This window comes from Bos indicus x Bos taurus, chromosome 6 (genome assembly GCF_003369695.1).
Source record: "Bos indicus x Bos taurus breed Angus x Brahman F1 hybrid chromosome 6, Bos_hybrid_MaternalHap_v2.0, whole genome shotgun sequence".
In the NCBI taxonomy this organism is placed as follows: Eukaryota; Metazoa; Chordata; class Mammalia; order Artiodactyla; family Bovidae; genus Bos; species Bos indicus x Bos taurus.
The window spans coordinates 25890398-25962486 of NC_040081.1; the positions used below are offsets into that span (position 1 = coordinate 25890398).

The window sequence follows — 72089 nt, forward strand, 5'->3', positions numbered from 1 at the left end:
AGAGACATCCCTTTGCCCACAAAGATCTTCGTAAGTCAAAGCTGTGGTTTTTCCAAGAGTCATGTGTGAATGTGAGAATTGGACTGTAAAGAAGGCGGAGCGCCAAAGAATTAATGCTTTTGAACTGTGGTGTTGGAGAAGACTCTTGAGAGTCCTTTGGATGGCAAGGAGATCAAATCAGTCAATATTACAGGAAATCAACCCTGAATATTCACTGGAAGGACTGAAGCTGAAGCTCCAATACTTTGCCCACCTGATGTAAAGAGCCAACTCATTTGAAAAGACCCTGATGCTGGGAAAAATAGAAGGCAGGAGGAGAAAGGGAGGGCATAGGATGAGATGGTTGGATGGCATCACCGACTCAATGGACATGAGTTTGAGCAAACTCTAGGAGACAGTGAAGGACAGGGAAGCCTAGCAGTCCATGGGCTCATTGCAAAGAGTCGGACATGATTTAACAACTGAGCAACAAAACAATGTCTTCTATCAGGTGATTTAATCTCCCAAAATAATGGTATAGTTAAGTTGTAGTGTGGTACAGTTGACATATAATGTAACATTTCAAGACAAAAAAATGTTATTGAGTTACAGTTATATGTTTTCACTCAAATATTTTCAGTCAAGTTCTACTGATTGATTTGCTCTTCAAGTATTAATTACATTTAGCTAATCTTTTATTTTGTTCCCTGGAGAAGGAAATGGCACCCTACTCCAGTAGTCTTGCCTGGAGAATCCCATGGAGGGAGGAGCCTGGTAGGCTACAGTCCATGGGGTCGCAACGAGTTGAACAGGACTGAGCGACTTTCTTTCTTTCACTTTCTTTTTTTTTTGTTACCTAACAAAACAGTAATTCCCCTTTAGTTTTTCAGTTTCAACAATGACTGCTGACATTTTCCTATATATTTCCAAAATATCTTTCAGAATGTAAAAATTAAGCTCTAAGAAAGGAATAAGATCATGTTTACTTGCCATCTTATTTTATGGCAAAATGAAATAGATATCCCATTTGACTATTAATATCATATGAACCTATTTTCTTACCTTTCAGGAGGGAAAAACATATAGACATACATGGAAAAATTTTTAAGCAAGGTCAGATTTTTTTTAAGCTTCCATCTCCATAAATTGCCTCACAATTAAACTAACAGCTTTCATAAATCTGCCTAGCATGGTATTTTTTTTTTTTTTTTTTCCATTTCCCAGAAGTCACTTTTTATAAAGTGACTTCTAAGTACATCCAGTGGAAAAGACCCTGATCCTGGGAAAGACTGAAGGGAAAAGGAGAAGACAGCGGCAGAGGATGATTGGATAGCATTACCAACGCAATGGACATGAACTTGGGCAAACTCCAGGAGATAGGGACAGGGAGTCCTGGTATGCCGCAGTCCATGGAGTCAAAAAGAGTCGCATACGTCTTAGTGACTGAACAGCAACAACAGCAACATCCAGTCTGCTAATATGTATATCAGGGTCAAAGCCTTTTCCCTTTCTTAAAACCTGATAATCTCAGGCATTGATGTGAGGAAGTACGGGCCTTTGTTTCCCAACTTTGCATTTCAGAGCTGTGAATGCTGTCACATTTGTACTAAATGCATCCACAGACCTGACAAATGCTCTCCCCAAATACCAAATCTTTAATAGTGATTTCTCATTTTTTTAAAAAAGATATAAATGGCTTTCTGGGAGTATAATTATGATTATTTTATTTTTACAGAACAGTAATCACGGTTTTCTATTAGCTACTTGAAACATATAGGGTAATATCTGAGAATTCTTAGTACATCCCCTGTTTTTAAGAATTTAGAGGCAGATGAATTGAAAAATTTATAATTCACAAGTCTCCAAAGATGCTGTTGGAGAAGAACACTTGACAGGCCCTAGGGAGGGTAGCCATCCAGACAGTTCCTGTAGATTGGCACTTAACAAAGAATCATCACAGTCTGAGGACACATAGAAAATCCAGTCCACAGGGGCAGTCTTGTTTTAGCCAAGCTACTAGAGCATAAGTAAAACAAGCTGAAAACTTAATGCCATTTTAAAAATGGACTCTGAGCAATGTAACTATTGTGGCCTAGACATTCATGTATCCATATCAACCCTACATATATACAAATCAATACCAGAAGATATGTTCATCATATGGTTGCTTGGTAAACCTGGAATCAAAACAAGGCAATTGTATAGTTGTGGTGTCCCCAAGAAACCATTCTCATTGGGGGCCAATGGACCCGAGTTCATATTTTTGTGCCAGGGTACTCTGTCCCCTCAACCCTGAATATTCATTGGAAGGACTGATGCTGAAGCTGAAGCTCCAATACTTTGGCCACTTGATGCAAAAAACTGACTCATTGGAAAAGACCCCGATGCTGGGAAAAATTAAGGGCAAGAGAAGGGGGCAACAGAGGGTGAGATGGTTGGATGGCATCACTGACTCAATGGACATGAGTTTGAGGAAACTCAGGAAGATAGTGATGGACTGAGAAGCCTGGCATGCTGAGTTCACAGGGTAACAAAGAGTTGGACAGGATTTAGCGACTGAACAACAACTATTCTGTCCCCAGAACAATGCTAGATCATCAAATTTTGTTATCCTGGATTCCTCTGTTACACATGGCAAGCAGATCAACTTCCACCCATTAATACATTTCTTTCTTTAGACAAGTTCAGTGTAACACTTAACTCAGGTATGTAGCAATGAAAATGCAGTCATGGATTTTCAGAAAATCCTCTCTGAAGTTCCACCCAAATTTCTGAGTTTTGGGTGTTTACAATCATGTGGGTTATTTCTATAGACTACTGATTGCATCCCATACATTTAAATTTTTTTCTAATTTCAATTTTAAAAGGTACATTAAGTGTATTTATAGTAATTGTTGGTACTAAACATGAATTTTTCACATACTCTTTGCAGGTTATTTCTCATTGTTTCCGATGACTGACTTTCTTATTAGGCAGTCCAATTACAATCTAGTCAATATCATATATTGTTAAGAGCCCTGAAGGCAGAACTGTGTTTCTGGGAAAGTTATTTAACCTCAGTTGCCTTATCTCAGAAAGTTCTTTTGAAGATAAAATGAGGTATCATCAACACATGTAAACTGCTTAACATGATGCCTGGACATAGAAATTTTTTCTATTCCATTATTAGTCCCGAGGCCAGACTTTGGTAAAGTTTTAAAAATTAGACTTGGGTTTTTCCCAAATATTGGTTAGCAATCTACCTACAAATCATCAAGGAGCTAATACTTTACTAGTGGAGACAACCAACAATTAAATAATATTTAATATAATATTGGGTTTAAAGCAAGGGTTACAAAGTGGTCTGATAAAGCAGTGCAAGGGGATAAATAGTAATGACCACGGTAATTTAGATAGGGTGGTCAAGGAGCGCTTCCTTCAGGGGATAGCACTGGAACAGGGATCTGAATGCAACGAGGGAAGAGACTAAGTGACTGTCTCTATCATTAGGTGAATGAGTGTTTATTATGCTGCTTGTTAGCTGCACCCTTTCGGTTCTTAGTCACACTTCTTTATATGGGTAGTGAACTATTTATATACCCATGACTTAGGATGGCAAACAGATTTTACAGGCCAGAAAGGAAGTGCCTGAGCGTCCCATGTCCTTTCAATATCCTTCAAATATTACACATTTCTCATTACTAACATAGTACTTGAATTGTCAAGTTTTGTAATTGAACTTAGTATTAAAAGTTCTTCAAAAAGACCTAGGCATTTTGGAAGACCCTGTTGGAGGAAAGCAGCTCTGATATAGAGGAAGGAATATCTTAGAGTCGAGAGAACTGGGTTTGGATTCCGGCTCACCATTGGCTGGGTGGACTTGCCTGTGTCCCCTAACTTTACTGAGTCTGTCTATAAGATGGAGGTGATAATGTTTAATTATGCTTAAAGACAGTGAGTGGGGGTTGGTTCTCTGCATAAAAGAATTTTTTAGCATACTATACTATACAAAAAGTAGAAATAAGAAATTTATGTTCATGTGATATTTTATCATGGTAATTATAGTTAACATAGAGTGCTTACTATGTTCTAAGAACTATTCTAAGCATGTTAATGGATTAATTTATTTCTCACACTGATCATGCAAGGTAAGTACTATTATTGCCCCATCTAACTCATGACAAAAAATGAGGCAGAAAGAGACAGATATCTCCATATGGTCACACAGTAAATGGTAGAATGAGGATTATGAACCAAGAAAATTTGACATTGGAGCTCATGCTCACAAATACTAAACTAATTGTAATTTAAAAGATTATTCATCATGTTAGAAGCCATCATTTTCAGTCCTTCCTAAAGTAACATCATTGTAGAAAGTGACAACAGTAATTTAAAAAATAGACTGTAAAGTATAACCAAGTTTGAGAATGAAAAAAGTGGAAAAAAAAAAAGTAAAATAGTTTTAAAAAAAGTGTTAACTAGAGGTTGATTTAGGTTTATCTAAAATTAATACCCAACATGAAAATATTAAGAATCATTTACTTTATTATAGAATTTCGTATCTTCAGTTTCAAAACCTACTCATTTTAAGACAAATGATTGCTTTGTACTAATCAGAGTCTAAGAAAGGGATCTAATTTAAATAGACTGTCTAAAATTCCAAGGCCTGTTTAAAAAAATTTCTAGGCAGTGTAGCAGTAATATTTTTGAGGGATTGATCATGGCAGATGTGATTAGTTTGAACCATAGTTAAACAGTGCCCAGTAAAACAATGACATTGGTTATCTAGGAAATCTAAATAAAATTTGAATGACAAAATACATGATAAAAATGATGTGATGTTTTTATTATATGTATTTTATTAAATTATTTAAAGTCTTTTTACCATGAGTTAAATCTATAAAGACAAATAATGTATCAGCGTCAGGAATATACTATGCAAAGAAAAGATCATGACTAATTACAGATGTTAAATGATAGCCAATTATTCCAGGCTTTTAAATAATAGTTTCACTTCACTTCACCATGATACTGTGCTGGGTCATTAGTTATGTATTAATTATATAACTCCAGTAAGTATAAAAGTATTTTAATACCATATCCCATAATAAATATCCTGTTATTACTCTTTAAGTACAAGCACAAAAATATACTTTTATGTGGATTAAAAGATAAAGTATAAAATTTCTGCTCTGTGTATTTCAGGTTGGTAAAACAAAACCACCATGTAGATACATAGATTAAAAACCTAATCACCAAGTCTTTGACATGGCAGAATCTGATGGTGATATTAGGCAAAGACATATGAATGTGCCATAAAACACATGCAACAAAGCTCATACAAAATAGAAATTAGCTGCAAAGAATAGGAGTATATACACATATATTGTAGAAGCACTAGGATGATTGACCAAAGTGAGGTGTGTTTTATCAAGAGAAAAGCTAATAAAATGGAAGCTATCATTACAACAAGTTTTTAAAACATCACTGGTTATCAATCCCACATGGGGACTAAAATCTCTTTAAATTTTAAATCTCTTTTGTTCTGTTATCTAGACAACTGGGAAAAGAATACATCTATACTATATAGTCAGAGCAGGTAACAGGATACTAATTTTAAACAACAGAAAGTAAGACTGAGATCGACTGTAATTACTTTGGATAGGCTAAAAGTAGATAGTCTCTGCAAATAGAAATCCATATTATCCATTTATTTTTTCAGAATTCTATTTTAAACCTACTAAAGCTAAACTGACTGGTCAGAAGCTTTCATTAATTGTCTCTGACATCCAGGTAAACCAAAGCATATGAACAGGCCATGGTTTTTGAGTTCTTATTACAGCCTCAATTATGTGTTAGTCAACTCAAGCAACCATTATGTACTCAATAATAGGTATGACACAGTTAAGAACATCAGCAACACTATAAGCAGGCAGGCACAGGCAACCTGCTTATACTTATTTTTCTGGTGTTAACATTCTTAAAAAGCATGGAAAGTAGAAACTTATGTCTTCCTCATTAAACCTTAGAGTAGCACTCTACTAGATATCTTTACCTCTGTTCATAACCGTGCAGAGTAACACTGTCTTGAGAAATGACAGCACAGTATCTTACATGGAAAGGAAATGTAGGATGCCATAGTGGGAATGAATTTCTAATTGCCAGTGATTATTGTGAATATAACAATATTTTCCTGAACATTAAAGTCTCTGTGGAGGGTAGCTACAGTTAAAAAAAGGGGGGGGGGGGGGGGCGGAGCTTGTCTTGAAACTTTAAAATTGCATTGGTGTATATGATAATGTAACAAAGTACACAAAAGAAAAAAAATTTTAATTGTTTAAAAAAAAAACAAACATTAAGGGAAGCCGCTGATCCTTAGGAAGACACGAGGTTGCCTATAGTGAAGCATTTATAGAGTCCGATGCATCTACAAAACTGGTTACAATCACTAGCACAGCAAACCCTTGTGAGGTAAGTGTATTATTATCTGTGGTTCATAAATGAAAAAGCTGAGGCACTGACTAAGTCACTTGCCTAACGAGAATGAGTCAACGTCAAGAGTCATAGTTGACCTGGCCTAACGACTCCTGACGGTCAGTCCAGGGCTTAGTCAGCGGGGGCCGGAGTGGCTTCCCTGGCTGGCACCTGGACTTGGGCGGTTTCCGTTCACGTTAAAGCAGAACAGTGGAAGCGAGAGGACACAACTTGCAAATCATTTTTACTTCCACGCAAGATTTAACCCTGAAGTCTTAATTTCAGGAGTTGGAACAGGAAAAGCTGTCGGGTGCACTCCCCCTCCCCCAACCTGTGGCAAGTGGGTGCTGTGGGCGGTTCCGCCACCCCCTTTCGCAGTGATGGCAATGAGTGACCACCAGTGTTAGCGGAGCCAAGGGACCGAGGAGGGCTGACTGCTCAAACAACTATTCTCCAACGCCAACTCTTTTTAAAACTAAGAGAAAATGGTGAGAAGTCAAAAGAAAATTAAATAAACACACAGGCAACTCGTCCTAGGACCTCAATTAAGCAAATGAAGCCTTATTGAGCGTGCTGAGCCTTCGGTTCCCAACCTTCCGGGGAAGATGGGAGGACAGGGCGACAAACGGCACAGTAGGCATGCCTGGCAGTAAGTGCGACAGCATCTATCCAGGCGGAAGAGCAGAGGACTGAAAACCACCCTGCAGAACGCAAGTGTCCCCCGCGCCGAGAAGCGCGAACCGTACCCATCGACCACGTGACCGGTTCTTTTTTTTTTTTTTTAACTTCTTTGCCTAAAAGAAAAAAAAAGGGGGGGGGGGGAAACGGGAGAGACTTCACTTCCCAGAAGCCTCTCGTTAAACACGCAGCCGCAGTCTTGCGCAGGCGCCGCCAGGGCCAAACGGACACGTCCGTCACGTGAACAGTAGCCGGCCAATCCGGTTTGAATCCCCTTTTTTTCCTCTCACCACCCCCCCCCCCCCCCCCTTCAGGAGCGGTTGTGCGATCAGATCGATCTAAGATGGCGACTGTGGAACCGGTGAGTATTGCCTTTGGCCCCCACCCCCAGTGGTCCCCGCGCTCTGTCTCCCTTCGGACTGGGGGACCCCGCGGGACGGCGTTCCCGGCGCGCATGCTACCCCTTGCCGCCCCCTCCCCCTCTTCTTGGGCCTGACCTCCCCGCGGACAACTGGGGGCGCCCCGGAGGTTGGCCGCTACGGCGTGTGGAGCACACGTTCTGGTGGGGGCCCGAGAGCTCGGGGAGAGGAGTGGGGGAGGGGCGGCGCCTCCGGCGGAGCCTTAAGACCACGAGGATGGAGGGTGTTCGGGGCCCTGGGCTAGGGTTGTGAGAATTGTGTTTTCGGGATAGGAGGGCGCGGGGCCGGCTCCGAGCAGGCATCGGGATCCGCAGGGAGGGTGGGCGGCGAGCCGGCCAGGAATGAGATGGAGGAGGGCGCCCCGGGGCAGCCTTTCCCTCTCTCCCTCCCGAGCCTCTCTATAGCCCAGGGACTCGGGTGCGGCGCGCGTGCCGGGGTTCCTTAGATCGGTGGGCCGGGAGGCCGGTGGGCTCGCGTTGCCAGAGGGTGGGTTGGGCGGGAGTGGTGCCGCGGCACGCGCGTAGAAGCTTCGACCTCGCCGAGGGGAGCCGAGAGGGGCGAGCGCATGTTACTCCAGCGCGTCGGAGAGTTGCCGGGGTTGGCGGCAGGGGAGGCGAGAAAGGTTTGGGGTGGGGAGGGGAACCCCGTGCCGCGCGGTAAACCTCTGAGAGGAGGATGAAAGTGGGGGGGGGGGTTAGAAGGGGGACCACATTGTCCTCGCCCCTCCGTGCTCGAGACCGGGCTGTCATGGAGGAGGGAAGGGGGAGGAGCGAGGCCTACGGAGAGCTGCTGCCGGTCTGGTTGCCGGCCGGACCGGCTGCATTTCACACGCGCCTGTCTTCATTCATTCATCCTTCCGCGCTGTGCGCACGCCTCAGAGAATGCGTCTGGGTCTAGATCTGTCTGTTCTACCGAGTCTTTATCGTCTGGAAGATTTCACAGACGCAGTTTATTGGAAATAGAAACTTAACTTTTCGAGTTCATTTTCCATTTGATTTTATCCGTTCTACTGGCTTCCCTCCCAATTTAGGTACCATCTTAGACTTCTCTGAAGCAAGTTGATCCCAGAGCACAAAGTTGATTGTTACCGCTCAAAGGAGAGAGTATCTTTGTCATAGTTTGGTTTTGCCTGCACTGGCTCACTGAAACTTCTAGGCCTATGTTGCCGTTTTAGGAATGTCGCATCTAAGTGATAATTTAGAGGCGTAATACATTCACCAGAAAACCTTTGATACTCTGGAACCAATTCCAGACCTTCGTTGCCAGATGTTTTCGTGTATCTTTAATGGTAGTTTGTGATTTTGATAATGGCTTCCCAATTTGCTTTGACTCTTTAAAGGTTTCTATAACTACTTTGAAAACTAGGTATAGAAAGGTCTGTAGAATACACAAATGCTTATTTTTCATTACATTGATGTAAACTATCCTTAGCTTCCTGCCAGAGTTAAGGGCAGAAAGCTTGGTTATTTCTTCTTTTATTGGTACCAGTATGTGTTTATTTTCCTGGAAATTAGATTGATTACAGAACTCTCTTTAAGTTGCTGATACAATTAACTGATTTTTAGAACATTGATGTTAAATAGCTAAACGATAAATGTGTAAACTTTAACTTAAAACCCTTTAATGGGTTCTGGTATTACAACTGATCAACTCTCTTGCCCTCTGTACTAGCATCAGTTAAAAGCATTACAGCTGGTAATAAGGGCAAGGCTAAACCCTCTAAACAAAACAATAATGTATTCTCCGAAGTTTCAGTAACATTTAGGTCCTTTGGGTTTTGCAAAGCTATGCTGTTTTGTTTCAAAAGCAGGGAGCAAAACCACAAAGTGTTGAAGGAGTGTTTTAGTTTTTAGTGTTTATTTATAGCCCCTGATATGTTTAGGAGTTTGTACCAGGTGCTCTTGAAGATACAAATTATACAAAATGGGATTTTATACCTTGTTCAGTGTAAACTTTTAGAAGCTTAATTTCTAATGATCCTGGTCAGTGATACTAGTTGCTGACCCTTGGGAGATTTGAATACTGCATTTAAATTTGGGGAGTAGGGAACCTAAAAATCTGGTTTGTGAAAGTCGAAAGCCAGATTGAAACTGTGGTAGTTTGAGGATGCTTGTAAAATACTTTAAAGAGTTCATTTTTAGTGTAAAAAATGCGATTTTTTTTTTTAATGTACCCTTGTCCACAGATTAGTCATTTAGAATTCTTTTTCGCAATTTTAAATAGTCGGATTTTTTTTTTTTAAGCAGCTGATTAGTATTTGTTGCAATTGAAGTATCCCTGTAAAGCCTACAAAAAAGTGTGTTTATTCATTGCTATTTCAGTTAGCTTGTGAGTTTCCTTATTCCTTTTTTGCTGGGCATAATCATAAGCACCTAAAGAGTCATAAGTTTTTCCTGCTTGTCCCACCTTGGTAGGCATTCAGGGAATTTTTGTCTCTGAAATAATGTAAAATATCAGTCACTGTCAATTTGATATTATGTGAATATCAAGCGTGTGCGTGTGAGATCAGTTAAATTAAGATGTGTCTTAGACGGAATCTAAAAAACATGATAAAAATGAACTTACTTTAAAAACAAGAATGGACTCGCAGACACAGAATTCTAACAAATTTATGGTTACCAAAGGGGAAAGGGAGGAGGAAGGGATAAATTAGGAATTTGGGATTAACAGAAACCCATGATATATAAAACAGAGCACAGGGACCTGCTTTATAACGCAGGGAAAACTATATTTGGTACCTTATAATAACTATAATGAAAAAGAAGGTTAATATATATGTGTGTGTGTGTATTTAAAACTTTGCCAGTATACCTCAAATTAGCACAACTTTGTAAATCAATGATACTTAAAAAAACACCCAGGACAGAACACATGGACACACAAAAGGATACTGAATGATACTAAATTTGTTAAGAAGGTTGATAGGCAAATTGGAACCATTTATCTTAACAGGTACTGTGGGAAAATTTTGAACAATACTCTCCTGTTACTCTTGGCATTTGAATTGTGGCCAGTTCAGAATTAGAGCTTGTGAGTAGATCAAAGTTAGACGTAATATCAGTTGATAAAAATGGCAGGCCATCTTGCCTCCATTGGGACATTGTTTTGGTAGCTTTTATCTTCATTCTGTTTTCTTCATTATTGGGTTGTTTTTTGACTTGTAATTCTTTTAAAGATAAGAGATTTTTATTTCTTTAGTTAAACTGAAGGTATGTAATTTTACTTGCTTTTACATTGTGTTTTTTCAATTTTTTTAACATAGGTGGAATCCACTTGGACAGTCAGCTAATCTAATGTTTCCTTTTTTATCCCTTAGAAACATGTTTTGCAGAGAGTTTATAAAAAGTAAATCTTAAATTCATGTGACAAATATGTTATATAATGCGATTTTTTTTGCTAAACAAAGACTATTGACAAGCAGATCTTGCATATTAATACGCGTGTTTTTGCTTTAAGAAAACATAGTGTTATCAGAGTTCATTCATCAGCCAAAGAAATTTGGTTCTAGTGTTTATATTTTACATTTTACTTTTTTACTCTGAATTAATATTATGCCTAATTATTTGACTTAGGGAAGTCCAGCTTAGAAACATAGTGTGTACTCCAGAGTTTCAGAGAATAAAATATTTAATGAATTATGTAACCATAATCCAGTTTGGATAGAAAATTCTACACAAAAATTTTTTTAAGTATCCTATATAATTTATATAAGATTAAGAATATAGAAGGACCTGCAGTCCTGGATGTAACAAGGAACCTGTGAAGTAGTAGTTATAGCAGTGGTAATTTCTTCCTTTCCTTCTCTGCTTCTATTAGAAATTTTCTTGCTGTTTTGGAGTTGCTCCGTCTTTGTCATAGAGAATTTTTTGAGAAGTGGAAATGAGCCTGAATTACAGTCTAATTTTAATATCTGTGTGACCTTGAAATTTCTAAGGCTAGCTGAAAAATGGGAATAAGATACAGTGATTTTGATTTTCAAATACAATATTCAGAGATGACAATTCGTCAGTTACGAAGAACTAGATAAAGTTAATATTCCATTGATGTGCTGCATGCAGGTGCATTCATGCATGGGTATGCTTACCTTTTCCTCTCTTTGCTAGGAGATTCACATAACTGACTTTATTTTTATCTTTTCTTTGCCATTATTCAGAAATACAAAACTTATTACCCATAACTGATACTCTTCTCTTTACAGTAAAAATCAGTAGTGTTCTCTTTAAAAGTTCCTATATGTGTCTAGAGAAAAAAGATGACTTTTGTCTCTTAAGTACTATGTAGTCATTTCTAGTCTCTTACTTCTAGAACCTGAGAATGTGATCAGAAAAATAAGATTTTTTTTCCCCAGTTGGAACTTTTGATACATTTTCATAGAAACAATGGGAAGCTGTAGTTTTTGCGCACTGTGTTCACTAAGAGTCTGGAATTATAACAGATCTAACCAGCTTTGCATTTCCTGGGCTACAGATTTAAAGTTCTAAGCAACTGACTTAATAGAAATGTTCTTTTAAATAATAGTCTGTAATAGTGAATTTTAACTTAAGCAGTCTTTATAGCTTAATAATAGTTAACACAGCACTTACTGTATGTCAGGCATCTTACTAAGTGCTTTACATGTATTCATTGAATTTTTTAGCAGCCTTATGAGGTAGGTATTATTCTTATTTCACAGATAAGGAAACCAAGGCACAGAGAGATGAAGTAACTTTGTGTGACTAACTTCCCCAAGATCGCACAGCTAATAAGTGGTGGGGTGGAGTTCAAACTAAGGCAGCCAAGTTCCAGAGTGTGTTAAACATGACACTGTCTTTCCAACAGGCATGTAATGCGTGTTCCTTGTGTGACTTGGAAAGATTAATTTGATAAACTTAATAGATATTTTGCTACAGCTCTAAAAGAAAATATGTGGACTTTTTTAGTTTCTGTTGTACTACAGTGTTTGCTGATATCCAAAGTATAGAATCTTAAGGAAATAGCAAAGTGTCCAAAGTCTGAGGGCTAAACAAGTTAGTTATACTGTTCATTCTTCAGTAAATGGTCTAGGACTTTGTGGGTTGATTTCTAAAGAAAGTGAATGATCTCTTCCCTTCTCCCCCTTCTCATTTGATTTCTGGACCTTGTCAATTCAAATGATTTGACAGGTAAAATATTTTGCTAGTTGAAACACTATAGTAAAATTTTTTAAAAATTTGCAAATATGAAATCTGTTCTCAGCTACCTTTGTACTTTAGTAATTTTGGTGAAAGGTCTGCCATTTGAAAAAGTTTCAGTTATAATATGTCACTCATCTTAAAAGCTGAATTATTTGGCGGAGGTGGTAATATGACTAAGATTTCTCTGAGTAATCTTTGCAGCAAATTCTTTGCAGTAATCTATAAAGCTAAAATTTCTTTAGTTATGTATTTTAAACTTGTTACTATAAAATGCTGTGCTTATTATGACAGTCAATAAGAATTTAGTATTTATGTGAACTAAATTGTTATAAAAAATTCTTATGGGGTTTTCCATGGGTCATCTTAGGATAACAGTTTATGTAACCACAAAGTCTGATAACTTAAAGTATTAACTAAGGCAAGAAATACTTCAGTAGAGAGAAAATACACATCTTTTTCTTGTAGTTTTAAAAAAATTTTAATGTTGTGGGATAAATACTTTTTATTGGTGAGACATTCACATTTCAAGTAACTAAAAAAAAAATTTCTGCCAGGGTCACTGAGTTCCTAAGTGAGAGCGCTGGAACTCAAACCCAGGTTCTGTCTACAGGCTTTATTACTACACTTAGAAAAACTAAAATTCAACCAATACTCAGAAGTCCAACTCTTTACCTTTAAGAAAAACTCTTACCTTAAGGATAGAATGACTCATAGTTCGCACACAAACATAAAATCAAATCTGAAAGGATGTATGGGTGGTGGCATGATGGGATTATGAGTGATACAATTTATTTTTTTGTTTTGAACTTGTACAACTTGTATTCTCAAACAGTATTAGTAAAATCACGCTTGGATCTTAATTTTTAATGTTATTTTAGGTTTTTTAATTACTTTTTCCTTAAAGGTGATGGATCCTTTTACCAGTCTGCTGGAGCCTGTGACCTCATTATCAGAATACTGTTTTTAAATGCATTAAATAAAATATTAATACTTAGGATTACAAAGGAAAATAATTGAAGTACAGTAAGGATTAAAACTGTTAACATGAAACATTAAGGATGCTGCCTGGCACAGGCCAAGTCCTATCTTACTGGTGTGAGATATCTCCTGTTCTTTCCAACCACCTAGTTCTCTCCAAAGCATTCAGATGTTAACTGGCTTTTTTGAGGATTCTTCTGAAAAAATGCTGTCCAGGAGAACTTTCTGTGACGATCAAAAGTTCTGTATTTGTGCTTCTAATACAGTAGCCACTAGCTGCACTGTTGAGCCCTTGAAATAAAACTAATCCAACAAAGAAATGATTTTTAAACTTTAAATGTAATTTTTAATTACTTGTAATTTAATTCCATATGTAGTAAATGGATACTGAATTGGACAGTGGCTCTAGAATCTAGATATATCCTGGTATATACAAACACATATTGTGTTACAACTTTGTAAGGAATAACTGGATACAACAAATGCCAGTTTCGTTGGGCAAGTTATTGTTTAATTTTATTCTAGGAAGACATCTTTCTAATTTTTTTCTATATTCAACTTGCAAAGATAATTATTTGGTCTTGACAAAATTGTCATATGACCTTGTTTTGCTGTTTAAGAAAATGTGTGTGTGAATAGCCAGTTGTTGTTTATATTGTCCACAAATCAATTTTTGTACAAAAGAGTTTACAATGAGGTTTGCTCAGGCTGTTCCTATCCAGATGGATCACTTCTAGGGGCAACCAGCATGGTCAGTTCTTATCTTTCTGTGGAGATTTGTATATTTAGTGTCCCTCCCACCCTCAGCACGGATTTCCATCCAAGGATTCAGTCAACTGGTCAAATTTTGGAGGGCTCTCTGTGCTGTGCCATTTTATTTAAGGGACTTGAACATCTGTAGATTTTGGTATCTTAGGGGGTCCTGGAACCAATCTGCCACAGATACTGAAGGAGATATATATATATACACACACACTATATTATATGTATACACAAGCAAATGTGATATTGGAAATGTGGGGCTCCACTTATGTATGGATTTTTTAATTTCACTAAATGCATTCTGTGATACTACATGATCTGCAGTTGTTTGAGTCCGCAAATGCCAGGTTTTGGATGAGAAGGGCTGACTGTAAAGTTGTGTGTGGATTTTTGACTGTATAGGGTCGGTACCCCTAACTTCTACATTGTTGAAGGATCAACTGTATATCCTTTACAAAAAATAAGTGGTAGCCAACTCCATACACTATTTTGGCCTCTTGTGTTTTTAACTTATTATGTCTTTTAGAGCATTTCATATCAACAATCAAGTTTTCATTTTTTTTTCTGATGATATATATTACATGGTTTGATCTTAAAACATATTATTTATATATTGATGAACACTTCCTGGGGTCCAATTAAGGCATATCAGTATATCAAAGTGTATAATCCTGAATTGATTATAAGAGGGAATGTGATTGTTAATCTGGGGATGAATTATAGTACCATTTGTGTTTATTGGTTTGGCTGTGTTATCCATACCTAAATTTAAAGAAAGATCGGGGAAGTGAAGTGAAGTCACTTAGTCGTGTCTGACTCTTTGCGACCCCATGGACTGTAACCTACCACACTGCTCCGTCCATGGGATTTTCCAGGAAAGAGTACTGGAGTGGGTTGCTATTTCCTTCTCCAGAGGATCTTCCCAACCCAGGGATTGAACCTGGGTCTCCTGCATTGTAGGCAGATGCTTTACCATCTGAGCCACCAGGGTTAACTACTGTGATTATTTGAGAAAGGCAATAGAAAATTCAAAGGTGTAGAAGATTGTTAGTTATGCCCCCTAAAGAATCATACCTCCCTGTATCCATGTAGCCATACTTTTGAGTAGTCTACAGCTCCCCTCCTGTCATACACACACATCCTTTACCTCCCACCCTACTTCACATCCCCAGTTTAGCCATGTAACTTACTTTGGAATTCCAACCATTTGCTAGTTAAGTGCTATGATGAATAACTCTTACCTGTATTCTATACATGAGGTGGTATATCTGTAGGGTGAATGTTTTGTCAACAAATTGAAAATTTAAAAACTCCTCTGATAAAGCACTTTTGTTACTGTAGTTGGCTATCAGGCTACAATTTTTTTCTTTTTAGAATTCCTTTCTAACTGAGATATTTATATGTAGAAAAAATATACATGTGTCTGTAAGTTTTAGAGTAATAAACTGAAGACCCGTCATGTAAGACATCATCAGTGCTTCAGCTTTTTACTCCATGGTCACATTTTCATTTCTTTGCCTCCTTACCTATTCACTATCCTGACTTTCATGTTAATCATTTCCTTGATTTTTTTGAACAGTCTAATTATCTTTAGAGTTTAATATCCAGTCTGTGTATCTTTCAGCTGTTTTAATTTTGAAAAACTAAAAACTTAGATGATGTATAAGGAAAGCGCAGTATTGCTACTGTAGTTGAACACACCTTCTGGGTTAATAGCTTGGTTTCAACTTCCTGAAATTTCCACTAGAGCTCCTCTTGGGAAAACCAATGGGTAAGATTATGTTCTGTGAAACACAGGACTCTATGGTTACCTGGTGGGGCTGTGAAATGGGCCAGGCAGAGAACCTTCAGTTAAGAAAGAAGTCTCTTGGAATGAGTTGTTCTGTATTTAAGAATAGGTTAACTTTGGTGTCAAATTCCTAGCTGTTCCAGGGAGTAGGGCACAAAAGAGGGGGAAAGGAGCTTTGTTAGCCTATGTTTAAGTTGAGTTAAGTGTATATAAACACCCAGGCCAGACACATGTCAATCTGTTTTTTAATAGAAGGTAGCATAGTAAGCCCTTTGGTCATAACAGATGCAAAATGAATGTAGCCTGAATCGCACTGCTCCAGTCTAGACTGTTGTTCTCTATATCTGGTGCACACCTGTCTTGCTTGGATCCCTCTTGACTATGTTCCTGATTTGTTCTCGTGACTTCTGTGTTGCACCCCTCTGTTTGCTGTATCTCTTTTCTTCCTCTGATTATGGTTGGTTGTTTCACTATGGTGGATCACATCTTCCAGAAAATTTTTGAGAAAAGGTGCATGAGAAAGATTTTTGACACCATGCGTATTGAACATGTAGTTTGGCTGGGTGTAGTCTTTTGTTCAGAATTTTTAAGTCCCATGGTCATTTTCTCTCATAATTCTGATGATTTTTTTTTTTAACGTGACTAGTTCCCTTTCCATTCCCCAGAAATTTGTCGAGTTTCCTTGTCCCCATTTCACAGTGACATACTTTAGTATGAATATTATCTGTTGTGCTGGGTACTCATTGAACTTTTTAAATATAGTAACTCTTATCCATATATAGCAAATATATCCATCTCTTCTGAGAGATCTATTGGTGATTTTCCTATCCGTTTTTCTCTTTGAAACAGTTAATTATATATTGGAGTCACTAGTTCACTGAGTCGTTCATGTCTGCATGCTCTGACATGCTCTTGTGTGCTCTCTAAATTAAATATAAATTTTGCTCTCGTTTCCCGTCTCTTTTTTGTTTTGTTTTCTGTGTGTGCTAAGTTGCTTCAGTTGTGTCCAACTCTTTGTGACCCCATGTACTGTAGCCTGCGAGGTTCCTCTGTCCATGGGATTCTCCAGGCAAGAATACTGGAGTGGGTTGCCATTTCCTTCTCCAGGGCATCTTCCCGACCCAAGAATCAAACCTCAGTCTCCTGCATCGCATGTGGATTCTTTACCATCTGAGCCACCAGGGAAGCCCTGAAATGGAAGTAGAGGCATAAAACATAAGAGACTCTAATCCTTACTCATAATATAAGTGAAATCTGAATTAAAACTACACTGAGATACCGCTTCCCTGGTGGCTCAGAGGTTAAAGCGTCTGCCTGGAATGTGGGAGACCTGCGTTCAATCCCTGAGTTGGGAAGATCCCCTGGAGAAGGAAATGGCAACCCACTCCAGTACTCTTGCCTGGAGAATCCCATGGAAGGAGGAGCCTGGTAGGCTACAGTCTATGGGGTCGCAAAGAGTCAGACACGACTGAGCGATTTCACTTTCTGAAATATAATTTTTATTGTACCCATATATCCAGTCTGGTGATAGTGGGTTGCCATGCCTCTCCTCCAAGGGATCTTCCCAATCCAGCAATTGAAACTGCATCTGTTGTGTCTCCTGCATTGGCAGGCAGGTTCTTTACCACTTCAAACCTTTTCTGTCTCATAATTTAAATTTCCGGATGTTCTCTGTCTCTCTGATCTTCTGAATGCTCATTTTCATAGCTTCCTGGAATAATTGTATGCTTTTGAATTGAATAACTTTTGGAGGACGTATATAGGTACATATTTTTAAAGGCATGATCTATCCCTGACTATTTTCTCCGAGTTGCTTTTTTTCTTTTTATTCTTGAACTCATGGCAGCAGTCCTGGGGACCTAGAGTGGTTGGGTGGGGCTGGGGATGGAGCTGCTGCTACTGCTAAGTCGCTTCAGTTGTGTCCGACTCTGTGCGACCCCACAGACGGCAGCCCACCAGGCTCTCCGTCCCTGGGATTCTCCAGGCAAGAACACTGGAGTGGGTTGCCATTTCCTTCTATAATGCATGAAAGTGAAAAGTGAAAGTGAAGTCGCTCAGTCGTGTCCGACTCCTAGCGACCCCATGGACTGCAGCCTACCAGGCCCCTCTGTCCATGGGATTTTCCAGTCAAGAGTACTGGAGTGGGTTGTCATTGCCTTCTCCATTGGGGATGGAGAGACCTAGTTATTTCCGAAACAGCTTTCACTGGATTCTTTTTATTTATTTATTTTTGGCTATGCTGGGTCTTTGTTGCTGCACATGGGCTTTCTCTAGTTGTGATAAGTGGGGGCTGCTCCTTGTTGTGGGGTGCAGGCTACTCATTGAGATGACTTCTCTTGTGGAGTACAGGCTCTAGGCCCACAGGCTTCAGTAGTTGGGGTACAGTTGCCACGCGGCATGTGGGATCTCCCCGGACCAGGGATTGAACTGGTGTTCATTTGTTGCAAGGCAGATTCTTAACCATTGGACCACCAGGGAAGCCCTCTCCAAATTCTTTTTAATTTACTCCCTTCACTCCAAGTTATAAAGGTGCTGCCAGGAGACTTTAAGGTGTATACTGATAGTTACCACTTGTCCATCTACATTCCACTTTTCTTTCTTTTTTTTTTCCTCCTGCTCTCCCCATGATTGTGGACCTTCTTTTTTTTTTTTTAATTCACTGTAGTTTTAGTGCAATTTTGACTGGGAACAAAATTAGAATCATTTATGCAAACATTTAAGTGCCTATCATGTGCCATGCACTCTTGAGTGCTTAACCCAGCTCTCCCTTAACCTACGAGATACTGGATTACTGAATAGAAGAGAAATAAAGAACTAATACTTACTGTGACATTTAAAAAGTAACTTGTTGCATTCTGATTATAGAATATAATGTTAACAATTTTTCTATATAAGTAGGCCAAAAATGCCAGGAATAATAACAAACCTAGGAAGTTCTTTGCAGCAATCATATGCTCAAATACCAGAGTCTTTAAGTGCCTAGAAATTATAAATCCTAACAGTTTGCAGGATTCATAAATCAAGTGAGAAATACAGTAGAGGACTTTAATAAGTGAAGAATCATAATTTGCTTTTCAAAGAGTTACTGTTGGAAAGATGTTGTTTTTTTCCTAAAGTTGATGTGTACATTCCGTATAAACTGAATCAAAATATTTGCTAGTGCAGTGGAAGCTACACTTGATGTTGGGGTTCACAAGCTGGCCTTAGGGCTGCTTTTTTGTGTGGCCTGCTAAGAATGGTTTTTATTTCACAAGATTGTAAAACAAAACAATGAATAAGTGATCAGATTCCCAGCCTAAAATATTTATTCTCTGGCCATTTAAAGAAAAAGTTTGTAAGTTTATTTGAAAGAATAAACAAATGAAAATGGCAGTAAATTTTTGAAAAGGAGGAGAAAAGGGGAAAGAAGAATGTCCCCTGCAAGGAGAAAAAAAACATTCAACAAAGGTACTTTTAAGAATGTGATGTTGGTGCAAGTGGGGACTGACATTTCTGGAGCAGACTGAGCAGTCCAGAAGTAGACACTATATATATTTGGGCTTCAATATTAATTTTGTCATAATAAATTTGGAACATTTAGATATGTATGAAGAAAAAAATCATCTGCAATCCTAACAATGTGTTTTCTGGTTTACTTGTTTGTGGACTCTTCCTCCCGCCCCGCCCACCATGTCTCCCTTTGTGCCTTTTCCTATTCCTTTGACTTTTTTTAGAGCAATTTTAAGTTCACTACAAAATTGAAAGGAATGTCCAAAGGGTTCTGACATACATCCTGCCCCAACATGCACAGTCTCCTGTGCAATCAACATTCCACACCAGAATGGTACGTTTGTTAACACTGGATGAACCTACATTGACACATCATTAGTACCTGAAGACTAGTTGACATCAGGATTCACTCTTATTGTTGCACATTCTGTAGGTTTGGACACTTGACATAACCCATTTATCATTATAGTTTCATACAAATTGTTTCACTGCCTAAAAGTCTTCTGTTTATCCCTCCCTCCTCCACAACCCTTAGCAACTACAAATCTTTTTACTATCCTTTGTCTTTCCCAGAAATGTGATTGTTATCATATAGTTGTTAAACTGTACGTACCCTTTAAGGATCCTTTCACTTAGTAGTATGCATTTAAGATTCCTCCACGTCTTTTCACAGCTTGATAGCTTATTTTCTTATTGTAGAATAATATTCTATTGTCTGGAGGTATCACAATATATTTAGGACTTGTTAAATTAAAAAAGTGGCTCCCAGCCCCCTAAAAGTAAAATTCTCTGTTTATTCAGTCCTGAAATCTTTTTCCGCATTTATGTTAGCATTTTAAAATGATTTTTCGAAACTAGTTCATATATCATAAACACTGATTTATCTGTTACCTTTGGTTGTATCTTTTTTGACTCTACTTTTGCTTACTAATATAAAATATATAAAGCTCCTATTATCCTGAGAGTTCCTTTGAATAAATACAGAATTTAAAGTATAACTGGGTTAAAGATTATAGATGTTTTTATATTTGGAAGTTTGGGTAGTTCATTAAGTGAAAGGATATAACCAAACTCTCTAAACCTGGGGACATTTGAAACAGTGACTGCAGTACCTCGTTTTTTAATTTTTAAAGAAATACAGGTTGACTTCTTTGGAAAGATGATTCAGATACTCAGAGAATAAAAGGATAAATGTAATATTCTTATTAAAACCATAGTTTTAGTAAGAAATTTTAACGTTGAAATTTAAAATTTTAACATTTAGCATTCAGTTCAGTCGCTCAGTCGAGTCTCTTTGCGACCCCATGGACTGCAGCACCCCAGGCCTCCCTGTCCATCACCAACTCCTGGAGTTTACACAAAGCTATACCCCCTTGCTATTTAGCATTATAGAACTTAAAATTAACGCATGGAATTTAAAAAGAATTCAACTGCTTGTTTAACTGTGACATGTTAAAATTGATTATTTAAACTAACAGTTTATCAGTATTGTTACATTTGAGTAATGCTTTTCAAATTAAAAGAAATAAACTTTAAAAAAAATCTTTTTACTTATTTTTTGCTGTGCTGGATCTTCATTGCTGTGTGCGGGCTTTCTCTAGTTGCAGCTTGTGAGGGCTCCTTTCTAGTTGGCAGTGCTCAGGCTTTCCCTTGCAGTGGCTCCTCTTATTCTAGGGCGTGCATACTCGGGCTCAGTAGCTGTAGCTCATGGTCTCTAGAGCATGGGCTCTCAGTACTTGTGGCACATGGGCTTAGTTGCCCCATGAGATGTGAAATCTCCCCAGACTAGAGATAGAACCTGTGTCTACTGTCTTGGCAGGTGGATCCCCAGGGATGTCCAGGAATAAAGTTTAAAAGAAGCAGCAGTTAAATTCTTTACACTGTTTGCCTTTCAAATTATAATTATAAAACTTTAAAGAATGAATGAAATATAAATTATTACATTACTGGAACCAATATAATTTTGTGCAGTGTAGGTGCTTGTCCTAACATTTTAATATTACGGATTTATTTGAAACACTAATTTTTACTTTTATATAATGTTCAGCTTACATAAATTTCTCCATAGCTATTTTTAAATTAGTCTTGAATTGGAAGATTGGTATTGACATATACACTACTATGTATAAACTAGGTAACTAGTGAGAAACTACTGGATAGCACAGGAAATTCACTGCTCTTTGACAACTTGATTGGGAAGGAAATCCGAAAGAGAGAGGATATATATGTATATGTGTAGCTGATTCTGCTTATATTATACATATATCCCTTCTTTTTTAGACAGATTTTATTTTCTTGGGCTCCAAAATCACTGTGGATGGTGACTGCAGCCATAAAATTAAAAAGATGCTTGCTGTTGGAAGGAAAGCTATAACAAACCTAGAGAGCATGTTAAAAAGCAAAGACACCACTTTGCTTTCAGATTCGTATAGTCAAAGCCATGGTTTTCCCAGTAGTCGTGTATGGATATGAGACTTGGATCATAGTGAAGGCTGAAAGTGAAAGTCGCTCAGTCACGTCCAACTCTTTGTGACAGTCATGGAATTCTCCAGGCCAGAATACTAGGGTGGATAGAGCTTCTCCAGGAGAGCTTCCCAACCCAGGGATTGAACCCAGGTCTCCCGCGTTGCAGGCAGGTTACCAGCTGAGCTTCCAGGGAAGCCCTGAAGGCTGAATGCTGAAGAATTGATGCTTTTGAATTGTGCTGGAGAAGACTCTTGAGAGTCCTTTGGACTGCAAGGAGATCAAACCAGTCAATCCTAAAAGAAATCAACCTTGAATATTTATTGGAAGGACTGATGCTGAACTTCAATACTGAGGCCACCTGATGTAAAGAGCTGACTCATTTGGAAAAGATCCTGATGCTAAGAAAGATTGAAGGCAAAAGAAGAGAGAGACAAAGAATGAGATGGTTAGATGGCATCACTGACTCAATAGACATGAGTTTGAACAAACTCAAGGAGATCGTGAAGGACAAGGAAGCCTGGCATGCTGCAGTTCATGGGGTTGCAAAAAATCAGACATGACTTAGCGACTGAATAACGCAACTATAGTTGATTCACTTTGGTTTACAGCAGAACATTGTTTTATATTCCAATAAAAACTAAAAAGAATATTTGAGTCTTCTGGTTGCCTTTGGTTTAAGTAGCATTAACATTTAAATTTTATTATTAACCTTATTCTAGATCATACATGTTTGTTATTTCTTTAGTCTCTACCACACTTTCTGAATTGGTAGACTTGTCCAAGATGTGCAGAATAATTTGGTTGACAAATATTAATGCTATTTTAAAAATTAGTTTATTTTAAATGGCTACAAGTCTTTCTAGTTTTAAAAATTAGGTTCTAGAAGATCAGAAATTCAAGTAGGACCTATAGGAATTATTTTATGTTAGTAAAATGTCATTAGATGTAGCTTGCTGACTATCCAAAAATACTTATTTTTTAGTTATAGTGCAGCAAATTAAACTCAAAAATCTAGTGCTAGTCTTCAATTTTAGATAGTTATTATAACTTAAATTGAACAGTTATTAAATTTTGCAGTAATTTTGGAACACAGTACAGTTTGTGCAGATGGTCACAGTTCTTCCCTCTGTACCTCAATTTTCAATTTTTTTCAGTTTAGGTGTCATATTAAATTAGTTTAAAAGAACATTAAAAAGTACTATCTGGAATCAGAGGTAATATATAGGCTCTCACAGTCCTTTACATGAAAAAATTATCTATTTGAGCAGTGTTTTAAACTCTAGAAGATTTGTATTTGCTAAATCAACATTTATTGTTTATCTTCTCTAGCTTTTTAGTTTGTGGCACGAAGGTGTCACCAATTTGATCCTTTGATACAGACAGGGAATACTTGAAAAATCTATAGTTAGACTTCTGATGAGTGATGCCAGGTTAGTGGGTATTCCTTTACTATGGATAATGTAGTTGAAAACTAACACCCAAAAATAGTTGGTTTAATTATTTGTGGCAGTTTTTAGTGTTTATACCGGATTTTTCATTCCTTATAAGGCAGATGAGGCTATTTGTTTTTGTGTACTAGTTAATTGTACTAATTTACATATGGGAGGGTCTGTGGGGAATGCATCTTTGCTAAAAAGAGACCTGGGAACTGAATGTTTGGATAATAAAAGGAAGAGTCAAAGAATCATGAAGTCTATTTACATATGTTACTTATATCAAATAATACTATTCTTAGAGTTAATTATTTGTATCCATAAAAGAGCTTTTATTTATGTTTACCTGTAGCTCTTAAGATATTTTGATCATATAGGTATTTAGTATACTATCTTGCATAATGTCAAATCCCTATAATTAATCATTGGTATTTACATATTTTTTCCTAGTGGAGTGTGTGTTTGTGTTGGAAGAGTGAAGTGTACTATTCCTGTCTTTTTTGTGGCATGCACGTGGAAGAGAGTGAAGGTGTGGAACCTGAGGCTGTGGTATAAAGCATGGTATTAATATATACTGTAGGGTTATACCACCTGGAACGAGTGTCTTGGTAACCGTTCTGGACACTTGTGAGAGTGAACAAGGGCTCTAGTAATAATAATTGTGCTAAAACAACAAACAGGTAAAACTTAGAGACATAGTATCCCTATTTGTGAATCCTGACAGTCCTGCTGTATACATATAGACAGTACATATTAGTGTCCACGGCTTAAGTTTGAAGAGCAGAGAATAGTAGTTTCATATATTGTAAAGATTGAGATGAAAGTGAAAGTCACCTAGTCATGTCTGACTCTTTGTGACCCCATGGACTATATATAGTCCATGGAATTCTCCAGCCCAGAATACTGGAGTGGGCAGCCATTCCCTTCTCCAGGGGATCTTCCCAACCCAGGGATCAAACCTAGGTCTCCTGCATTGCAGGCAGATTCTTTACCAGCTGAGCCACAAGGGAAGCCCTATATTGCTTCCTATAGGCCCTATAGGGCTTCCTTCCCTATATGGAGATAATGTATATAAATGTAGCCTATTGCTTGTTAGTGACTGCTTAGTAAATGTTACCTATCATGTAAAAAAACTCATAGTTTGGTACAAGTGTGAGGATTGGTGTTACCACTTGAAAAGTCATAAAGCACTGCTGTCCTTTTCTGTTCTTTGCTTACCCTTCTGTTCATTATTTCCTATCTTTAATATGTAGTGCTTTCAGTTTACTGAAGTGCTGGGTTAATAAGCTGGTAGTTGTTGTTCAGTCACTAAGTTGTGTCCGACTCTGTGACCCTATGGACTGCAGCACAGCAGGCCTCCCTGTCCTTCATTATCTCCTGGAGTTCTCAACTCATGTCCATTGAGTCAAATGATAAATTTGTAATACTGTATATTAAATTTTTAAAAATTGAAATATAGTTAATTTACAACATCCTGTTAGTTTCTGGTGTACAGCCTAGTGATTCAGTTTATTAATGTATGTATATACATATAATGTTATGTATTAATATATGTACTTCTCTGCATTCCATTATAGGTTATTGCAAGATATAGTTTCATGTGCTGTATAGTAGGACCTTGTTTATTTTATATATAGTAGTTTGTATCTGTTAATTGAAAGCTCTTACTCTCCCTCTCCATATTTTTTTAAAAATTACCTATTTATTTTTGGCTGTGCTGGGTCTTTGTTGCTGTGTGCAGGCTTTGTCTAGTTGTGGCGAGCAGTGCACAGGCTTCTCATTGCGATGGCTTCCCTTGATTCAGGGCACAGGGCTCAAGAGTGTGAGGGCTTCAGAAGTTGCGGCTCGTGAGCTCTAGAGCACGGTGTCTGTAGTTAACGGTGCTTGGGCCTAGCTGCTCTGTGGCATATAGGATCTTCCTGGACCAAAGATTGAATCTGAGTCTCCTGCATTGGCAGGTGGATTCCCAACCACTGGACCACCAGAGAAGCCCTCTTCATATATTTTTAATTTGAATCTCAAAAACTCAGCAAATCCAAAACCAGGTTTAATAACTTGTTCTTAAACTGGTTGTCTCTTCTATTGCCTTACTTGTTGTGTTTAATAAATTTGACCTGTCAATTATTGGCTTCCGCTGCTTCCATGTGGAAAGATACAGTTTTAGCCTGAGGCGTTTTACAGTCTTGCTCCAGTCTACTGTTGTAACTCTATCTTTGGTTTCATAAATGCTCTCTTTAGACTCCCTGCTTCCTTACTATCTCTAGAGAAAACACTGTACCATCTCACGGCTTTATTCACCTTTCTACCCACCTGAAATGTGTTATACAGTGGTTTTTCACTTGCAGATTGTCTTTTAGGTTGAAATTGCATTTGATTACTTTGAGAGTGGCCATGGTCTTTAAAATTAGCCTTTCCTGGTTTTGTCTGGGTAGTTTCTGGGATATTTAAAATGTAATTTTCAGTGAAATTTCCTTCTGTGGGGTGACCACCAAGCTGGGTGGTCACCAAGCTGGAGGGATGTTGCAGGACATTGCAATAGAGAATTTTGTTTTTAAATTGGATGTAGGAAATACCTTGGCTGTCCAGTCTCTTGGACCGGGGATTGAACCTGGGCTGTGACAGTGAAAGCACTGAGTCCTAACCACTGGACTGCCAGGAAATTCCCCCTTTCAGGGTTCTTTTGAATTATGTTACTTAATTCTTTTTTGGTATATGTCTGTAATTAATTTGGCATATGTCTAAGATTGAAGGCAAAAGGAGAAAAGGGTGGCAAAGGATGAGATGGTTAGCATCACCGACTCAGTGGACAAGAATTTGAGCAAACTCTGGGAGATAGTGGAGGACAGAGGAGCCCGGTGTGCTGTATCGTCCATGGGGTCACAAGAAGTCGGATATGACTTAGCAACTGAACAACAACTATAATTGTAAACTAATTTTTGATCAAAGAATTTAATAATACAGCATGGCCATCATTCTGGACATTACTTCTCATTATATGTACTACCACAGATTTAAAAGTTAGGGGAGGGACTTCCCTGGTGGTCCAGTGGCTAAGATTCTGCATTCCCAGTTCTGAGGGTCTAAGTTTGATCCTTCGTCAAGGAACTAGATCGCTGTAGCTAAGATGTGGTCTAGCCAAAAAAAAAAGGATATTGGAGCTTCCCCATAGAACAGACCACCGCCATGGAATTAATCATAAAGGTTAAAATAACATCGAACATGGCTATACTTTGGTGTGTTTTTTTGCTTTATCTAAGTTGAAAAAATGCACCCTGGTTATTTATATTAAAGTTAAGAGATTTTAAGCAAAAAATAAAACAGTAAGTTGAAAGAAATGAACAGAAAATGATTTTATAATGGAGCATGTCTCAGTAGTCTCAAACAAAAATATTTTCCTTTGCAATAATGTACAACATAGTTGTAGAATCAAGAAACGTTCAGGGTGAATGGTTGATTGAAGCTTTTTAAAGCTTTGAATTGTTGTGATAAGTAGATGGCCATAGCACAACATGACCTGAGAAAATTTGTACTGAGAAAATATGTCCTTGATTAATGTTTTCATAAGTAATTTCCATCATGAAAATGATTTCTTACTAGATCTGGTCTGTGCCATATTTTTGTAGAGTGAGTAATTTTTATTGTGTCATGGAAACAATTGGCTATTAATCATTTTATTAGGATTTGAGAAATTCAAATAAGCTTAAAAATTTGAACATCTATCAGACTCTAGATAGTAGCTTAAAAGGCTAAAAAAGACAGGAATTCACTGGTGGTCCAGTGGTTAGGACTCTGTACTTCCATTGCAAGGGGCACAGCTTCCATCCCTGGTCAGTGTGGCCAAGGAGGGGAAAAGGCTTATTATATTAAAAAACGTCAAATACTGAAAAGATTGTCTGTGGTTAATAAACATTTTCTTTCAAAGCATTTTAGAGTATTTGTCTTAAAATCTAGCTTGTTTGTGTAATATTGAAAGCAAAGATGAAAGATTTTAAAATAGTATACTTATTCATACCTATGCACATTTATTTAAAGATTAGTCACTATTTTTATTTCAGTTATAGGAAAACTCCAGAATTGTATATTCTTAATATAAAGACTAAAATTTCAATTAAAATAGAACTTTCAATTTAAAGGAACACTTTTTAAGGAAGTGAATGTATTTGGTTTTTGTTCTTAAATATCTAGAGACTTTTGATACCATCTAAGTCTTCCATCATTCTGCTAATGGTGAAAAGAGTAGAAATAGGAGAAAAGAATGTACTTACTTAGGAAGTGACATTTTGTATCCTCTGAAACTTATTACTCCTAGTGTAAATTCATTGTTTTTTTATGTGCTGCTGAGGTATTGATAAAAGATGTAAACACTGGAATTTTACAATTGTGGATTGTAATGAGGATTTTGAAGTCATGAGTACATTTTACTAATCATTGTCCTTTAGGTAAATAAGAGAATTTGCAGTATTTCTTAACTTTGAGAGGAAGAGTATCTTTTTTTTAAAAAGTTTTTTGCCATGCTGCATGCATGTGGGATCACAGTTCCTCAACCAGGGAATGGCAACCCACTCTAATATTCTTGCTTGGGGAATCTCGTGGGACAGAGGAGCCCCGTGGGCTGCAGTCCATGGGGTCACAAGAGAGTCAGACGCAACAACTAAACAAAAAAAGTTAAGACTGTCTGCTAGTCCTGTTATCTAGATCCTGTGTATGTTATCTAGCTCTCTTTCTATAGACAGTTTAATCTCTTGATCATCAGTTGCTGTAGAAGATTTTTTTTGCATGTTTGATAATGTTCGATTGTTTGCTATGTATTGTTGATAATATTCATAGAGGCTCAGACTTGTGTCATTTTCCTGTGAAGAATAGAGAGTTCAGTCCTTGTGGGGCAGTTAATTTATCAGATTACCTTGATCCTGTCAGGGATTACTTTTAGAATTTGCTAGGCATATGGATTTCTTCTGAAAGCTGGATTTTCAACCATCCACTCTGGCTGGATCTGAACTTAGTCTTCCAAATGCTGTTCAGCCTCTGAAGTCTTGGCTCAGCTGTTCTCATCTAGGCCGCCCAGAGTTGCACTCTGAACACCTCAGTTCAGGAGTCACAGCCAAGGATTTGAGAGATTTATACATAGATTTTTGAGTCTCACTTCTGCAGCTCCCTTTTCTCTGGTACCACTGTTCCTGAAACCCACCTGCCTTATCAGTCCCTAATTGTTTCCTGTTTTCTCTATTCACTCAGACTGCCCCTGTTTGCAGGCCATCATTAATTTTAAGCTAGTGAAGAATGGCATTTGGTAATGATCATCTGTTTGAAGATTTAAATGTATTGTGATGAGAAAATGCTGGTTAAAATGGTGATATTAAGGCATTGGCTACTATATGTAAATTTTAGGGCCTTAACTATTCTGTATAAACATTTAAAATTTAAGGAATCAAGCCAGTAAGTTTCTGTTGGGTGTAGCATTGTCATCATTGGCATTACAATTGTGAGCAAAATCGAAATAAAGCCCTTGCTGTGAGTGACTTCATAGGCTAGTAAAAAGTAGTTCCTGAAAGTGTCTTTTTGATTAGAAAAATGAATTTTATTTTGTAAAATATGTATCATCTGTCTGCTTTGAAGTCTTTTAGATCATACATTTCTGATTTATAAAATGTTAATGTGAATATGTATCTTTATTTTTCTGGTTCAGTTTAAATCTGATATCCAAACCCTTGTTGCAGTGCCCTCCTCTTTTTTATCAACTTGTTTCAGCTTCTGGTCCCTTTTGTTAGCTATCTTTTTGTTGGTGCCAATTTAAAGTAGGGTGAAGAATTACATAGATTAATGTGGAGAATATGCATTATTCTCAGGCTCCATTTTTCCATGACATTTTTAAATGATGATGATAACTATGTCTCAGTTCACTTCAGTTGCTCAGTTGTGTCCAACTCTTCGCGACTCCATGCACTGCAGCACGCCAGGCCTCTCTGTCCATCACCAACTCCCAGAGTTTACCTAAACTCATGTCCATTGAATCGGTGATGCCGTCCAACCATCTCATCCTCTGTCGTCCACTTCTCCCGCCTTCAGTCTTTCCCAGCATCAGGGTCTTTTCCAACGAGTCAGTTCTTCACATCAGGTAGCCAAAGTATTGGAGTTTCAGCTTTAGCATCAGTCCTTCCAATGAATATTCAGGACTGATCTCCTTTTGGATGGACTGGTTGGATCTCCTTGCAGTCCAAGGGACTCTCAAGTCTTCAGCAGTTCAAAAGCATCAATTCTTTGGCACTCAGTTTTCTTTATAGTCCAACTCTCACATCCAAACATGACTACTGGAAAAACCATAGCCTTGACTAGACGGACCTTTGTTGGCAAAGGAATGTCTCTGCTTTTGAATATGCTGTCTAGGTTGGTCATAACTTTTCTTTCAAGGAGCAAACATCTTTTAATTTCATGGCTGCAGTCACCATCTGCAGTGATTTTGGAGCCCAAAAAATAAAGTCTCTCACTGTTTCCACATCTGTTTGCCATGAAGTGATGGGACTGGATGCCATGACCTTATTTTTCCGAATGTTGAGTTTTAAGCCAACTTTTAAGCTCTCCTCTTTCACTTTCATCAAGAGGCCCTTTAGTTCTTCTTCACTTTCTGCCATAAGGGGGGTGTTATCTGCATATCTGAGGTTACTGATATTTCTCCTGGCAATCTTGATTCCAGCTGTGCTTCATCCAGCCTAGTGTTTCTCATCATGTACTCTGCATATAAGTTAAATAAGCAAGGTGGAAATATACTGCCTTGATGTACACCTTTCCTGATTAAGAAGATTTCACTTCAAGCTGGTATCCAGCTTTTTTCCTTAGGGTCATTTGAAAATGACAGAAGTTGCTCAACTTTAAGTTACCATATATCATAACAGTGTGACATGAGGGCAAGGATCTGTGTAGTATTGCCTTACTCATTTTATAAAGATTTTTTGTGTGTCATGTAATAAAGTTAATTATGCTCTCCAAACTTTAGTTGAACCGGCCCTCCCCACTAACCACCCCTGCCACGCACAGCACTTTTAATGGGATGTTAAAAGAAAGATACTTCGTTTTCCTATTTTGCATGGTGTCTAACAATCTTATGTTAAATGTGTAAGTGGAAGATAACAATATATATTTTAAATTTGAGAAACGTTTTGCTCTTAATGAAGAGATGCTAGAAGAGTCTGGTGCTTTTCTCAGAGTTTGGCTAGTGGTCTACTTTATCAAATGCTTCTCCTATAATTCATTCTTTAAAAAAACGTTATGGACAGTATTGGTTCAGATTTATTTAGACTATTGCTGTCATAGAGATTAAGTTTTCACAACATTGTAAATTAACTGTATTTCAATAAAAATGTACAAATAAATTTCCTAATGTTATTTTTTCATGTTAAGAAGTTTATAATGTTTAATTATTTTCCACTAGGAAACCACCCCTACTCCGAATCCCCCGCCTACAGAAGAAGAGAAAACAGAATCTAATCAGGAGGTTGCTAACCCAGAACACTATATTAAACACCCTTTACAGAACAGGTAAGCTTTCTGACACATAGATTTTTTGACTTGGGCAACAAGGTAAATGGTGAATGGGACAGGTTTGGAGGGGAAGATTAGATAAGACTAGTTTTAGGTATGTTAGGTTGAGGATTCCATTTTCACTTGGATGACCCACGTCTGGCAAGCAGTTTTATATGTGAATCTTGAGCTCAGAAAGTAGAACTTTGAATGGTAGTTGAAACCATAGTAGTAAATGAGTTCTCTTAAGTGAATTTGACTCACAACAGAGGCTAGGAATATTAGCACATGGGGATTTTTTTGGGTAAGAATGGCTATGAAGAAAACAGACGTGGTACAAAGAGAGAGGGGGTTGGGCAGGGATGGACTGGTAGTTTGGAGTTAGCAAATTATTATATATAAAGAGTGGATAAACAACAAGGTCCTACTGTATAGCCCAGAGAACTATGTAGTTAATATCCTATAATAAACCATAATGGAGAAGAATATGAAAATATATATACATATGTATAGCTAAGTCACTTTGCTGTACAGCAGAAATTACCATAACATTGTAAATCAACTGTACTTCAATAAAATTTTTTTAAAAATGCCTATGGAAGTGTATAGAAATATATACTATATAAACTAGGACAGAGTGTTGGTCATGGAAACCAAGAAAATGATTTAAGGACAAGGTACAGCATATATGCCCCAAAAAGGTCAAATATTCATTGGATTGAACAATAAGTCCTTGCTAACACTGGAGAAAGTTTAGTAGAGTAGATGATAGAAAAGATTGGTGTAGTTTGAAGAGTGAATAGAAATATACAAATGTATAGAGCAGGAATAGACAATTTGAAGGAGAAAGTTCAGATGGTCTGTGAAGGAGAAAGAGCCTAGGGTATATGGAGTCTGGATATTGGTTGGTTTGTATTTTAAGAGAAGTTTAGAAGAGGAAAAGAGAGTTTAGGATGAGTTAAGTTTTCATAGTTGCAATGTAGTAGTTCAACACTTCAGTATATGGTTTTTCCTACCTCCACCCTACCACTTCCCAGTGTGTTTGTGCTTTTACTTAAATATCTTTCTGGTTTATCTGATAAAACTTAACTTTAATTCACTGAGAGCTGATGGTGGGAACACTCGGAAACATTGTAAGAATCTGGAGGAAAGTAAATGGGATAAATTAACTTTCGAGGATCTTTAATTCCTTTCATTCCCCTTCTCCCACACCCTACAAGTCTATAATTAGGTTTCATTTATCTGAAAAATGTGTTGTCCCTTTATGTCCTTTTTTTCCCCTTCATTATCATTGTAGACTTCCTGAAGTAATAGTCCAAATATGCTTTAGTAGTTTTTTCGTAGGAGGTGGGTGATTCAGCATACCCTCCAGGGAGGAACAAATCAGTTCTCTAGATACTGTGGATTGTCAGCCAGTGTGTGAAATATCAAAGGTCAAATAGTTGATAAAAGGAAAAAATTCTTCCTCAGGAAAGATTGTGCCAAAGTAATACTAAGTTGGACAATTGATTAGTGGCAGTTTTATATAGTTCATCCTAGCAGCAGTACTAAAACCTTTAAAGTATTTTCCCCCCATCTTTTCAGTGGTATCGTATAAAAAGCTCACTGTCTTCTGTCTGTGAACACAGTTCATGTCGCTGTTATTGTGGGAGATCAAGGCATATATCCATCATAGCTTAAGATGAAATCTGAGATTCCTGAAAGGTGCTCTTATCAGTGAACAAACTGATTAAATCCTAAAATGAAGTCTGAGGATTTTAATTTCTCTATAATTTCTATTTTTTGTGTAAAATAATATGAAATTAAAAACTGTTCTGAGACATTTTTGGTTCTGATTTTGGTAATTTCTTCATTATTTACTTTTTGTAAATAATTTTGTAAGGAATTATATTTTCTTTTTAAAAAATCGCTATAGTATTATAAGAATGATTAAATCATCGAGGCACAAAGTATACAGAGTTTTCAGTTCAGTTCAGTTCAGTCGCTCAGTCGTGTCCAACTCCTTGCAACCCCATGAATCGCAGCACACCAGGCACAAAGAGTTAAGTTTTCTGTTTTTCTCTGATACCTTCTTCCCCATTTTGTTTTGCTCCACTCCCCAAAATAATCAGTGTTAAAAATTTGGTTTGTATTTTTCCAAAACCTTTCAATGTACATATATATATATACTTTCTTTTTTTAGTACGGTATATCTATATGGTAAAATTTCCGAGTTCTTAGGCTTAAGACTGCCCATTATCTACCTTTATAGACACTGCCAAATTATCCTCCTTTATCTGCTTAGACTTACTGATTTCTACATCCTTGACAACTGGTACCATCAATCTTTTAAATTTAATTGCCTGTCAGATTGGTTCTAGCCTAACTTGCGAAAACCATGTCTTATTGTTTTAAATGTGCATTTCTTCTATTGAAGTTTCAAACAGTTTTGTTCAAGACAATTGTTTATTTGTGTTTTTACCTGTGAGAAGTCTGTTCAGTTCTTATTGTTTGTTATTTTCTTTTTGGTTATCTTTTCAAGTTTATTTCCAAGCATTGTACATTAGGGATGCTAACCCATCCAAGGGGGGATTAGGTTGAAATACACTTCCAAGTCATTTGTCTTTTAACATTGTCTAAAGAGTTGTGTTATTTTAAAGGTTTTTTATTTTCATATAATCAAATACCAACTTTCCTCCATGGTTTCTGGGTTTCATGTCAGTCTTAAGAGAATTTTACCCACACAGTTATCCTTTTTTTTTTTTTAACCCACACAATTAACACATTTAATAGCGGCCTAGAAGTCTTGCATGTATATATTATGTTTATTATATTTTTAAAATTATTTATTGTTATTATTTAAATCTCAACTTCTTTGGGCTCATGACCCCTTTACATTCTTAGAAGTCTTCTTGCATGTATATATTATGTTTATTATATTTTAAAAATTATTTATTGTTATTATTTAAATCTCAACTTCTTTGGGCTCATGACCCCTTTACATTCTTAAAAATTATTGAGGATTCCACAGTGTTTTACAGGTTATGTAGATTTTCATCTATTTTCATTTGCTATGTTAGAAAATAAAATAAATCTCAAAAAATAGAAAATTACATATGTACTTAACCCATTGCATGTTAATGTAAATGATTTTTATGGAAACATTTATTCAAAATAAAAAATACATAGTGGGAAGAACAGCATTTTTGTAAATATTTTTTAGTGCCTGGCTTAATAGAAATCAGCTAGGTTTTCATAGCTGGTTCTGCATTTTCAAGTCTTTGGAGATAACGTTGTTTCAGAGGAAGTACAAGGATAAAATATGACCTCAAATATACATAGTTGGAAAAGGAGAAATTTTAATGGCCTTTTATAATTATGAATAGCTCCTTCCTTTGATACTAGGTTTCTTGCAGGTTAGTTGCAATGTAGAATCTGAAACCACATCCAATAACTTTTTTCTACTCTGTTACTTTAAAATCCATTCATCTGTCTTGCATTTGGAATATATCCTTCTTCACTCATGCATACCACTGGTCATTTAGAAAATACTGGTTCAGTGAGTTTGTAGATCTAAATATTGACATTTTTCATTATATGATATCAAAACAATAACATTATCATTACTAAATGCCTCAGAAATGTACCCAAGTTTTGTTAAATTTTCGTGCTCAGTGACACTTGCAGGCTTGCCAAAATTCTGATTTTTCTCCTGAAAGCTTAAATTTTGGCAACATGCTCACTCTGTTCATTTTTCAAGAAGTAACCATAATTGATCAGCCTGTTCTTCCAAGTAAAAGCGGTGTTCTTTGAAAAAGCGACTAGTTCTCCTCACAACTCAATTGTCTAAGCATTGCATTTGGTATGCAGAAGTATTTTTTGTACAGAAAAAACATGTGCACAGATTGAAATTTAATAAAACAAGTATTTTATTACTGTTTCATTAGTGGCATTCTTAACTGAAACTGACAGTTATTCTTCTGAGAGTTGGTGACAATACAGAACAGTGACAAATGGTAGACATGGGTGCCACTGTATGATTCTTGTTATGTGCATCACTGCTAGGTTTACTGTTGTTTTTGCATCATCAGTGAAAATGTCAACACAGTGAAAAATAAAATATCTTAGGATTTTTATGAAGTAGTTTTTACTCATCAGTGTTCCTGAAAGGGTCTTAGGATGCCTACGGGGACTTGTAAACCACATTCTAAGAACTGTTGATAGGCACTTAAGATGTTCCCAGTTTTCCAAATTTAAGAACATTATTGGACAAATATTTTTGCTTAGTCATCCAGTCATTTTCTTAGAATAAACCTTTAATCAGATCAGATCAGATCAGTCGCTCAGTCATGTCCGACTCTTTGCGACCCCATGAATCGCAGCACGCCAGGCCTCCCTATCCATCACCAACTCCCGGAGTTCACTCAGACTCAACGTCCATCGAGTCAGTGATGCCATCCAGCCATCTCATCCTCTGTCATCCCCATCTCCTCCTGCCCCCAATCCCTCCCAGCATCAGAGTCTTTTCCAATGAGTCAACTCTTCACATGAGGTGGCCAAAGTACTGGAGTTTCAGCTTTAGCATCATTCCTTCCAAAGAAATCCAGGGTTGATCTCCTTCAGAATGGACTGGTTGGATCTCCTTGCAGTCCAAGGGACTCTCAAGAGTTTGGTGGCTGACTGCAAGTTTTTTTTTAAAAGATGGAATGGAATTTTATTATTTTCAGTTGAGGTATAACAATTTCAAATGTACAACACAGTGATTCAGTATTTGTATGTATTGTGGAATGATTATAATCAACATCTATCACAATACATATTTATAATTTCTTTTATAATGAGAACTTTTAAGATTTAGTCTCTTCACAACTTTCAAATTTGCAATGCAGTATTACGAACTATATTTACTATGTTACTATGTTGTACATTGCATCCCCGTGATTTATTTTATAACTGGAAGTTTGTACCACTTGAAGGTCATGCATTTCCCCACCCCTTTGCCTCTGGGAACCACAAATCTGTTCACTGTATCAGTGAGCTTGGGCTGGGTTTTTCTCCTTTTTTTAAAGTCTTTTTTAGATCCCATGTATAAGCAAAATCATATAGTATTTGTTTTTCCTGTCTAGTGTGTGATTTATTTAACTTGTTAAAAAGTCCTATGGTCCATCCTTCTCTTTTATGACTGAATAATCCATTGAATATACACGTTCATACATACATACATATTTTCTTTTTTCACTCCTTGATGAACATTTAAGTTGCTTCTGTATCTTAAGCTCTTGTAAAGCTGTACTAATCATGGGGATTCATATATCTTTTTCAAGTTAGTATTTTCATTTTTTCAGATAATATCCAGAAGTGGAATTGCTGGATCAAATGGTAGTTCTGTTTTTAATTTTTTCAGGAAAGACTGAATTAGTTTTAGAAATCCAGGGTACAGTACTTGATACTGTGTGTTTAATAGTTTTTCTGTCTTTGCTTTTTCAAAATATTTTTTTCCTTGATCAGGGGTTGGCAAATACAAATTACCAAGTAGGTGTTGAAATGCATCTCATTTTTTATGTCTGAGATTATCAAGCATTGATCATAAAGTTATAAAATGTATGTCTACTTGGAAAACTGTCTTCAGACAACATTTTTATTAGTAAGTGAAACTCACTGCTGCTTTGAACGTGGATGTAAAACTTCTGTTGACACTGACTTTCTGTTTTTAGATGGGCACTCTGGTTTTTTAAAAATGATAAAAGCAAAACTTGGCAAGCAAACCTTCGATTGATCTCTAAGTTTGATACTGTTGAAGACTTTTGGGCGTAAGTAACCATTTTAGGATGTTTGTTTTGTGTACTTTTTTATTTTAAGTTGTATTCGCAAAAAGAAGGGTAAGGTGTACAGTTAATATTTACTTTTTTGCTTGTTCATCTTCTCACAACTGTTAGAATTGGTGATTATTTCTCACCAGTTTTAGAAAGCTTCCATCTTGTCATCATTTAGCTCTGCCTATTCTCTATTCCTTGTCCTAAGATGTCATTCATTGAGAATCCTTTATTGTCACTGGAACTTCTGACAACTTTTAGGACCTTGTCCCCTTTCTTGGTTACCTACGCATATTTGCTCTATTTTTATTCCAGAGCTTTCTTAGGAAAAGAATGCTTTTCTTAGCATTTCTGCAGATTCTTTTTAGTATAAACTGTGGATTTCCTGTGATAAAGATTCTGAGATTTCAAAGGCCAAACTGCTTATAAATCAGGGTTTGTCAAAGAATGACAGTATCTGTGATGATAGATAATTTTATTACACTTAGTGGTCAACTTAAGAATACTTGAAATATTTTTGAGATTTTGTTTCAGATTTAGCAATATAATTTAATTTAGAGCTATAAAGTTCTTTGCAAGAAGTTTTGGAATATTGATTCTTTAAAAACAGTTTATTTAGTTATGTCTTATTTGCTTGAAAAATATATAGGGAGAAACTGTTGGAGAACATGAAAGATACAGCTTATTAAAAACGTTTTTAAGAGCTATAAATTATCGAGCAGTTATCTAAGTATTCTAATTTGTTCAGTTGGTGTATTTTGGATCATAGCAGTGATGTGATTCCTATGTTTTAATGTTAATACTTGGGTGTATCACACAGATAGATTGTGGTTAGAAAATTATAAATTAATAGATTATGATTTAAAATTTTATACATATGTATACTTCAAATGCATACTAAACTAGGCATTTAGTATGCATTTGAATCACTGAAAACAAACAAAGCATAGGATAATGAAAGAAAACTATGTTGAGATCACTTGGGTCACTTTTAATTGAACTTATGGGCTTTTTTTTAAAAAACAAAATTTAATTTAGTGAAAAAAAATTTTTTAAATGAACTACATTTGAAACTCCCAGTAATTCATAGGCCTAGTTAAATTATGGTTCTGTTTTGCCCTTCATCAAAACATTGAGTGTTTTTCTTCTCTAATTGTATTTATTCAAGAGTTTTCTGAAACATAATAGTCTCCAGTATCCTGTGGAGGAGGGGAGAGCAAGAGTCCTGAGCCATTCTCCCACTGAATAAGATTTGCATTTATCTAAGTTTGTTTGGCTGTCACCAGTTTTACATAATTATATATCTAAGTGACCTCTAATTAGAACATGACGCCACAGTTTTTAGGTATGTTGTAAGAAGTGTTATTGCTTAGTGGATTATTATGCCATAATTGAGAGATAAACCCTTAAGCTTTCTATCTTTGTCACTTAGTTTCTCACTTTTGGGGGGCAAATTTAACGAAACAGCTATTGAGATTTTCTTTTTTTAATCTAGTCTTGTCTGTAGCATTAGGATTCTATTTAAGTGTGCCATTACAGATTCTAATTGTAAACTTAGTAAGAGACCTTAGAGCATGATTAAGGAGAAAGCAGGCGGCAGAAAGAAGCGTTGGTCTTTTCTACTTTGAATGCCATTGAAGAATGTCCCTTCCATACTAGACATTAATTGTATAGAAATGGTGGTTCTAATTCTGTAGTTACTGTTAGTTTGCATGTCTCTCTTCTTGCCTAGTGGAATCTTGTCAGTGATAATCTAGTTTGGAAAGAGTTACTATTAGATAGAAAAACCCAACAAGCTGTATGCTGTCTTAATGTTCTCTCATTCAAACTGGATTTGTTGTTAAACTGTGGGATGTCATCCAAAGAATCCTTGACTCTTTCTTAAAACTCTACATGAAATACTCACAGACTGGGTTAAAATAGCAGTAAGAAAATCTTACTAAGGGAAATAATACCATCCATGTGGTATTATTGCTAGTCGTATAAGATCATCACTTCTGTATAAAATACTGGAGACAGGCAAGGCATTCTTACTCTGTTGCCAGTTTTATAACAATTTTGCTATGGTAGACTTCAAGATCAAATGATCCAATCTAGCATTCTACCTTCAGGCTAGTGGAATACCTAATTCATCCCAAATGTTAATCTGTTACATTGCTATTTGGGAAATAGTTTAGAAATACACATTCTGTGGTTCCAGCCTATATTTAAGGAATTAAAATTCTAAGAAGTAGGATGTGGAACTGTTCTGTCTTTAAAAGCTCCCCCAAAGATTATTATGCTTGCTCACTTAAACTAGTAATGGTGTGTGTTGTTTGGGAACTATTGATCTTTTCCACTCTTGGGTACTTTCACAAATAATAATAATGTTGACCTAGTTTAGTCATGCAATCCTGATGATCAGGGAGTTTTGTCTTTCTTTCTCTAGATTTGTCTTTTTGTATGTTTAAAATGCCTTATTAGCCTCATGGATTTTTTACTTACAGCCATCTGGTACATCTCTTCTCAGTTTCTTATAATAATGTGTATATATTAAGTTAACTAATACACCAAAATTGTCAGGATAAAATCACTGAAGATATTTTCTAAAAATCATCAGATGTTGATTCTTAAAGCTGACTTATTAAGATCTGTTTGGTCTGTTTCAGAAATTGACTCCATAGGGGGGAAAAAAGTAAATGAGTTTTTTATCTTGTATATTTTTATCATATTCTCTGAATGTACACATAAACACCTAAACTCCGCACTACATTTTCTATGTTTATAATTGTTCTTTTCTTTTACCTAGTCTGTACAACCATATCCAGTTGTCTAGTAATTTAATGCCTGGCTGTGACTACTCACTTTTTAAGGTATGCTTAATTGGTGACTTCATATATTTATTATAAGACTGGACCATTCAGGTATTCATTAAAATCTTACCACGAACTTAGAAATAGTTAATGTTGTGATGCTTAGAGAATAATTACATTAGCTTTACCATATTTTAGCATAAGTATATTTTGGCTTCTTTTAGTATAAATAATTGAAATTAAGTGAGAATTTGGCTGTATGGGCACATACTGTGATTGATTTTGAGGAGAGCTTTGATTATCCACTCCTATTTCTTTATATACTTGAGCAGACCGAAGTGCAGAGTTTGTCAGGAGTATGTGTGTCCTTGAGATACTTATGAGTTTTGTCAGCTGTTAGTGGGTGGGACAGTCATTAGCTCTCTCATATGTATTTTTTAGATATAGAAATGTGTATAGCTTCTCAAAGGTGTATGTTACTCAGAACCTCCAAAGTATGTTACTTTAGAACCTCCAAATTAAGTCAAACCCAAGATTTGATAGCTAGTAAGTACCCTAGTCAAGGCTCTGTTTTTGCAATCCCATGCCTCTAGCTTTGTTTTGTGTGCTTTCCCACTACCTCAATAACAGTTTTACGAGTATAAAGTAAACAACACGGTTGTTGCTTACTGTTTTTAGTCATTATCTTAAGTTAAACTAACAATATTGTCTCATATTGTTGTATCCCTAACCTTGTAGGATGGTATTGAGCCTATGTGGGAAGATGAGAAAAACAAACGAGGAGGACGATGGCTAATTACACTGAACAAACAGCAGAGACGAAGTGACCTCGATCGTTTTTGGCTAGAGACAGTAAGGTTTTACAATTATAAAGCTGTTTTTGATACTAAAACTTTGTTGTCGTTGTTATTCAGTTGCTAAGTTGTTTCTGACTGCGACCCCATGAACTGCAGCACTCCAGGCTTCCCTGTCCTTCACTATCTCCCATAGTTTGTTCAAACTCACATCCATTGAGTCAGTGACACCATCCAACCATTTCATCCTCTGTTGCCCTCTTCTCCTCTTGCCCTTAATTTTTCCCATCATCAGGGTCTTCTGTAATGAGTCAGCTTTTTGCACCATGTATCCAAAGTATTGGAGCCTCAGCAGCAGTCCTTTCAATGAATATTCAGGGTTGATTTCCTTTAGGATTGATTGGTGTGATCTCCTTGCTGTCCACGGGACTCTCAAGAATCTTCTACAGTACCACAAGAGTCTTCACCAGCACTGCAGTTGGGAAGCATCTTCTTCGGTGCTCACCCTTCTTTATAGCCCACCTCTAACATCCATACATGACCGCTGGAAAAACTATAGCTTTGACTATACGGACCTTTGCCAGCAAAGTGATATCTGCTTTTTAATATGCTATCTAGGTTTGTCATAGCTGTTCTTCCAAGGAGCAAGTGTCTTTTAATTTTGTGGCTGCAGTCACCGTCCACAGTGCTTATGGAGCCCTAGAAAATGAAATCTGACTCTTGTTTCCCACATTTTCCCCATCTGTTTGCCATGAAATGATAGGACCAGATGTCATTATATTCATTTTTTTGAATGTTGAGCTTTAAGCCAGCTTTTTCACTGTCCTCTTTCACCTTCATCAAGAGGCTCTTCCTCTTCACTTTCTGCCATTAAAGTGGTAGAAAACTTTGTTCCTTTTTCATTGGTTACTCAAAGAGAAGATAAGGATGCCTACTCTAGAAATCTAGGCCAGGACTTAATTTTGTTCTATCATGTGAACGAATCTTGTATACTTTTACTAGGAGAGTAAAATGCCCTGCTACGTATTACAAATCCAGAAAGTGATTGGCAGTTGACTGACTTTCCACAATAAGGTCATCCTAGTCATTTCATTAAGTTCAAAATTGTGGTAACTTTCACATTTTGTATGATACAAAGTTTTACAGTCCTTAGAGTATTGCTCTGTGCACTCAACTTTTTAGATCCGTGAAGGAAATAGTGAAATTGTAGCTTGATATCATTCAGCTTATATGTTGTGATATAATTTCGAACTTTAGGCTTCATACGACATTTATTAAATTGAGATAATACACATTTTCTCTAGTGAAAGGTTTTAAACCCCAGGCTTTTAAGATCAGGGATTATAGTCTTTTTTGTATCCTGAACACTGGTCTGGTCTGTAGGTAGCATATTAAGCGTGCCACATGGCATGCACAGTCTTAGTTCCCTGACCAGGGATCGAACCTGAGCCCTCTGCCATGGAAGCATGGAGTCTTAACCACTGGACCACCAGGGAAGTTCCTGGTTAGCACTTACTAAATTGAGCAATAAAAAATATTTCAATAAATGGCTTTTATTGAGGAAAAACTTAATTTTCTTTTGGGAGAGATTATCAGTAAATACCATTTTAGAACTCTTTATTAAGTCATTTCAGTTTTGCAAGATGACAAAAGTTGTGGAGATGGATGGTGGTACAGTATGAATATACTTAATGTTACTAAACCATCCACTTAAAAATGGTTAAAATGGTAAATTTTATTTTATGTATTTACCATATTTTTTTTAAAAAATTAGGGAAAGTTCATGAAAAGCAACAGGAACAAGAGGCATTTCATCCATGAGCAGCTTTTTCATTTATTCCATTAAAACTTGTTTACTGGCAAGTGTAGCAGCAGCAGAGCAAATGAATATTAGTAAAATAATTCACCTTTTTTGTGCCCTGACATCAGTTTCCCAGTTTACTAAAAAAGTTAGCAAAACTGTTTGTTGGTATTAAAGAATCTAACAGTTTTTTAAAGGCCAGGACAAAAAACTACATATATAAAACTCTTGATTTTAAAAACTTTCTTAGCTTTGTATATAAATATATGAGACATTTTGCAACTTAAAGAAGCTGTTTATAACCTGTTGAATGTAATTTGAAATTCAGTTTTTTCTTTTAAGCTGCTGTGCCTTATTGGAGAATCTTTTGATGACTACAGTGATGATGTATGTGGAGCTGTTGTTAATGTTAGAGCTAAAGGTGATAAAATAGCAATATGGACTACTGAATGTGAAAACAGAGAAGCTGTTACACATATAGGGTAAGTTTTGCTGTTTGTGTACTTTTAAAATAGATAACTAAAAGCAGAACTGCTTTTTTAAAAATATGTTTATGTAGATCATTATTTTTCTTGTTTTCATGAACACTTTTATAACCTTGAACTGCTGTATTGGTATTCTATGTCTGGTTCATCCTTTTTCATTTCTGTAAAATTTCTTTTTCCTATCAATGGAGTATAGAATCACTGGAACACTGTTTTAGCATGTCACATTTTATTTATCAAATGAGAATGTGTCTTTTCCTTAATGTACTTTAAAAACCACAGTGCTTATGTATAATACTCAATACGTTTGGTGAATATTGGCAAATGGTATATGTGTATTTTGCCACATATGTGTACACTTACATGAAATTTACATTGAGATATAAGTGACAGTAGCTTGGTTTTCTCCATGCTTAAAACCTACATGTATATATTTTAAAACTTTTTGGCAAATATTACTATTTGCAAAAATTGCCTGTCCTTTTTTTCCCCCTCAAATGTCAGTCAGTGTTAATTTTTACTAAATTTAAATTAGTAAAATTGAACTTTAAATTTTATATTGAAATTAAGTACAGGTCATAGGTCTCAATATGTTTGATTTGCCCCTTTGTATGTTGATTTTTCCAGCAGTATGAATTCTATGAACATGATTCCTTTCTGGATTAAAAGGTGTGGGGATTTTCCAGGTTTCATTTTCCAGAGGGTTTCTATAAGAGAAAATTGATAATTGATTGTCATCATATTCCTGATGTTTTTGTCAGCATTGAATCTTATTGATTGTGAGGATCTCATATTTCTTTGAAAATGCATTAAAGAAATTAGATATGAATTTCTTTCCTTGGGAAGATTTTTAATTGTGTCAGTGTTAACAATTTTTGAAATCTCTATTTAAACATTTGACTTCAGTTTTTCAAGGAAGGATATTTTTCCACCCGTTTAAGCTGCATGGCTCAGTGCTCTTGCTTTCTGGGATTTTTAGTGATTAAGTATAATTGAAGGTACATTGTATCCTAATGTCAACTTGATATTAATTATAATTTTAGTTATCATAAAATTATTTTTAAATACCTTATTCTAGGGAAGGTACTGAAATCTTCTGGAGGGTACAGTATGAATAAATTTTCCTGGTATACTGGAGGATTCCACTCCATGAAAATATATATATCTTTATTTTTGTTTCATGTGGTGCTTATTTTTAAATTTTGCTCTTCTCAGAGACCAGATTTCTAGCCTGACCTATGATGTTCTCAGATTATATGGTGATCTGTGCCCAGTTTTACCTTGTCAGCCTTAACTCTCATATTCACTTTTCTTGCTAGCTGTAGCCACTGAGCTTTATTTTTATTCCTCAGCCTTCAGATGTGCTTCATTCTCTTAGCATTATACTTTTGACCTCATAAATTTAAAAGGAGAGATTTCTTTGATTTCCAGGAGATTAGATCCTTCTTGTTAATGATATTGCAGCCCCTGTACTTACCCTCCTTGATACTCATCATATTTGTCCTTAAAATAGAATCACATATGATTTGAAAATATTACAAATTGCCTTCAAAGTGTTTAATTTTTGAGTGTGCTTTCTTGTCAGTAATAGATAAGGTAAATATGTAATTGCAGTAACATAAAATACTAAAGTTTGTATGTAAAATATAATTGAAGCATTTTAGATCAAAAAATTAAAATATGTGCATGTAATTGATTTTATACAAATTAATTTTGTATGTGATACAGCTCCACCATATGTATTTGTGATTATTTGTTTGTAAATAATCAAATAGTCTAAACTATAAATACCATAACCCCAGGGACTGTCCTTGCTTTGTTTATTATTAATTTATTGATAATTACCACAGTACCTGGTACATAGTAGATTCTCAAATATTGGTTAAGTGATTAACCAAGATTGTAGTGAAAAGGAAGAGTATATTTTGCTAAAAAGAAAATGTGCAGTTTCTTATTTCACTCTCTAGTTTTTTTTTTTTAAATAAAGAATAGTAATGCTGGATTTGGGGTGTATGTTTGAATAAAAATTAATGGCTACTTTTCTTTTTCTTCCTATAGGAGGGTATACAAGGAAAGGTTAGGACTTCCTCCAAAGATAGTGATTGGTTATCAGTCCCATGCAGACACAGCTACTAAGAGCGGCTCCACCACTAAAAATAGGTTTGTTGTTTAAGAAGACACCTTCTGAGTATTCTCATAGGAGACTGCGTCAAGCAATCGAGATTTGGGAGCTGAACCAAAGCCTCTTCAAAAGCAGAGTGGACTGCATTTAAATTTGATTTCCATCTAAATGTTGCTAAGATATAAGAGAAGTCTCATTCGCCTTTGTCTTGTACTTCTGTGTTCGTATTTTCTTTTTTTTTTTTTTTTGGCTAGAGTGTCCATTATCTCAATCAAAGAATTACAGTACACATCATCCCCAGAATCCATGTGTTCCTGGCCCACTCTGTAATAGCTTAATAGAAATAACCATTACAAACACATTTGACCCATCTGCAATATTAAAAAAAAGAACTTGCATTTCTATACCTTACAAGAGAATGATTTTGTTTACGTTCCATTGTATGCAGGAGCATATTTTGCTGGTTTGAAAGAGTATGATGCATACAGTTTTCTGGCAATTTTCTTTGTTTCTTTTTACAGCATTATCTGTGCTGTACTCTTGCTGATGGCTGCTAGATTTTAATTTATTTGTTTCCCTACTTGATAACATTAGTGATTCTGATTTCAGTTTTTCATTTGTTTTGCTTAGTTTTTCTTTCTCATGTAACATTGGTGAAGGATCCAGGAATATGACACAAAGGTGGAATAAACATTAATTTTGTGCATTCTTTGGTAATTTTTTTTTTATAACTTAAAACTACAATGCTTTGCTACAAATTTATGCATTTCATTCAAATCAGTGATCTATGTGTGATTTCCTAAACTTAATTGTGGATTATAAAAAATGTAACATCATAATTACATTCCTAATTAGAATTAGTATGTCTGTTTTTGTATCTTTATGCTGTATTTTAACACTTTGTATTACTTAGGTTATTTTGCTTTGGTTAAAAAATTGGCTCAAGTAGAAAAGCGGTCCCATTCGTATTAAGACAGTGTACAAAACTGTAAATAAAATGTGTACAGTGAATTGTCTTTTAGACAACTAGAATTGTCCTTTTATTTCTCCATCTCTGTAGAAGGAATTTGTATTTCTTATTGCAAGGCAGTCTCTCTTGTGTCATATCTTGTAGTGTCTTCCACATGAACAGCATAAGTTTGGAGCATTAGTTTGGTTATTTTGTTTATTTTAATTTTTAATAAATTGAATAGGTAGCATCATATATATGAAATTAAATTGATGTGGCTTTTTTTTTTTTTAATAAGGCGCTACCTTTAGGCTTAGGTAAATAATGTACTCTTAATCTGTTAAAACTCATGAAAATTGCCACCTTGATGCATCACCATTTGATTGGTAGGGATAGTAGTTATAAAACTTGGTTGTTAATTGAGATGTTCTTCTTTAAGTGTCAAAATAATAACATAGGGAAAGACTTGTAGGTGATGGGGGTGTATGCATTAAGAATTTTGTTAGTGTTGCTGTCTAAAGAGAATTGGAATAAACAGGTTATGAAGACTCATATTTTTAATGATAAACTGGTGTATGGCTTTATGTAAAATTGAAAACATGATCTACTCTTTAAGCAAATTTGAAAACAGCTTGTCTGTAATGCATAATTGTATATTTCAGATATGATAAAATGAAATATAACTATTGTAGACAGTGAGCTGAACTGTAGGTAGAATAATCATTAGTTGAGAGGAAATTTTGTCTCTAGATGGTGATTATGAATTAATCATTTAAAACTGATAAGTTTGACAAGAATCCTATGTAAAATGTGAAATTAATAATACTGATTTTATTGAAGAATTTAAAACAGCTTAGAGGGTACCACAAGCTACCATCTGAGTACTCTCAATACCACCAACACCCCTTGTTCAGTATTCTATAAATACTGTGTCTTTTATATTTATAATCTCAATATATGTACCTAATAATATCTTGTTTAAATTTGGGTGATTGGCTAAGGTGACTTATTGTCTTTTGGTATATGTAGTTTGTGAGCACTTCAAGAGCTTGCTTAAAAGTAACAGTGGTAGTGTTAGTATGTTGGCAGTGGGTGGCATTGGAGGAATGTATCAGAAATCAGTGCTTTATTAATTCTAGCATGCAGTCCATTTTAAGAAGCATCAGCCTTTGAGAGTCGAGAAGAAATAATGCATTAAATGTACACAGTTCTAAATTGTGAAGAATCCTAATTTACGGCATTTTATTATCCTCCTCATTATCAGCTGAGAATCACAATTGGTTTTAAGTCTTTTTTTTCCAGTGTGGGTAGAATGATTCTGAGTGTCTTTTGGCAAATATCACTTAAATATCACAATAACTTGCAAATTTTATAACTATTAGCATCTTTTCTAAATATAAGATTAGATTGTACATGATTTTCTAATTTACTTTTTCCTTTCTGTTCAACAGGATATTATAGCTTAAATATATTTTCATAATAGATTATTAAAATAATCTTTAATGGATAATTAGTATTTCATCATAAGGATATGCCATATTTCATTTAACCAATTTAATTGTTAAAATTCTAGTTCTTCAGAGGATTTGAGTTATACTATGAAAGAATCAAAAAGTTAAAATCCTTACTTAGTACTTACTATATGCCAGGCAGTGTTCTAAGCACTTCACATGCACTTTAACCTGCACAATAACCCTTTGATGTAGGTGCTCTTATCCCCTTTTTACAGATGAAGAAACAGAAACAGTGAGAATTTAAGTCACTTAGTATGGATTTGAGTCCTGGAAATTTTGTTCCAGAAATTCTGTAAAGCACATGATACAGTCTCAGAGGTATGGAGCCTACCTCATGGGCTACAGTACATTGTACCAGATTGTAGTCAGTGTATATAGGTCAGAACATTTTAAATTTTACTTCCTTTGATAATGAAACATATAAGAGATAGGGAATCCCCTGAGGGTACTCTGTTCACACTCAATCATTCGGCTTTTTTTCCTGAGAACATGGAAACAAAGGTACAGGAGTTTAGAGGTACATAGATCAAGTGAATATTTTCATATCTGGTTTTAAGTATCTATGTCCTGTTAACTTCTAAGATAAATGGCAAAATAAAGTGAAGTTTTCAAGTTGAGATTCTTACATGCTGAAGTTTGCATTCAAAAGGATAATTTTAATTTACTAAGGCAGTGTGATAATGTGATGTTTTACATTTTAAAATTAAAACAAGTTAATGACAAGTCTCTGTGCTACTTTTTATCTAATTGTTGGATTGGATGGTCTTCATCTACTGAGTAGAAGGAAAAAAGAGCTGAATTTTCTCACTCAAGAGTTAGACCCGGATAAATACAAGGTTTCAGATCAAATTGACGTTAAGAAACAAAACCCTAGGTAGTGCTAGTAGGTGTCTCTCTAGACCAGTATAGAAATTGAGTATCTAGAAACTTCTACAGAAATCAGATATTGCTGTGACATTGTGTGTGTGGAAGTTGCTTCAGTTGTATCTGACTGTAGCCTACCAGGCTCCTCTGTCTGTGGAATTCTCCAAGCAAGAATACTGGAAGTGGGTTGCCATGCCCTCCTCCAGGGGTTCTTCCGACCCACGGATCACGCCCATGTCTCTCGTGTCTCCTGCATTGGCAAGTGGGTTCTTTCCCTCTAGCACCACTCGGGAAGAAGTATGTGATATATATATACAATATATATTTGTGACAGGAGTGTGCATTTTGGGGTTTAAACCTGCTCCTTTGTCACATACAGTTGGAGAGACACCACTCTTAGGTTGTCTTCAGTAGTCAGGATCAGCTCATTTGCCCATCAGTTGCTAAAACCAGCCAGTTTTATTATCTCTACTTCTCATCTCACAACTAACTGACTTATTGTGGAAGTTTCGGCCCCAGTCTGTGGCATCTTTCAATAATACTTTGTTATATCTTGCTTACTGTGAATTTCAAAGTAGACATGAGGTAGTCATCCTAACACCTTGGATAGTTTCATGTTTTAATACTCATGTGATTGTTTTACTGCCAGAAGCAAAAAAATTGAAACTGGGTGTGAGATGAAATGTGCTATGCCTTTCCCAATTCACAGGAACCAGATTCCGTGTTTTTAATCTTGCCCCTTTTTCTTGCCCCTTTTTCTTTTACTTCTGAGCTTATAAATTCGTAATAGTTTTGCACAGAAGTTATGCCCCTACTTTTTCTCCAAAAAACACATTTTGAGTACCTCAGTTTATTGTGCTGTAGATGCTGGATGTACAGAAGAAAACAAAATAGACTGGTCCCTGCTCTAAACTTAAAAGCGGATATCTATTCAAAATAATTCTATCTTTCCACAGTTTCTGCAAATAGCTTATATTATTGTAATAGAACTAGAGTTTCTGTTACTAGGGATTAGTAGTCTAGAGGTAAATATAAAACACCCTTTCAACACTAACTTAGAGTGAGTCGAAATGGATCACACTACATAGGAGGACTGGACCAAACCCTCGTGTGTAAATTACAGCTTTTGCAAGACAACTTCTACTTTACATTGCTGAAATCTGTATGATTGTCCAAGTGGTTTTGTGGGTGTGGCTCTTTTTCAGTTATGAGATTGTGCTTTTAAAAAGCTTCGTCGTTTTAGCATACTTTTGAATTTGTTGAAGCATTTTAAATGTGATTATGTTTGCTTTTATGTGGTTTTGTAGATAGCAATTCTCCATTTAGTCACTTGTTTTTTTTTCAGTGTTTGACCAGACAGAACACATACCTATTTTGACTACAGAAAGGTAGTCTTTCTACACAAGGTGACAATTGCCTATCTTCTTCAATCGTACTTTTCTTTTTCAAGGTACCACTCAAATTTCTTATATATGTCCAAGAATTTTCTGTGCATACACCAGGTACGTGTGACTTTTTTCTTTGGACCCAAATCATTCAGCATTGTTTTCTCATTTAATCTTGGAAAGTTCAGTTTTACATGTCATAACACATATAAAGCTTTTATATTCTAGTGATTGATTATATGAATGTATGTCTTATTGAAGGACTGGGTTCCTTCCTTGCTTGGTTGAAATTTTTGTCTTTACGTTTTCCCAGTGTAAGTTGTAGTCTTACCTTTGCATAGTATAATTTTTTTGATAGAAAAGCAGTTTCCTTTTTTTTTTGTTGTTTAGCTGCTAAGTCGTGTCCAAGTCTTTGCAAGTCTGTGGGCTGAAGCCAGCCAGGCTCCTCTGTCCACGGGATTTCCCAGGCAAAAATAGTGGAGTGGGTTGCCATTTCCTACTCCAGGGGTCTTCTGAGACCAGGGTTCAAACCTGTGTGTCCTCCTGGCCAGGTAGATTCTCTACCACTGAGCGACTTAGGAATCCCTTTTCTTTAGCACTAAATGGCCCTTAGTCTCTATGCATTCCAAACCCAGACTGTTCTAATGTACATAAAAGGATCATCTTCAGTGTTCTAGTTGTGTTCTACAGAATGCTGCTTAGCAAGTTTTTCAGTTTTGGTCCTCATGATATTTTTATGATCGATTCTGTTTTATTTTTTTCTAATGAGCCAGTATTGTTTTAAAATACAAGTAAAATAGTTCTCTAGATTAAACTTTTTCCAAAGGATAAGCATTAAGTTGTTAATTCTGTTTTAGGCTTGTAAACGTTTAAAAAGCTTGAATCAGCACTGATAACAGGACCTAGTTTTGTTTTCAAGCCTCAGACTGAATTAACTTTGCAGTTTTTTTTTAATTGAGTATATTTCCCAGATGCATCTTTATATTGTCATAAAAAGTTTCTTTTGGCACTTGATTTTAAGGATGTTTGTTTTTCATAAGTTCCCATTTCACACATTTTTTCTCCTTTCAGAAAATCATTTACCTTCTCTTCATGCTTTTTTCAAGTGTTGCTATTTTATAAGAATTCTGCCTTTAAATGTTCATATCTTCCATCTTTACTATTCTTAGGTTATCCTTACTGTCACTTTGTGACAGTGGCTTCCAAACCTCTGTCCTTAGCCACGACCTCCCTCTTGTGTTTCAGATCCATGTTTCTTTGTGCCTGCTGAACCTCTTGTCAGGGCAGCAAATGACACCTCATAGGTCATATTTGGTATACATTCTGTTTTGTAATTACTGTAAAGTTTTATTAAAACATGGACTTGCCCATTTGTTCACGTGTGGTTTTTTTTTTTTTTTCCCCTTTGATGTGTGTTCTATAATGACAGAGTTGACTAGTTGTGACTAAGACAGGCATGCAAAGTGTAAGATACAACTCTCGGGACCTTTGTAGAAGTTTGCTGATCCTTACTCTAAATGTTTTTTGGTGTCAGTAAATCTAAATGTCTTAACCTGTTTTCATTTCCTTTGCACTTCCAGCAGGCCCCTAACCCCATTCCCACCTGATGACCTTAGTTAACAAAGTGTGATTTGCCTCGATATCTAGTTTTTTCCTCTCTGCTTGTCCTTGAGTCCACTGCAGTTTCTCTTGATTGTCCGTGGTATTGTCTGGGTTCTTAGCTTAAAGACATGCCACTGAGCCCTGTTTTACTTTTTTCACATCCTCAAATGCTCATTGTTTATCTGTATGTTAAGGTTTCTTTTACTTTCTGAAAAGCAGCCAAGGTAACCAGAGGTCTGTAACTGGGAAATACTGGAGCTTATGTACTTATTCTCAGAATGATAATTGGGATTTTAACTATAAAAGTGATTGCACGGTAGTTTCTACATCATTTAGCAAAGCTTGTACTCACTCTATTAGGACTGTCTTAATAATAATAATACATTTTTTTGTATTACCTAAAGCAGCATGTGCTATGCTTATTTGTTTCTTGCTTTATTATAGGAAGTGAAAAAATGAAGATAGAATGTGAGAAAAAATTAAGCCAGAAGTGAGGTTAGCATCCAAAGTGCATTCCATAAAGCCCATTCTAATAACCAAATAAAATGGAGAAGCAAGTCCTTCAATGATGCTGTCATGCTTGGGCATTGCCTTTTGTGGGACACAATTTTTGTGTTAAGTATCCAGCTGGCTAGATAGTCAAAGACAGGGTTCAGTAGATGCTCTACAGTAGAGGTGAAGACTACATGGCAACCTGCTCTGGAAAACACACACATGCTTTGGTGTCCAATAGCCTCAGTTCGGAAAAGGCAATGGCACCCCACTCCAGTACTCCTGCCTGGAAAATCCCATGGACGGAGGAGCCTGGAAGGCTGCAGTCCATAGGGTCGCTGAGGGTTGGACACGACTGAGCGACTTCACTTTTACTTTTCACTTTCATGCATTGGAGAAGGAAATGGCAACCCACTCCAGTGTTCTTGCCTGGAGAATCCCAGGGACAGGGGAGCCTGGTGGGCTGCCGTCTGTGGGGTCGCACAGAGTCGGACACAACTGAAGCGACTTAGCAGCAGTAGCAGTAGCCTCAGTTCACATTCTAGTTCTGCAGTCTATTTGATGTATGGACCTAGTCAAGTTGGTTGAGATTTCTAAGCTGGTTTTTGTCATCTCTGAAATGAGTGATAACCTGTATCAGAGGGCAGTCGTGAGACAAGATTGGTTGTATGTAGTTCAGTGCTTGGTGCAGAGCAAATCTGTAATGAATTTTAGTTTTCTGTAGGTCTTCCTTAAAAAAACTCCTGTAGTGTACATCATGCAGTGACTGACACTCTATAGTAATTCTAGCTTTTATGGGATTGTTTTTTAATAGCCAGTGTAGGCTGGTAAAATGATGCAAATTGCAATTCCATAAATGAAATTGGGTGTGGGGCCTCACCACATTTTGAGATCCAAGTTTATAATCCAGCCCATTGTATATAGTTTCAGGGTGTGATGTAGTAGTTGTTAATCTTAACAGTTTTGGGTGGAACAGAGTTATGTGTTAACCCCTCAGGATGGCTAGATGTATGTTATCAAGTTGTATTATTTAGAATTTCTATTGTTGTGAAGCCACTATGGTTTCCTTGGGCTGAATGTCCTTGTATTCTCATATCAAGGACCCCTGAACTAGGGGAATGGTAGGGGCTGCATAATTTCTTAAACCAGTTATATATTGCATACTCATTATCCTCAAGTGAAATTCATAGTTAATATAACTTAAGTCACTCAGTCGTATCCGACTCTTTGCGACCCCATGGACTGTAGCCCACCAGGCTCCACCGTCCATGGGATTCTCCAGGCAAGAATACTGGAGTGGGTTCTCCTTCTCCAGGGGATCTTCCCGACCCAGGGATCGAACCCAGGTCTCCTGCACTGCAGGCAGACGCTTTAACTTCTGAGCCACCAGGGAAGCTTACTACTTATTTAAGAAAAAATTCCCTATCTAGAATAACAGAGCTAGTAATAGAATAAGACGGGAAATTAAAGGGAAGCTTTTAGGAAAATAATTTTAGCTCAAATGTAATTATTTAAGGAAGGTAATCAGATATTTGAACACATACCCAGTATCAGTGTGAACATAACTCTAAATGCAAGTTAGCAAATTACTCTGAAATGGTAAACAATGCTTAGTTAAGTTGCCTTTTTTCATCTTATACAACGCTTAGTTAAGTATGCCTTTTTTCATCTTATACAAAATATTTCTGGAAAATTCAGTGTATTAAAATTGTGCAAAGATTACTTGGTGTTACATGTTAGGTAATACAGTTAGATTCAAATTTCAATATTAGAAGTAGACTTTAAAATCTTTTACATGAATGGCTGGCAGGGTGTTTGAATGTCATTTGGGATACCAGCTCTTAGGTGTGTACATCTGTGTATTGCTCATCCCTAATAATTCCAGATGTGCCTCACCCATAATTGTTACAATGCAAGTGTCCCATAAATTTCTATTGGTTATGGTAGTCAGTGGTCCTGTGTCCCTTGAGAACCGATCCTTTTCAAATTGCATTGTGCGCATGAATCAGATGGTCAGTCTGAAAGATTATTGCTGGAGTCAGGCCTTAATTCTACATTTCTAAGAAATTTTGTAAGTGGGTCTTGTGATTAATGTGACCCAGGGACCATACTGTATGATAATCTATATCTACAGTGTTCAAAACAATAGCTCAGATATTGGGCATTTTGTCATTGCTTTAACAAGTTTCAAATAGCAGTGAGTTTTACTTTCGGGCAGGTATCTGAAGAACTAAAGTGCTATACTCAATATGTCAGCTAATTTGAAAAACTCAGCAGTGTGGCCATAGGACTGAAAAAGTTCAATTTCCATTCCAGTCCCAAAGAAGGGCATTGCCAAAGAATGTTCAAGCTACCATACAGTTATGCTTATTTCACATGATAGGAAGGTTATGCTCAAGATCCTTCAAGTTAGGCTTCAATAGTAACATGAACCGAGAACTTACAGATAACCAAGTTGAGTTTAGAAAAGAGAGGAACCAGAGATCAAATTCCTCACCTTCATTGAATCATAGAGAAAGCAAGGGAATTCCAGAAAACATCTGCTTCATTGACTGGGCTAAACTCTTTGTGTACGTCACAACAAACTGGAAAATTGTTAGAGATGGGAATACCAGACCTGTCTTACCTGTCTCCTAAGAAACCTGTGTGTGGCTCAAGAAGCAACTGTTAGAATTGGACATGAAACTACTGACTGGTTCAAAATTGGGGAAGGAGTATAACAAGACTGAATACTGTCACCCTGCTTGTTTAATATACATGCAGAGTATGTCATTCGAAATGCCAGGCTAGATGAATCACAGGCTGGAGTAAAGATAGCCGGGAGAAATATCAACAGCCTCAGGTAATGCAGATGGTACCACTCTAATGACAGCGAAGAGGAGCTAAAAAGTCTTGTTGATTAGGATGAAAGAAGGAAAGCTATGACAAACCTAGGCAGCATATTAAAAAGCAGAGACATTACTTTGCCAACAAAGAGCTTGCTCATTGGAAAACACTCCAATACTGGGAAAGATTGAAGGTAAAAGAACAGGGCAGCAGAGGATGAGATGGTTAGTTAGATAGCGTCACTGATTCAGTGGACATGAATTTGAGCAAACTCCAGAAAACAGTGGAGGACAGGGGAGCCTGGTATGCTGCAGTCCATGAGCTCTCAAAAACTTGGACACAGCTTAGCGACTGATCAACAGCAACAGTAAATGTACTTTAGAAGCAGAGTTTCATATTTTTCTTGTGAAGGTTGAGCTTGATAAAGACATGCCTGAATGGAATGTCATCAAATCTGCAGATGGGTCTAGCTCTACTGAGAGATTGTTCTAAAGCATCGAACAGCATTTTTCAGTATACTTCTTACTGTTGCCTACAATAACATTTTATGTTGTGGCTTTGTTTATATATGTATATACCAAAAGTTTCACTCAGCTGTATTCTACCATAGGGAATGAAGGCATCTTGAGATTTTTCTACGCTAGTCTATTTTAAAATTCTGGTCTCGGTCCTTTTCAGATATTCACAATCTGCAGTTTGAAAAAATACCATGAAAAGTATCCCTAGTAATGTGAACCTTTAAATTTATGAAGCAGTTTATATCAGTTGGCATTAAAAAAAAGTCTAAATCCTCCATTGATGGTTTACACTTGGTTAATTTAATTTTTAATTAGAGTCAAGTACAAAATACATTCCTAGATGGCTGAATGAGTTATCTTGCCACTTGGCGTTGTTAACTCTTAATCAGTTAAATAGTTTAGACATTCTCCAAAGTAATGATGGTTTTGTGCTGATAGGTACTCTGTGGGATGTGGATTTTCTTCAGAGTACATGGTGAGACAATAATTACATTGTAAGACAGCTATTTAAGATCACATGGTTCATGACTGGTAAACCAATCATTTGCAACAACATGGATACTTACTTTGTATAGCAAAAGAGCCTGTATTAGTCTTACCCAAGTGTAGTACCAGCTTCTTAAATTAAAAATTAGAAGGTGGAGAGAATATGTGCATTAGATTATCATACTGTAATTCTAATCTATTAAAGATACTACTCCATGTCCCACAAGTATGAAAGTGCAGATTCAGTATTTAGTTATTCAACAAATATTGATTGAGCATCTATTATGTGCCAGCCATTGCTGTTGAATAGACATGAGAACAAAATAGACATGATTCTACCCTAATGATGATCATAATCCATGAGTTTATGTAAATGTGTGAAAGTACACTTACTAAATGGTTGCTATATGCCAGACTATACTAACAGAACAAAAATCTCTTCCCCTAATGATGCTTTTGCTCTAATAATAGATTTGTAGATATGTTCATTTTCTACATGCATTTCTAACGGTTTTTGCTTTGTACAGTTCAATGCAATGTTACTTGATGCTCAAAGATGACAGTTTTCGTTGTGCTTTATTGTAAGGGAAATGGCTATTTTTCCATTGCAGTAGACATCGCTGATGTTACCTGCCCAGAACCTTTTGCTTCTAGGAACTGTTGCTTCTCTCTACTCCCTGAGGTCCACTTGGCTTTAGATCTGACTCTTAAATGAATAGATTTCATTTCAGACCAATAAAAGTTATCTATGTATGAACTACAGATAAGCATTTTAAAACTTTTAATTTTGACACAATTTCAAAGTTATAGAAAATTTGCAAGAATAATATAAAGAATTTCCGTATACCCTTCACCCAGATTCATCAGATGTTAACATTTTATCCATTTTATCTTATTTTGATTTTTTTCGCCATACCACGGTGCATGTGGGATCTTAGTTCCCCAGTCAGGGATGGAACCCATACCCCATGCAGTGGGAGCACAGAGTCACTGCTAGGGAATTCCTGCCACTTATTTAAAATATGTTTCTAAACCACTTGAGGATAAGCTGATGTCCCACTCTGTCCTAAACACATCAGTGTGTTTCCTAAAAGTTTTGGTGTATATTTTCTAAAAACAAGAACATTTTCTTACATAACCATAATGCAATGTCAAATCAGGAAATAAGGGTTATCACAGTAATATAATCTATAAATTTTATTCAAATTTTACCATCATTTTACTGGACAGTTTCCTTGATACCAAATGAAAGCCTCCATTTATACCCTGCATTCAGCTATCAATATTCCTTTAGTCTCTTTATTTGAAACAAGTCCTCAGTCCTCTATGTTTAAGGAGATAACATTTTTGAAAAGTATGTGCCAGTATCTTGTAGAATATCTCTTTCTGGGTTTGAATGTTTGCTCATGATTAGAATCAGGCTATGAACTTAGGGCAAGTATAGAGTAAATACGTTTCTCAGGGCATCTTAACCAAGGAACACATGATATCAGTTTGTTCGATTACTGGTGGTAGTAACTTTGACTGCTTGATTAAGGTGATATCTGTGGGTATCTCTATTATAAACTTGTGAATTTTCCTTTGTAGTAGTTAAATCTCTTGTAGCAGATTTAACTGTTTCTCCATAAATATCCTCAAAGTTTTGATGCTCATTGATGGTCTCACTTTCAGTTACGATTGGCAAGTGGTGATTTTTCTACTTCCGTCATCTCTGTATTCATTAGTTGGCTTCTTATTGTAAGAGCTTTATAGTGCACACTCAAGATTTTTTTGTTACAGCCAAAAAATAAAAATTCTCCCCAATATTTGATTGCTACTTCTTTTTTCAGTGTTTATTTTAAACTATTTTCTTTGCTTTTGTCTTTATAAAATGTATATTTTATTTTTGCTTCTTGCAGTGGATATTCTGTTTTCAAAGCATTCTTGTGTTCTTTGCAAATGTTAAATATTCCATGACATGTAATATTTTTAGCCCTTCTTATTTAAGATAATGCTTAAAGTTTTACAATTTTCAGTTTTTTAAGAGGCTAGTGAGATTATTTTTACACTGCATTTTCTCAATGAGTAATAATTTTAATAATTTATACTGTTACATAATCACACTTACAATTTTTAATGTTTATCTCTGACCCTGAAGTTATCACTTTTAAAAATAGTGAAATCAGCTTTATTATTTTGATCTGACTATATAAATATTTGCTTATTAAAGATTCAAACAATTTAAACAATTTATATAATTATGAGAACTATGTTAATGTTTTGATGGTCAGATTTTCATGTATTCATAAATACCCACATAAGCACAGAGCTAGTTAAGATACAGGGCTACAGTTGACTCAAATATTTTGCTAAAAGTAATACTAACTATAGAGGTTTATTAATTAAATATAACATAGTACGAAACTAGAGGTTGGTGGTTATAGGATTTAGAGCAGTTTACCAAAGTCAAGACTTTGTATGGACTTGATTTTCTTGGCTTTCCTTTCATAGTCACAAGATGGCTCTCACAGCTCCAACCATAACTTCCTCAGATAACTATGTTCAACAGCAGGAAATAAGCTGTTTCTCCTCCTATCCCTCTTTTCAAGGAGAAAAGAAATCTTTCCTAGGAGACCCTAGCAGAATTTTACTTTACATTGATCAGAGTACATGGCCATGCCTCACCCTCAAGAGAGGCTGGGAAAGAGTGCTTCTGGCGTTTTCTGCTTCTCTATTGACAGAAAGATAGCACGAGAGAATGAAAGGGGAGGGCTGTTGGATGGACAGCCAATGATATCTGTCATATCTGTAACTTTATAAGGTGGCCATATCTTGTGTTTATTTTGGTGTGGACATTTTTTCAAAAGAATTCTTGTTTTCCTTACCAAACTCAAACCCCACATAACCATTATTTAAAATCTATCACCTCAGCCTTCATCATGCCTATTTATGCACACAGATACAGAGAGGAGGTTTCATTGGTTTGTAAAATGAGCTCACATTGTATACATTTATCTGAATATTGCTTTTCTTGATTACTATTTAATACAAATCCTCCTGTCAATAGGCACAGATCTAATTTCAGCTATTTTAAAGCTTACATGGTCTCTGCTGTCTATGTACCATGTTGTATCCAGCCATATCCTTATTGGTGAGCATTTTTTTCTTGTCTCCAGTTTTTCTCCTCTACAAATAGTATCATTACACACATCCTTTTTATGTATATGTCCTTAAATTTTGAAACTTTACTTAGATTATATGGATGCTGACCCATTAAAGGTTAAAAGGAGATATTGTCATACATGTGCATAATTTTATATACATTTTAAAATGTGTGAATCCATATGTCCTTCTTTAGAAGAGTTCCATTTTCTTAGCACCTTTACTCGTGGTTGTTCATTGTATGTTTGTTCATTCCACCAACAAATTTTTGAATATTTCTGCCGTGTGTCTGGCATTATTCTAGACACTAGATTGAAAAAAAGTTTCTGCTTTCCTGGAGTCTAAAGTCTACTGAGAAAGAGAAGCAATAAGCAAGTACATTACAACGACTAATACAATTCTATAAATATTGCACAAATGCAATAAGACAATCAGTTACACTAGGTAACTGATAAATGTAAGGAAGAATAGAGTAAGATAAGCGGAGGAAGCTTTGTGGGAGGGGGATTCTGCGTTAAGTGATAAGGGCACATTTCTGAGCAGTTGACTTTGGAGCAAAGACCTGATGTAAGTGTAGGAGAAAGCCATGATAATATCTAAGGAGTGAGTGTTTAGGCAGAAGGAGCAATGTTTTTTTACATTTGAAGATGTATTTGAAGCTGGACAGTGGCTGAGTGATAGAGAAGAAAGCAGAGAGGTCAGAAGGGGCAGTCTAGACTAAGTTAGGCCTGGTCAGTCATAGGGGCTTCTTTGATAGCTCAGTGGTACATAATCCACCTGCAGGAGGAAATGGCAACCCACTCCAATATTCTTGCCTGGAAAATCTCATGGACAGAGGAGCCTGGTGAATTACAGGCCCATAGAGTCGCAAAGAGTCAAACACAACTGAGCATGAGCCAGTCAGCCATAGGAAGACCTTGCGTAAGGTGTTAACTGAGGCTCATAATTCTTGACAGTTTGATAGATGTAATACATCTTTATTTCTCTGTATATTAGTGTTTTGAAAATATTTTCTTAGGTGTCTGGATTGACTCATCTGCCTATTAACATTTACTCTTCTGCATATTTATATTTATAGTCCACTTTCCTGTCAAGTTGCTTTTTACTGTTGTTTTCTATGAACTACTTGTTTTGCATTATAAATACTTTTATAAGTACTATATTTTCTCATCCGCAAGTTGTAAACTTTTTTCTTTTTTTTTTCTTTAATTTTATTTTATTTTTAAACTTTACATAATTGTATTAGTTTTGCCAAATATAAAAATGAATCCGCCACAGGTATACATGTGTTCCCCATCCTGAACCCTCCTCCCTCCTCCCTCCCCATACCATCCCTCTGGGTCGTCCCAGTGCACTAGCCCCAAGCATCCAGTATCATGTATCGAACCTGGACTGGCAACTCGTTTCTTACATGATATTTTACATGTTTCAATGTCATTCTCCCAAATCTTCCCTCCCTCTCCCTCTCCCACAGAGTCCATAAGACTGTTCTATACATCAGTGTCTCTTTTGCTGTCTCGTACACAGGGTTATTGTTACCATCTTTCTAAATTCCATATATATGCATTAGTATACTGTATTTATGTTTTTCCTTCTGGCTTACTTCACTCTGTATAATAGGCTCCAGTTTCATCCACCTCATTAGAACTGATTCAAATGTATTCTTTTTAATGGCTGAGTAATACTCCATTGTGTATATGTACCACTGCTTTCTTATCCATTCATCTGCTGATGGACATCTAGGTTGCTTCCATGTCCTGGCTATTATAAACAGTGCTGCGATGAACATTGGGGTACACGTGTCTCTTTCCCTTCTGGTTTCCTCAGTGTGTATGCCCAGCAGTGGGATTGCTGGATCATAAGGCAGTTCTATTTCCAGTTTTTTAAGGAATCTCCACACTGTTCTCCATAGTGGCTGTACTAGTTTGCATTCCCACCAACAGTGTAAGAGGGTTCCCTTTTCTCCACACCCTCTCCAGCATTTATTATTTGTAGACTTTTGGATCGCAGCCATTCTGACTGGTGTGAAATGGTACCTCATAGTGGTTTTGATTTGCATTTCTCTGATAATGAGTGATGTTGAGCATCTTTTCATGTGTTTGTTAGCCATCTGTATGTCTTCTTTGGAGAAATGTCTATTTAGTTCTTTGGCCCATTTTTTGATTGGGTCGTTTATTTTTCTGGAGTTGAGGTAAACTTTTTTCAAGACACAGCTATTTGTGTTGTTGGAGCTTACAGATTTATGATCATTGTACTAGTTGCTTTTTCTATAATGTGTCTTTTTATTTTGCTTATGACTTAAAAAATTTTTTTTAATTTATTTTTAAATTTTTCAGCCACATCTTGCAGCATGCAGGATCTTAGTTCCCCGACCAGGGACTGAATCTGTGCCCCCTTCAGTGGAAGCACAGAGTCTTAACCACTAGACCACTGAGCAAGTCCCTGCTTAGAACTTTTAATATTATATTGTACATTGGCTGATGTGAGTAGAGAGAAAAGGTTTCACCACTTACAAGCTTGTGACTTTGGACAAACCTCTCTGCTTTCTTTCCTCATCTATAAAATAAGGATTATAATAGCATCTACCTCATGGAGTTGTAAGCATTAAAAGAATTAATGCTTTTATGTAGAACAGTGTCTGGCACACTATGTATTATACAAGTGTCTGTCATCCTTAATTTTTTTAGTGGAAAAAAAAAATCCCAGATAGGGAAATATTCAGAAACTCTACCAGCCATCTACACCATCTTAGCAAAATACTCAAGAAAAGACTAAAACTTAACTAAGAAAGAAGCTAAACTAATTTTATTTTGTATTGTTAGGAAAGGAAAATCTAACACTGATCTTTTTCAAGGGGTGGGATGCGAAGATGATTCTTTTTCTTTCTCTCAATCTTTTTTCCTTTTATCCTAGAAGCTTGTATGATTTTATCCTTGAAATAATCAAGTTTTATGAAGCTAATCTAGGTGTGTAGATTTTCTCAAACAGCCTTAACTGGGGCTCCTAACCCCTTTAATCTACAGGTTTACATTTTCTTTTACTATTTTTTGGGTTCTTTTTTTTTTTTTTTTTTTTTGCCTTACCTTGTGGCTTGTGGGATCTTAGATCCCCTATAAGGGACTGAACCTGGCTGGGCCCTTGGCAGTGAGAGTGTGGAGCGCTAACCACTGAACTGCCAGGGAATTCCCCATGAAGCCGCTCATGTTAATTATTGCCTTTCCTTCATCTATATTTCCTTAATTTCTCCTGGTACTCCATGATTTTTTTTTATGAGAGATGCCTTTGGATCTGTCCAGGTCAGTTGTCATCTTTTCTCTGGAGTCCCATTTTTTGCATGCTTGCTAATGTTTTGAGATAGGCTTCTGACCTGACCTTTAATTAATTGAGGTCTAAACAGTGACTTTTCTCTATTAAAAATTTTTTTTAAATTTAAATCCATGGTTTGTGGTCTGTAATCAGATTTTCTTAAGCACTTTCATTTTGTATGTTTCAGGTCACTTCTTTGCCCTCCAGTGGCTCTGTTCTTCCTCACTCTGGCTGCTTAATTAGGGGCCTTGTTAGTTCCTTTTGCCTCTGTAGGCTTCCACCCTTGCTTGGGGTTCAAGTCCTGCTGCTGATGTACCTGCAACTCTACTAGTTCTGAGAGGCAGTGGGTTTTCTATCTTGCAGTCTGCTGGCACTCAAGCCAGAGGGTTGTTTATCCCCTACTCAGAACTCTCTGCTTGCCTGAATCCTCAGATTCTGGGGGGCAGGAAGGATTCAGTCAGTGAGTCATTTCCCCATTTATCCCTAAGAGCCAAACAAGTGAAAGGACTGAGACCTGGTCATGTACCAGGTCATGTACGTGATCAGGTCATGTACATGATCATGTATCAGTGACTTTTCAGTCCTTACTCCAAGGCTCTTTCTCTTTCTACAAGACTCCCAGGTTTTGTCAGGCCTGAAAGGGTAAGTCCAGACTTCACTGTCTTCAGAAGAGATCTAAGGAAATTTGAGATCTAACTTATGCACACAACCTGCCCACTTGGTAGAAGTAGTTGGTATTTGGGCTGCAGTTCAAAGAGTTGAGCAGTAGGAAATACATTAACACTGCCGTCTTCCCAGAAATTTCCCAGTCTTGAACTCTTAATTTTGGGTTACTTGTTAGACATCTCTTTATGTACCTTTTCGAAGAAGGAGTCATGATACATTTTCTCAGTCTTTGCATATCTGAAATGATCTTTTGGTTTCTTTTTACATGTTAAAGGAAACTTGAATATATATAAATGGCTAGAATTGCAATTCTAGAATTGCAGTTTTCTCTGAACACTTTATAGGTACTGCTTAATTATTCTTGGTATTTGAAATTACAGTCAGGCCCACCGCTGATGTTTATAGGACCCAAGGGAAGAGTTTGAATGGAGATCCATATGTCTAATATTTTAAATGTTTGAATCATAACAAACTTAAAATATGCTCTTACCTTGGCAGATAAAGTATTATTATAATAAAATAGAAAAAGATGTGCAATGCTATGGTTTTTATATGACAAAGTCTAAAATATCAAAGATGACTGAATTTCATTATTGCACATATCTGAGTGTTTAACAGCAGTGTTTGGGTGAGTAATAAAGACATATGCCTTTAAATAATGATTCTGTTTCGGTATTCTCCTTTAGGAACACTGCTTATTTTGATTCTATTCTCTACATATTTAGATATTCATTCATTGTTTTTTCTCATCTTTCCAAATTAAAAAAATTTTCCCTTTTTTCTTACTTTAATTCTAATGAAATCATTGATTATATTCTTATAAGAATTTACTCACAATGTCTATTGGCAGTAAAGTATAAAAAATGTATTCTAGGTATATAATATTTAAATATTTCATCAAAAGGAAATTAAATATTAAAATTATTTTTATATTTTAAAAAGTCTTAAAATATTCAAAATGTTAAAATTAGGCAAATATGAATACAATTATCTCAATTTTAAATAAAAATTTAAATAACTTTTAGAAACTGTAATGAAATGTAATTAAATAGTTTTATAAATAAAACTCCTTGCAATTCTAATGTTCAATGTCCATCTTGTTGCTCATGTAAAAAATCAGTAACACACTTTACATGTTATTTATTATTTCTACAACTACTTATACAGAAATGTAAGAGTAATAATAAGTTGTTTAATATTGCAAAGTGTTGAACTTTATGTACCTGGTGTGAATGCCTTACTATTTGTGAATCATTGTTATTTTAAAATCTATTCTTATTTAGTCCCTTAACCTAGAACACCTTTGTCACTTTTCCTCCTTGAGATTGCCATTAGACGAAACCAGATCATTTGTCTTCTAGGATGTCGCATATTCTGGATTGCTCTGATTGTTTAACTTAATCCTTTAACTCCCACATTCCTATTAACTGGAGGGTTAGCCCAAAGGTTTGGCTAGAAACACATTAAACTTTTTGTATTTTGGCAAGAATGCTTCATGGTTAATGTTGTGTACTTAATATTGCATCCCATCAGTGAGCACATAATGTCAAGTTTGTCACTTGGCTGAGATGATAATGCCAGCTCAATCAGTTGTAAGATACATTTTTCCTTTTCAATAAGCAAGTAGTCTGTGGGGTGATACTTGATTCTGTGCCAATATCATCTTCAACAACCTTTTACCCAGTGGTTTTAACATCTTGTCTGAATTAATTATTTCACTAAGAATTGCAGAAAGATTTTCCAGTTAAACAATTCCTTCTACATTTATTAACTGACATTCTCCTGTAAAGAAGAATTTTCCCTCGTCAACAAAATATAAGTTATAGTTCTTCCCCAAAGGCAGGATAAATGTTTAATTCTTTACAGAGTGAAAAAATTGTTACCTATAATGGATGAAGGGGGCATAGGAACAGGAGAAGGACAGAAGTAAGACTTCTCTGAGTATAACTTTTTTTTCCCCTTTTTAAAAAGCCATTAAAAAGTTAAAGTATAGTTAATTTGCAATATATTAGTTTCAGGTGTACAGCAAAGTGATTCAGTTATACATATGTATATATGAGTACCTTTTTATATAGTTTTTATTTTCTCTTACAAATGTGTCATATAGTAAACATTACATTTAGAAGAAATATAAAATGCAAACATCCAAATGTAACTTGAGCAATCAAAAGGCCTATTTTTATTTTGGTAGAATCTACACAGAGAAAGATAAGTATTCCAGGTGAATGTTGAATCTAATACTCTATTTGTACATGCTTAATGGAACATATCCCTGAAGAAGGAAATGGCAATCCAGACCAGTGTTTGGGAATCCCTGGGAAATCCATGGACAAAGGAATGTGTTGAGCTACAGTCCATGGGGTCGCAAAAGAGTCTGACACAACTAAGTGACTAAACGACAACAACAAAAGGGATATATTCTAAGGACAAAAAGAACCACAGATAAATTTTGAAATTTCACTAGGTAATTTTACTGCTGATAATAATAGACCCCAGATTTTCACTGCCAGAGAAAAGATACACAAAGATAAACCCAAAAGTCCAGAAAGTCCCTATAATATCAAATATGATGATAAATACTATTATGAAGTCGTTTTAAAATATTTAAGAATTATTTCCTAGTTTTGCCCATGGAAAGAAAATAAAACTAGTGATACTCCAACTGGTAAAATAAGATTCCCAGGTATATATGATCTCATTCATAAAACTGACATTCTGTGGGAAAACTAAAGCTGGTTAATTTAGTGCTCTACTCTAGGTGCCTGCATAAGTGGAGAACACACCACACTAACTGAATGCATCACCCCAACCTTAAATGGGCCTCAGTCATACCTCACGGTTGAAGTACCTACAGCTCCTTGGTCCATTCACTGTACTACCCTTCTGATTATTTCACACTTCTCTTTTCACCTACTTCCAAATCACTTCCTGTATCCTCACTCTGCCAGTTTCACTTCCTAATTCTCTGAGAAGATGGAAACAATCAGAAAAGAACTTCCTAGGCTCTCATCACATCTTATCCCACCTCGCATAGGACATTACTCCAGCATTTTCTCTGTATCATTGTCCCTCGCTACTGAGTTATTCCTTTCAAGGAATAACTCAGTAGCGAGGGACAATGATATATATATATATATATATATATATATATATATATATATATATATATATATATATGTATATATGTTATTTCCCCTGTCCTTTAAGAAATTTCTAATCCCACTTTCTCTGCTACATACTGCCTTGATTCTCTGCTTGGCAGCAAAACTCAAAAGAATTATCTGTATGTTCCATAGGACCCATATAAATTTATGGAATACTTCATCTCTCCAGAAGGTTTACTCATGCCTGTTCCTACTCAACACATCCTCAAAAGGTAATCAATATTTTGACTTCTATTGTTATTTGCTTTGCCTAATCTTAAACTTCATATAAATGCATCATCAGTATGTACTGTTGTGACTACTTTCACTTAATACAATATAGTCTTCATTTGTTTTGTTGCAAATATCAATAGATTTTGGGTTTTTAAATTAAATTATTATGTAGTATTCCATGTGAGACTCTACCATATTTGATTCATTCTTCTATTGATGGACATATGGGTGGCTTCTATTTTGACTATTTTGAATAATGCTGCTGTGAACATTCTTAAAAATATATTCTGATAGAAAGGTGCACTCATTTTTTGTGGGTAGCTACTTTGAGGGTAGGTGTATGTTTCATTTTACTACAAAGTATCATTAATTTTTCTATTGCCTATTTTCCAAAGTGTTTGAAATAATTTACCTTCCCATCAGTAGTATATGAGAGTTCCAACTATTGCTTTTTATCCTTATAATATTTGACAGTAATAGTCCTTTAAATTTTAGTCACTCTCATTATACTCTATTATTTCTGTGACAAGTAATTAAACACCATTTCATATGCTTGTTGGCCTTTTGAATGGCCTCTTTTGTGACAGACCTCTTCAGGACTTTTACCTATTTAAAAAAAAATTGAGTTATGGTCATTTTCTTACTGATTTAGATATGTTGAATTTATGTCATGAAGATCTCTGTGTCTGTGATTTGCCTTTTTTTCCTTGCTTAATTTTGTCTTTTAATGAGTATAGTTCTTAATTTTAATGAAGTCAGTCTTTTATAGTTAGTGTTTTTTGTATTCTACTTAAGACTGTCATGAGAAAACTTTCTTGTTTTAGTCTAAAGGCTTTATTGTTTTACCAATTTACAATTGTGATGTATCTCAAATTAAATTTTATATGTCACGTTTCATAGGGATCAAGTTCTGTTTTGGTCTGTAAAATACCAAATGTTCCAATACCCCTTACTGAGAAACCATTCATTTCCTCATCAGCTTAGCTCAGCTCAGCTCAGCCTCTCAGTCGTGTCCGACTCTGCAACCCCATGAATTGCAGCACGCCAGGCCTCCCTGTCCATCACCAACTCCTGGAGTTCACTCAAACTCATGCCCATCGAGTTGGTGATGCCATCCAGCCATCTCATCCTCTGTCGTCCCCTTCTCCTCCCGCCCCCAATCCCTCCCAGCATCAGGGTCTTTTCCAATGAGTCAACTCTTCACATGAGGTGGCCAAAGTATTGGAGTTTCAGCCTCAGCATCAGTCCTTCCAATGAACACCCAGGACTGATCTTCTTTAGAATGGACTGGTTGGATCTCCTTGCAGTCCATGGGACTCTCAAGAGTCTTCTCCAACACCACAGTTCAAAAGCATCAATTCTTCGGCACTCAGCTTTCTTCACAGTCCAACTCTCACATCCATACGTGACCAGTGGAAAAATCATTTCCTCATAGACCTGCCCTAATTAACGTAGGTCTTCTTCTGACTATTCTGTTCCATTGGTCTGTTTGTATATCTTGTGCCAGTCCCACACTATCTTAACTACTATAACTTTGTTCTAGTTCTTGAATTCAAATGTGTTCTTTTCAAGCTTAACTGGGCTCTTCTGGTTCTGATTTTTTTGATACCTTAAAGTAATACATATTTATGCACCCAATGTGGATAAGACCCAATTTAGGTTATTAGCAATCAGTTGATAGAAAAAAATCCCTATATGGTGCTTGAGCAAATATTTTGAAAAACTTTAGATGGCAAAATCTCACCACTAGTATTTTAAGTTTCCATAGTACATATGTTCTCATTCCTTCCTTCTCCCCATTCCTATGATGTATAGAAATGTACCAGGTTTTACAGTGAGGGTAAAGTTATCACTTTATACTGGATCCTTGATGTTCATTTTGAGACTAGTGGTAAGAAAAGAAGGGTTAAGAATGATTAACTATGATAAAAGCACAGAATAAAGATATAGGTAACAAGTTCCCAGCTTTATCCCATGTATTATAATTGACACCACAAAAGGATTTATTAAATAATGTATTGAGAAACTTTACATTTATACCAGAGGTTCTCAACTAAGGAGTGATTTTTACCTCCTGGGGGATGTCTGACAATGTCTAGAAACATTCTTTTGGTCATGATTGGAGCAGGAAGTGGGAGGGAGAGGAAGGTGCTTCTGACTTCTAGTGGGTCCTGGCCAAGAATGTAAGAACAACTGCACCAGACAACAAAGGATTATCCAGCCAAAAACTGTCAGCCTGCAGAGATTCGGAACCCCTGATCTGGATGGTCACATCTTTCTCCAAAAGAAAGATCTTTGAGTCAGTACCTCACCCATTTAACTCTGCTATGGTATATGCAAATAAAGACAGCAATCAGGCAGTGTGTGCCTTGATTAGCGAATATGCTGCAGAAGGGTGGAGAGGTAGGATTTAAATGTTAAGATAAATCACATCCAGTTAACTGGAGAATTAAAATCAAGAACTGAAGGAGGAAATGGCAGTAATGTGAACTAGGGGGGTCATAGCATCCCCCAACCCCAACACAACCATGGAGATTAAAGTTGACAAACTGTCTTGCGCCTTGGTGGATAACTGTTCTCTTCTGACATAATTGTTTCTTGGAAGGGGATGGAGATATGCTGCCTTACTCTCAGGTATTCAGAGAGAAATGGGTTTTTTTGATAGCTACAATTTGAAGCCAGAGACTACATGTCTACATACTGCTTTTTAACAGTCACAAATTTTTCCTGCTCTTCTGCTTCTTCTCTTTCACTGCTTACTTCTCTCTCCTAGAGTTTAGAATCCCAGGTTTTGGAACCACCAATGCACTTTTTCTCTTCTATTGGGTCATTTATATTAGCATATAAATACAACCTTTGTCAGCAAAGGATGACAAAGGTCTGTCTAGTCAAAGCTATGGTTTTTCCAGTAGTCATGTATAGATGTGAGAGCTAGGCCATAAAGAAGACCTAGCACTGAAGAATTGATGCCTTTCAACTGTGGTGTTGGAGAAGACTCCTGAGAGTCCTTTGGACTGCAAGATCAAGCCACTCAATCCCTAAAGGAAGTCAGTCCTGAATATTCATTGGAAGTACTGATGCTGAAACTCCAATACTTTGTCCACCTGATGTAAAAAGCCAACTCATTAGAAAAGACCCTGATGCTGGCAAAGATTGAAGGCAGGAAGAGAAGGGGACAACAGAGAACAATATTGCTGGATAGCATCACTGACTCACTGGACATGAGTTTGAGCAAGTTCCGGGAGATGGTGAAGGACAGGGAAGCCTGGTGTGCTGCAGTCTATGGGGTCTCAAAGAGTCGGACACAACTGAGGGACTGAATAACAGCAACATAATTACGACACTATAATGTCTACCAACTTAAAACATAAAACTTCTGCTTGAATCATTCTCTGTTCCCCTTTTCAGCAAAGCTCAGAAAGGTTGTGTTTCCTCACTGTATCCAATTTATTTCTTCAAATTTTTCCTGAAGTCACTTCAGTAAGACTCAGCCTGGACTTCCCTGGAAGTCTAATGATTAGGACTCCACAGTTACATTGCAGAGGGCATGGGTTTGATCCCTGATCAGGGAGCTGGGATCCCACATGCCACTTGGTGTGACCAAAATAAATAATAAGGCTCAGCTTACGTTCTGACTTATCTCTCTACTGCCATCCTCGATCCTGTACGTTCAGTACTCTGTGTTGCATTTTCATTTCTATTTCTTTCCATAGTGCTCAGCAACTTCTAAAATTGTTGCTTACTTATTCAACATTTATTGATCACCTACTGTGTGCCAGGCATAGTAGCAATTGCTGGGGATATATCAGTGAACAAAAGGAACAAAGATATCTTACTTCATATAGCTTATATTTCAGAGGGAGGAGACAAGATAAACATAAGGAAATCATATGGTTTAAAAAAAAACGAACAGTGGATGATCATCAGAATAACTGTTGTTGTTCAGTTGCTCAGTTGTGTCTGATTCTCTGTGATCCCATGGACTACAGCACACCAGGCTTCCCTGTCCTTCACCATCTCCTGGAGCTTGCTCAAACTCACGTCCATCGAGTCAGTGATGCCATCCAACTGTCTCATTCTCTGACATCCCCTTCTCCTCCTGCCTTCAACCTTTCCCAGCATCAGAGTCTTTTCCAATGAGTCGACACTTCGCATCAGGTGGCCAGAGTATTGGAGCTCTAGAATAGCAATTGAAAAAACCCCACTGATCTTGGTCTCACTTCAGATGTACTGAATCAGAACCATTAGGGTATGGCGTAGGACCTATATTTTATAAAACTCTAGGTTATTCAGAACAATTGGGATAAATGTTTTAAAGTATAATTATGTGTCAGAACCAAGGATAATGGCACATTTGTTCTTTAACAATTTATTCACATTATACTTATATCTTGATAGAGAGGAAAAAAGAGACCACCCCTCATGGCTCAGATGGTAAAGAATCCACCTGCAATATGGGAGACCTGGGTTCAATCCCTAGGTTGGGAAGATCCCCTGGAGGAGGGCATGGCAACCCACTCCAATATTCTTGCCTGGAGAATCCCCATGGACAGAGGAGCCTGGCAGACTACACTCCATGGGGTTGCAAAGAGTCTGAGTGACTCAGCACAGCAACACATGGGGAGTATGATAAGTACTCTAAAATTTAGGTTTCTGGATGATTTTTCCTGAGCCAGGGCTTTTCCCACTGGATGGGTATTATTTGGGAAAATAGTCATTAGGCAAGTGGTGAGGGCAGACCATCGTTCAGGAAGAGAAATGAAAACTTTCAGAGTCTGGGTAAGAGGCAATGATCTTATGGTTAAACTAATGAAAAGATGGGGCTTCCCTGGTGGCTCAGTAGTAAAGAATCCACCTGCAATGCAGGAGACCCAGGTCCAATCCCTGGGTTGGAAAGATCCCCTGGAGAAGGGAAGGGCTACCCACTCCAGTATTCTGGCCTGAAGAATTCCATGGACAGAAGAGCCTGGCAGGCTATAGTCCATAGAGTCACAAAAAGTCAGACACTACTGAAGAAACTGAGCATGCAGTAAAAAAGATCCATGATGGGGAGAGAAATGTTTTGGAGAGGTGCCTCTCAGCAATTGTGTTGGGAGCAAAGTATATGAAACTTGGTATTAGTTATCTGTTGAGTAAAAAAAAGGACTCTAAAACTTATTGACATAAAAAACAAACATTTATTATTGCATTGTTTCTATGGGTTAGGAGTAAAGGAGTGGCTTAATTGGTGGTTTAGCTTGAGATGTCTTATGAGGTTGCAGGCAAAATATTGGCTGTAGTTGTGGTCATCTGAAATTTCACTGAGGTTGGAGGATCCATTGCCAAGATGATTCATTCCCATGCCTGTTGGCAGGAGATTTCCAACACAGTAATTCTTCACCACGTAAGCCTCTCCATTGAGCTGCTTGTGTGACCTCAAAACATGGCTGCCTGCAACTACAACATCTCTCATGACTTAGGCTTAGAAATCTGCCCTCTTACTTTTTGCAATATCTTATGGTTATCCTCCCATCAGAAGAAGACCAGTTTCCCCTCAGTCAGTCTCTACCATCAGGAAGCTTCCATAAGCCTCTTATCCTTCTCCATCAGAGGGGAGACAGACTGAAAACCACAATTACAGGGAACTAACCAATCTGATCACATGGACCACAGCCTTGTCTAACTCAGTGAAACTATGAACCATGCCATGTAGGGCCACCCAAGACGGACGGGTCATGGCAGAGAGTTCTAACAAAATGCGGTCCACTGGAGAAGGGAAAGGCAAACCACTTCACTATTCTTGCCCTGAAAAGTCCATGGACAGTATGAAAAGGCAAAAAGATAGGACACTGATAGGACACTGACCTACACCCCAGGTCAGTAGGTGCCCAATATGCGACTGGAGATCAGTGGAGAAATAACTCCAGAAAGACTGAAGAAATGGAGCCAAAGCAAAAACAACACCCAGTTGCAGATGTGACTGGTGATGGAATTGAAGCAACTGACAAATAACTAATCTCAAAAATATACAAGCAACTTCTACAGCTCAACTCCAGAAAAATAAATGACCCAATCAAAAAATGG

At 36.5% G+C, this 72089-nt stretch overlaps 1 protein-coding gene across 1 annotated transcript; it reads left to right on the plus strand.

Annotated features, from left to right (window-relative positions):
- The first annotated feature begins 7377 nt into the window (after positions 1–7377).
- Positions 7378–48086, plus strand: EIF4E (eukaryotic translation initiation factor 4E). Its single transcript, XM_027544009.1, has 7 exons — positions 7378–7471; positions 31026–31132; positions 36808–36903; positions 39695–39758; positions 40437–40550; positions 42636–42775; positions 44837–48086. The coding sequence occupies exons 1-7, from the start codon at positions 7454–7456 to the stop codon at positions 44949–44951; spliced, it is 654 nt and encodes a 217-aa protein (XP_027399810.1). The 5' UTR covers positions 7378–7453; the 3' UTR covers positions 44952–48086.
- The last annotated feature ends 24003 nt before the right edge of the window (positions 48087–72089 follow it).

Excerpts from the sequence above, each read along its gene's own strand:
- EIF4E (XM_027544009.1), top strand. Across the intron at positions 31,133-36,807 it reads AAACACCCTTTACAGAACAG|ATGGGCACTCTGGTTTTTTA; the intron begins GTAAGCTTTCTG and ends TTCTGTTTTTAG. Across the intron at positions 39,759-40,436 it reads GTGACTACTCACTTTTTAAG|GATGGTATTGAGCCTATGTG; the intron begins GTATGCTTAATT and ends CTAACCTTGTAG.